The sequence below is a fragment of the Pituophis catenifer genome, unplaced genomic scaffold (assembly GCF_029215685.1).
Source record: "Pituophis catenifer annectens isolate HBS135680 unplaced genomic scaffold, rPitCat1.0.hap2 SCAF_1, whole genome shotgun sequence".
Classification (NCBI taxonomy): domain Eukaryota; kingdom Metazoa; phylum Chordata; class Lepidosauria; order Squamata; family Colubridae; genus Pituophis; species Pituophis catenifer.
The window spans coordinates 96,392,801-96,464,889 of record NW_027256881.1 but is presented as its reverse complement, the minus strand read 5'-3'; the positions used below and the strand labels follow the sequence as shown (position 1 = coordinate 96,464,889).

At 38.4% G+C, this 72,089-nt stretch overlaps 2 protein-coding genes across 2 annotated transcripts; one reads left to right on the top strand and one right to left on the bottom strand.

Moving 5' to 3' along the window:
• Positions 1-34,841: 34,841 nt before the first annotated feature.
• MCM9 (minichromosome maintenance 9 homologous recombination repair factor) lies at positions 34,842-69,505 on the bottom strand. Its single transcript, XM_070952920.1, has 12 exons — positions 69,196-69,505; positions 67,429-67,745; positions 66,701-66,782; positions 65,182-65,382; positions 63,939-64,064; positions 61,658-61,777; positions 47,130-47,304; positions 44,786-44,988; positions 42,408-42,611; positions 39,965-40,047; positions 37,921-38,066; positions 34,842-37,072 (listed from the first exon to the last, which is right to left on the bottom strand). The coding sequence occupies exons 1-12, from the start codon at positions 69,503-69,505 to the stop codon at positions 35,614-35,616; spliced, it is 3,426 nt and encodes a 1,141-aa protein (XP_070809021.1). The 3' UTR covers positions 34,842-35,613.
• On the top strand, positions 50,853-57,447 carry ASF1A (anti-silencing function 1A histone chaperone). Its single transcript, XM_070952906.1, has 4 exons — positions 50,853-51,307; positions 52,308-52,423; positions 54,755-54,931; positions 57,046-57,447. The coding sequence occupies exons 1-4, from the start codon at positions 51,199-51,201 to the stop codon at positions 57,256-57,258; spliced, it is 615 nt and encodes a 204-aa protein (XP_070809007.1). The 5' UTR covers positions 50,853-51,198; the 3' UTR covers positions 57,259-57,447.
• Positions 69,506-72,089: the final 2,584 nt, after the last annotated feature.

The window sequence follows — 72,089 nt, the reverse complement described above, 5'->3', positions numbered from 1 at the left end:
AATGAAGGGGCTTGTGTTCTGAAAAGATGTGGGGCAATTCCTATTGTGGCTAATGGCTTTCATCCTGTGTTGGATCTTGGGTGAGGGGCTGCTTGTTCTAATCCTATCACTCTGCTTTTGTTAGCTGTCAAATTTTGTTGCAAAGAGTTTCAAAATATCCTGTCTTGAATGGGCTTCTGCTGGCAGTATTTGCTTTGCTTATGAATGGAACCATCTAGATAATTGGCTTCCTCTTTCAATAAGCTCTTCATCTCCTTAAGTGCTGGCATCTGCTGTGGGCTATTAAGAAAGACGGGGGGCTGCTTCTGCCTCTAAAAACATGTTTCTCCATTTCTCCTTTAGGGAAATATAATATTCTGCCTTTTTTAGTATTTCCCAAAGTATTTCATTCTTCTAGGAGGGAGGGAGGCTTTCCACAGCTAACAATGTTCCCTTTAAATTGTTTTCCTTAACTAAATACAAAAGAAAAAGCACACAAAATTATAAAAGAAGCATGGGAGGGAGTGCTGAAAAGAAAAGAAAGAAAAACTTGTAAGAAATATTTTTTACAGACATATGTATATCAATAAATTGAGCCAATGATTTGTTTCAGTCATCCAAGGATGATGTATATCAGTGATGGCTAAGTCGTGTGCCAAAAGTGGGGGGAGAGCTGAGGGGTTGTGCGTGTGTGTGCCCACACCCATAATTCAATGCGCCCCACCCCCTGCACATGCACGCATGACCCCTCTGCACTCCCCCCCGCTTTTGGCATGCGATGGCATGGTGGGCCCGGTAGGCCTGTTTTTCGCCCTCCCAGGCTCCAGAGGCTTCCCGGAGCCTGGGAAGAGTGAAAACGGCTTTCCCCACCCACCACCCAGAGGCTCTCCGAAGGCTGGAAACAGCCCCTTTCCTGACTTCCAGTGGGCCCGGAAGGCCCGACAATCACCTGGCGAGCGCGTACATGCGCACTGGAGTTGAGCCATCACGGATTTATATTAATCAATACTGCAAAACACTAAATGTTTTAATTTATATGTTTATATTTTTGAGGTTGAACAATAAACCTTGATTGTAAGTTGGATTTTTTTTGTCTGAAGTCAACTCCCATTTACTAGAGAATATGAATATCTGAAAATATAAGAACTCAGATTTGGGTTAATATACAGAATTGCTTCTTACTAAAATAGAACAATATACAATATTTCAGTAAAATGTTAATTTTAACACCAATTGCACCTCCAACAATATATACAATATTCATTGAATAATATCTAAAGCATAATTTCTTGTTGAAAAGGAAGTAATCTAAAATGTACTGAAGTTTTGGGAACTTTTTTTAAGTTTTAAGAAGTTTTTTTTAACTTCTTTTTTATTGATGAAGTAAAACATGCAAGTTAATACATATATAAAAGTAGCTCCCTGACTTATGACCACAATTGAGCCCAAGATTTCTGTTGCTAAGTGAGACAGTTAAGTGAATTCTGCCCCGTTTTACGACCTTTCTTGCCACATTTAGTAAGTGAATCACTGCAGTTCATAAGTTAGTAGCACGGTTGTTAAATGACTTTGTCAGAAGGTAACAAAGCTGATCACATGAGCCTGGAACACTGCAACTGCCACAAAGAAATTTAATAAATAAAATGTTAACCAGTTGCCAAATATCCCACGTGAGTATGGGGATGCTGCAACAGTCAAAAGTGTGAAAAAGAATTATGTCACTTTTTATGTCACGTTGTACCTTCAAATGGTCAGTAAATGAATGGTTTAATACCTATAATTCCAGCAATGTATTATGTCACATTAGGTGTAACCCAGGTATTATTAGTATTATTATTATTTTCCCATTTTCTTTCCAAACCATATTCTAGGTGTCTTAGCTTGTCTTGTGAGCACAACACTGTGCAGTGCGAAAGTAGTATTTTCCCCCTTAAAACTCACAGCATCCGATGACAGCCTCAAGGTGTGTAAAATTTGATACCGTTTATAACCCATTACACAAGAGGTGAAATCAGAGTGGGTAGAATCAGAGGACTGTGGGGTTTGGGATCTATTTCAGGCATGCTCCTGTCCCTACAGCTTCATCTCAGATTCTGTAGCTGTTTCCCTAAAGAGCTGGATACCACCGTGTGTAATGAAAACTACTTGCCAGTGCTTGAAATAGGCTAAGTAGCGAAAGAGTATAACAGTCTAAAATAGCATGGTAGTAAAGTAAGAAGATCATTCTCCCTACGGCCTCCTGAACAGAGCAGACTGAAATCTGGAAGTTGACATTTATTTTTTGCATAAAGAGATGTATTACAAGGGCTGGCTATGATTCAGCTCCCTTCAAAACTCTGATCTTTTTCTCTCGTCCTCCTTCCCTCTCCTTCTCCCTCTCTCTTTCCCCCCCTCCTCCCCAAACTTAGCTTGGGTTATGCAGAAATGTGTGTAGGAGGAAGTCCATAGGAAAGAATCTAAAAACGATGGACATAATCCTGAGCCAAACTCATCCCATGCCTTCTTCAGTTGTCATGCTTGGTGGGTGTTTTTCACAACAGCTAAGTAGTAGGCTGAGGCGAGATGGCAGTGAAGCCAAGGAGTTGATTAATCATTTTACCCCTCACCTGCTACACATGCACAATAAGAACAGCCCCATCTGGTCCTCTCTGCCGTAGCCAATTATCAAAGCATAATATTTCAATAAAGCAAATTTTGTTGGCTGAGACAAGTGGAAGCTATTTTGCCTTTGTACTGACAGGGCAGCAGATGTAGGCTGCAAAAATCCAGATGCTTACTAGATGGCAGCAGTGTTTTACGACTATCTTTCTTGCCATCTAGTGATTATCCCTGTTTATGCAATCCACATCTGATCGCCTTAAGTTAACCTAGAAAGATAGTATCAACTCTAGCATCAGTCAAGAAAAAGTCAACAGTGTGCAGACACCCACGTTAGAGAATGTGGAGCAGTCAGCTCTTCTTAGGACCTTGCGTGGTTCCTGAAGCCGATACAAACAGCTTTAATACCTCACTCTTGTTTGGCTCATTCTCCATGTTGCCCTGGAAACAACTACAAAATAATCCTTGTTTTTTTTTTTTCCACACTATTTCCTCAGACTGGAAAAATGTTGTACATTTTTGCTTCCTTTCTTTTTGGTTCTGAAAAATAATTGCAATGTGAGTGCGTTTGTGAAACTGAACCGCAGAGGCGGTGAGACCTGCCTCTAAGTGGATTTGTATCGATAGTGTCTCCCCTGAAGAGCACCATCATTCAATGTACAAGAATGCGTTATCTGAACAGATCAGGCAGGCGGTCTGCTGTTTTTCCTCTCCACCCCATTTCCTGTTACAAAGCCAGGAAGCCACTGCCATTAAACAAAAGGTACAAATAATATTCTTCATACTAAATGGACTGGCTTAATACAAACATTAGAAGAGGCCTACACTCGGCAGTGCAGAAAGTTATCAATCATTCTGGGGCACTATTTCTAACACATAGTTCTTCAACTTTTGAAGAAATTGTTGATGCCTGAGCTACATCCACCGCAAATGAAGTTGTAAAATCTTGAAAGGACAGAGTGACGTACATTCTTAAGATAAAGATGCAAAAAATGCTATCCTCTTGGCCACAGTGTCTCTTTTAGGAGCTGAGTTCTCCCTTGAGGGTGGGGAATGAGGATGAACATTTTTCATTGTTCTTTACAGGCTGAATTTAAGGGCAGATAGAATCCTTCAGCACTGCTTTTTCTTAAAGCACTTTTTTAATCACAGGATCCAGTCTGGATTGACCACTAAGACCAGAGGTTTAGTCTTCTGAGCTTCTGGACTTGTGCTTGCAGCCTGTCCTCAGGGAACTTCTCTCTACCAGAATGTGTGCTTTGGGCTATTCTATGTGTAAAATTTCCCCTAGGAGAGTGCAAAAGTTGGCTTGAAACTCAACATGAAGAAAACTAAGATCATGGCATCCGACCCTCTCAATTCCTGGCACATAGATGGGGAAGAAATGGAGGTAGTGACAGATTTTATTTTCCTGGCTCCAAGATCACCGCAGATGGAGACTGCAGACAAGAAATTAAAAGATGCTTGCCCCTGGGGAGGAAAGCTATGGCAAATCTAGATAGCTTACTAAAAAGCAGAGACATCACCCTGCCAACAAAAGTGTGTATAGTCAAAGCTATGGTTTTCCCAGTAGCAATGTATGGCTGTGAAAGTTGGATCATAAGAAAGGCTGAGTGCCAAGGAATTGAGGCCTTTGAACTATGGTGCTAGAGAAGATTCCTACGAGTCACTTGGACTACAAGGCGATCAAACTGGTCAGTCCTAGAGATCAACCCTGACTGCTCTTTAGAAGGCCAGATCCTGAAGATGAAACTGAAATACTTTGGCCACCTAATGAGAAGGAAGGACTCACTGGAGAAGAGCCTAATGCTGGGAAAGATTGAGGGCAAAAGAAGAAAGGGATGACAGAAAATGAGGTGGCTGGATGGAGTCACTGAAGCAGTAGGCATGAGCTTAAATGAATTCCAGAGGATGGTAGAGGACAGGAAGACCTGGAGGAACATTGTCCACGGGGTCGCAATGGGTTGGACACGACTTTGCAACTAACAACAAAAACAACATGCATAATATTTAGGTAGTGCCTGGTTGTATGTAACTTTTTATTTGTTTTTTGGGGTGATGATGGCTAGTTATTAAGTCTTTGGAGTTTGTTTCCTTGTGCTGTCAATTTCTCAGCTCCTAAATACCCGAAAAGCTGGTGGTAAATCAGCGCTCCTGTTGACTGACAAGGTGTCCGTTTCCCAGTCATTATAATCATTTCCCTGGCTATTTTTGTACTGCTTCGCCTACAGTCTTATTAGCTGCGAAACTGAATGTGTGTCTTTGTTCATTGCAATGTGAGGCTACCAATGAGTTCAGGTCTCCTCGTCTGACCGCTTGCTTGTGTTCTTGCAATCTCTTGGTTAGCTTCCTCCCCTTCTATCCTATATAGTCATAGGGCAATCCATATAGGGAATTCAGTAGATTACATTAGAAGTATCTTTTTTTATCCCTTCAGTTCTCCCCTGAAAATGTTTCAAATGGGATCCTGGCAGGGGTAGGTTCTACTTACCTTTACTACTGGTTCTCAGCAGGGCTGCACGTGCGAGCAAAGCGAGTGCACGTGCGTGCTCTTCTGCGCAAGTGACATTGATGACGTTGGGGTTGGTGGGCGGAGCCTCCCACCGGTTTTACTACCGGTTCTATAGAACCGGTGCGAACCGGGGGCAACCCACCAATGGATCCTGGCCCACCTCTTTTTGACTATAGCCCATTGTTATGTTCACAAATCATGATGCAGTTGACTAGTTGATGGGGGCTGCATGCTTTTGCCTTAAAGAAACATAGGAGTGTCTGTGCCATCTTGTAATGCTCCCCCATACCAGTTAGCACACTGGGCTGTGTCCCTGCTGGTAGGGTTTCCTGATTTTATATTAAGAAACATGATTCTAACCAAGCTGAAACAGTATGATCTAATCTATGGACCACTTCATTCTCAAATATGTGCACAGTAGTTGCCCTTTGTCTTGTGGGACAAAGGAATCAGTTTGCTCATCTTGTTTCCACGGCATCTTAACATTATAAAGCCAGTATTTGAAAAGCTATTTCATTACTTTCAGAGCTACTGTACTAAATCAAGTGATTTCCTGAATCAAATGCAACTGTAGAATCTGAATCATATGCCTGGCCCAGAAAGGGATTACTTTACAAACATAAATTACATATATAACACGTTCCCGGTATTTATTTACCTATTCATTCATAGGATACAGAGATTGGTTTTTCTAAAGAATGCTAAAGAACCTTTTGAGAAGAATATAGCAAACAGAATCAAGTGAGAAGAAAAACTTCAATTTTCAAATAAAGGCAACATGGTATTTAATAACTTCCTCTGGAACATCTTTAGATGACAGGAAATCGTGGTTTTTCTAATGCAAAGTAGAAGCGAGAATGCTCATTTCAATTGTAATTTTCAGAAGCAAATAAGCACAAACCTGCTGAATTGCCCCATATCATTTCTTTTTTTTCCTTTTGCATATTACATAGAAAATTTAAATTAACACATTAAGCAGAGGCTGAGTATGTAAAGGTATGCCTCATAGTCCAGTGAAAATGAGCACTGTTAATGAAATATATTCAGAATGATGTAAGTTACATGTGAAAAGTATAGATTCATCAAATGATAAGGATAACAGTTTATTTTCCTTCTTATCTGAAAGTTAACACAGGAATCTTCCTAATCTCTCTCTCTCTCTCTCTCTCTCTCTCTCTCTCTCTCTCTCTCTCTCTCTCTCTCTCTCTGTGTGTGTGTGTGTGTGTGTGTGTGTGCGCGCGCACGCGCGCGCATGTGTGTTTTCAAGCCAGGTGGAAGTTAATACCGGATGCGAGAGAGAACAGAAACTAAAGCATTGGTATAGTTATATTTGTCACAACATAATATTATATTGTGACAAAAATATCCAGATCTTAAGTTCATCTCTCTTATATGAAACATTCTTCACTAGGAGGCAATAGTACTTGAACACGAGACTTTTGTGTTGACAAACCCTGCACACTACCAAAGTGAAATTATGGGCCAGACTATTACTATGAAGATGGTTCATCAACTCATATTTTCAAATCTTCATTTGGATCTTGTCCAAATGTCCTGAGAGCCAAACCCCAAGAATTCTTTACATTTATTATGATATATCTCATGAGAAAGAATAAATGAGAAGTTGTAACTGAAGCATAATTTGAACAGCAGAAATAAAAATGTGTCATCTTCCCTATTTGGAGATTTACTCAGAAGCTTAAAGCAACGTTTGGTGGAAGGTAAATTGACCTCAGTGGACTGATCTCAGAGCAATTTGATTTTTTTGTATCATCCCAGCATAACATACATGTGTGCAATGACTGGGATATGGCTACTAAGGCCATAACTAACTCTGGGGGCTGCCAGAATTTCCAGCTGGTTGCAGCTGGCAACATGCAGGATTCTACTAAACAAATAACAATGATTTTGCAAGCCAGAAAATTGCTCTATTCTGGATTAAAGATATATGGCAATAGGCTTAGCAATTCACCAGTATTAAAGGATGAGATGTTTCCAAACAGCATTCCTCTTAGCCGATAATATTCATTCATTAACAGGTGTAGAAACAGACAATAGTTAGCTAAATGTCAGACGTGGCCTTTTCAGAATATTCTAGTCAAAGAAGGAAAGTGAATGGCAATATAGAAATAGCTCTCAGAAATAACTATATAGCAGTCACTTTGGATTCAATATGGATTTATATTGTTTCATACTTCTTTGTTATTCTAAAAACCCATTACATGGTCTTTTCTCCAAAACAGAAAGAAACAGTCATGTAAAAATTTCAAGTGAAGTATGGATGCTTGAGCTGTTGACATTCTGAATAATATCCCATTCAAGATTACACAGAATAAATTTATTGAGGCTGTGTACTCAATAATCCTCAATTATTGAGGATTCAATATCCTTCAAAGGATCAATCTCCCCCTTGGAACTCACTCAAGTATACCTTGGAGCAGAGGTGAAATCCAGCAGGTTCTGACAGGTTCTGGAGAACCAGTAGCAGAAATTTTGAGCAGTTTGGAGAACCAGTAGCGGAAACTTTGAGCAGTTCAGCACGTACCACCTCTGGCTGGCCTAGAATGGAGTGGAATGGAGATTTTGCAATATCCTTCCCCCAAGAGTGGGGAGGGAATGGGGATTTTACAGTATCTTTCCCCGGGAGTTGGGTGGGAATAGAAATTTTGCAGTATCCTTCCCCTGCCACGCCCACCAAGCCACACCATGCCGACCAAGCCACGCCCAAAGAACCGGTAGTAAAAAAATTTGGATTTCACCACTGCCTTGGAGTACATGTATGCATTCTAAAGCATAAAACCTTTTTTTTGCTTTAGAATCAAAGCACTTGATTAAAAACCATATTAATTGCCTTTTCAGGAAAGCCACAAATGTAACTATAAAGTGATTGAATTAAATAATAAGCAACAGAGAGCAAGAGATTTACAACTTCCAGTTCAAGAAAATGAAAGTTTTAATAGGATTCTGTACTATATTTATTTTATTAGATTTTTATCCTATGCACCTCCTATATGAAATACACCACAAATTAATTCTAGATTAGGGAACACTTACTAATTTAACAGTTTGCATACCCAAGGTAAAGAATTAATGATACTTTTATTATATCAGGTACTATACAAATAACATATACTGTTGTTACTTTCCAAAAACAACCCAGCAAAATAGAAGTTCTTCGCGATGCATTTCTTGGGAATTAAAAAAAGTGTTCATTTGGACAAACAGATGGTCATCATATCTTTTTTTTTTAATGGATGTTTATTGAGCCAAGTATTATTCCCAGATCTTTCTTGTTCATTTAGGTGAAGAACTCTATCTTATGAATAATTAAGCAGGCCTAAACCCATTGGAATTGCTGGATTTACCTAACTCAGCCAAGGGTTCTAGCGTTGGGACATGAAGCATGACGACTTCACTATGAAGACAGGAAAAAACAGGAATATGTACAAATGCTGGAAATATCAACATCCCATTCCTTTCAAATTGTTGTTTTTTATGATGATCTATGGGGAACTGCGTTGGACCTGGCTCAGAGTTAGCACAGATGGAGCTCTGTACTACACTGTCTCCTGCACATGGTGAAAATTCTTCTGAATTCCTGCCAATTGTACTTAAAACAGCCATCAACTAGAGATAGTACCAGATAAACTACCACATAAAAGCTTGGCTGATTCTTCAAATTCATCAGTAGTAAATTATAATAACATAACTTCTCCGTAGAGTCTTCATTGGGTGGCAGTCAAGTTTTGTAAAAGACAAACAATGCTTAAAATTAAGTACCATAGTCACTGAACTTCTGGCAGACTAGCAATTGAAAGACTTTTGTTCCTTGTCTTTATTGGTAGATTTTTTTTTTTTTAAAAAAGGGACATTTGAACAGAAAATTGTGAAAAACTTTCTTGCAAGATGGACTGTGGAAAGAATCTGTAAGGAGCTACATTTCATCAGATGAAGACATTTGTTAAGAGAATATTATTTGGAAAAAGGTTGTTGCTGTCATTACCTTAACTTTAATCACTTTCTGAATATAAACTCAGCTAGGTGGCAGCACCTAGTTGACCTTGGCTGATCTTAAAAAGCTAAGCTAGGTCAGGTTTATCAGGTTTATACAGGAACAAAAGGGACAGATAAAGAAAAGGGGACACAATTTAGGAGGAGACCAAGAACAGAAATATGGTCATTTAGGGAGGAATAAATCTGTCTATCAACCATTAAATTGATTTAATTTGTCAAGAAAAACTAAAGAAATGAACCAGTAGTGTCAGTCTTACTATAAATGAAAGCTACTAAAAAGGAAAGAATCTCAAGATTCTCAAATACTGAGATTAGAGGAATTCTAGCCATCTTATCTTGAGATAAAATACCTATGATTAGAATTCCTCTAATCTCAGTATTTTTCTAGAAGATTGCCTTATATGTAGTGGATTACTTTTTAAGACTAACAAAGGCCATTACTATATGTTACTCATTGGTGACTATGTAACACATTCCATAGAGGCAACAAGAACTTTCATTGGCAAGAAAATCGTTGAAGAACTAATGAAGTCTGTGATATTTAGTTGCCTTAGATGATATGTGCATACCATGAATTTCCTCAGTTAGGTCTATCTGGATGGCATAGCCATTTATCATCAGAGTTAGGACAAATATATAAAACAATTATAAATTATAAAGACATTTTAAAAAGAAACCATGAAATCAAATAGGCAGATTAAAACTCAAAGTAGAATACATTTCTAGCTGTCAACAAGCTGTTGAATACTTAATGGCTTGATGAATTGAACTAGCCTTACAATGATTATATTACAGTCAACCTTTTAACGTTGTGTATGTAGATATTTCTGCAGTTGGACTAGAAGCAGTCCTCGTATAAACTTACTATGATGGACATCATTCAGTCTTGTATCTGTCTAAAAACTGGCCCCCAAAGTATGAATACTATTGAAAAAGAGGCATGTGCCACCATACAAAAAGTGGGATATCAAAACGCTAAAAGTCTGGGAAATTAAAGTGATTACTGATCCCCAACCATTCACATAGATTTGGCAAATGAAAGAACGCTTTTACAAATTCCTGATAATATAGACTGCTTTTGCACCTATCCTCAAGCTGGAAAAATAGATTTGCAGAGTTTCCATCATGGTATCCAAAAGATTCTAAACCTCAGCAGGGATGAAATGTAAAATCTGTTACTACCAGTTCTGTGGGCATGGCTTGGGGGGGGGGGGGTTAATGTGACTTGGTGGGCGTGGCCAACTTTTTTTTTTTTTAACTTTTCAAAGCATTTTTTCTAATGCTTTGAAAAGCCTCTCTGCTGATCAGGGAACTCAGCTGGGATCCTCAGAGACTTTTCAAAGTATTTTTTTTACCACCTCTTCGGCCAAGAGGTTGCAGAAAAAAAAATGCTTTGAAAAGCCTCTGATGATCCCAGCTGAGCCGCACGATCATCAGAGGCTTTTTTTTTTTTTACTTTTAAAAGCATTTTTTCATCGGAAGAGGTTGTAGAAAAAATGCTTTTAAAAATATATTAAAAAAATCCTCTAATGATCGTGCGGCTCAGCTGGGCATGGTGGGGGATGTGTGTGCAGGGATTTTTGCTACCGGTTCTCTGAACCACCCGCCGCCATCGCTACCGGATCGGGCGATCCGGTCCAAACCAGGAGCATTTCACCCCTGAACTTCAGGAACTTTGTCCCACACCAAAAATTAAGATTTCACCAAGAAAAGGGGCTAAAGTGACTCAAAAATCAACCCAAAGAGAATTCTTTCAAGGCTTTTTTTGCTGTGGGTTATAATCCCTCTGTTCTTCTTTATTGCCTTTATCTGTTTCTCCTTTCTTCTTGTACAACTCCATGACTTTTTTTAAAATAAACAACCTTAACGAAAGAATCACAGGACAAAAACACTGCATCTGGATTCAGATAAAGCACGCTAATCCAAAATCAGCAGATTGATCAGGTCTATGACATTGCACAATTCATTGGGAGCATGTCGTGAATGTAAGCACAAAAGTAATGTCCTCTTACACTGAGGATGACTGCCACTCATGAGTCCACTTCTTAGGAAGTGCCCTGCATTACAGCCAAAGCTGCCATGATCCTGAGTGAAAGCACCTCCCTTGACAGTCATAAAATGACTCCTGTTAAGTGGGAGAAGCCATTAATTGTTCTTAATGAGGTTCCTCGCTACTTAATTCCATTCCGATTGTAGTTTATTGAACCAAAAGGAAGGAAGGTTAAATTGTTTAATGGATTGTGTCCAGTTTTGTCTTTTATGATATGTACAGTATTTTATGTTATACCACAAAATGAAAGCCATTAGCTGAGAAATGAGGCATGTAAAGCAGAGAGATGCTAAAGGAAATTGAGAATTGGTATGCGGCTGCATGATGCTTGAGTTGTATGATAGATGCCACTGAATCAGGTCTTCCATTCAGTTGCAAGGAGGACGAAGGCAGGCAGGCACATCTGGTATATTTTCAGCACATTGAATATTTAAGATAAAGTTTATAATCTAAGGTTGGGTTTCTCAACCTTGGCAGCTCGAAGGTGTGTGGATTTCAATTCCCAGAATTCCTGGCTGGGAGAATTCTGGGAATTGAAGTCCACACAGCTCTAAGAGTTTCTCTCACTGTCTGCTTGTCACCTCACACCAGAATTGGCAAGCAGCTGTTCTTAGAGCAGTGTTTCTCAACCTTAGCAACTTTAAGATGTGTGGACTTCAACTCCCAGAATTTCCCAGTTGAACTGAACTGGGTGTCAATTCACAGAATTCTCAGTAAAGTCTAGAGGGACGTGAAGGATTGGAGACAATTGCCTAAATGACATAAGCAATGTTGTGCTGTCAGATTACAAACATGGCCCCTTCCAAGCATATGTACAGTGTCACAGGACATGCATATACAAAGAGCCGAGATTTTTCATTGAGATGGCACAATCCTGCTTTCATCATTTGCAATCTTGCAGATGCCTCCTGGAATATCCATACTCCCTGCATATTCCAGGAGGTGAGCTCCTCATACCTGAAGGACGCTGAGATAGGGAGAAGCTGGAAAGCTTTCCTTGGACCATGTTCTCTGCCAGTCTGGGTTGAAAGCTTTGGCAGCTTCTAATCTTTCTCAGCTCCCGTTTTACCTTCTTTACTGCTAAAAAACAAAAAACAAAACAGGATATAGATAGATTACATGGATACATTAAAAAAAACCACACACACAGTACCCAACCTACTGTCGAAGCTGTGTTAGTTATAAAAGTCACTTTTTCATATAGTCCTCTTTTAAAAGTTATTTGAACTGTCAGAATACGTCAGTTTATATAGTCTAGATAGGATTTCCAATATCAGCTTCTAGGCTCTTTTGTTTCATTTTGCTATTGTTTTGTCCTCATCTTAGAAGGCTATCAGGAAAAAAAAGAGAAATATTTATAAGATTTGATTTTTCAGATCCAGAGGGTCCCTCAAGGAAAATAGAAATACACTGCCCTCGAGCATGCTCAGAGCTTCTGTTACGTAAATGAGCCTGAAGGATAGAATTTCCACATATGTTTACTCATCACTTTTATCTTTCAAGGAAAGCAATTGTTATGTAGAGTTCAGAAGAAAAATAAAAAAGTAACCCAAAGTAATGAAAAGCATGAGATAAGCAATAGAGATAGCTAAAGCAAGTTTACATTCCTTCAAATCTTTTAGCTTTGCAATCCATTCATATTTCCATCACAGCTACCGCATTGCTTTGTATGGCGACTTTTCTTCTATCATTTCACTTCTCTCTTTTTCAGGATTTCATGAACCCCAACCAATGCCAACTCCTTAGTCTTCCACTTCCTCTCTACCCTTTCACAGTTGTTTTAAACATTTCTTTTACAATCTCATCCTCAATTATTGTCTCAATAAAATCCAGTCACATCAAGGTACTTTGTTTATACTTCTCAGTTTTGTATTCAGTCCATATTTGTACATCACCCATAAACGCTCAACACTTCTGTTATCGCTTTAGTACTTTAAGTGCCCTACTCCTTATGGGTTTTTAACTTTCAAATTTAACTTTTGTGTCTCTTGTCCCTGACATGTGTAACTCTCCATTTCAGATAACAAAAAGCACACTCTTACAGTAGTTTTTGCTTGCTTCAATATTTATTCCTAGCAACAGTCTATATGTTACATACTACCTTTCAGCTTTTCCGTATCTTAACATTTCTCCATTCATCCTTCCATCTTTAGTAAACATTCTAGAAAGGTACACAGATTATTTGTTTTCCTTGATTGCTTTTTATAGATAACTTGCAATCCAGTCCATTTGCTCTGTCCAAAACAAGTACCTTGGGTTTTTTTAGGATTGATATTCTTCATTGCAACACACGGTCTGTCTGACATTTACTGCAAATAATCTGGGATCCCGGCCATGAACTTTGTATCATCTAATAAAAATATACCACATTCATTCCCCAGACAACCCAGTTATAGCAATATTAGAAGCATTTGTGATACTCTAGTCCATAAATATAGAAAACAACTATTGGGACATCAGATTCTTTTTATGTATTTGCTAGTGATTCATTTGCTACTTATGCCATTTATTTTCATGCCTGGTTTACTTCTACCTTACATTGCTCTTATATTCAGCAGCCAACCACTTAATGCCGTACTAATGCAAAATATTCCATAATTTCAGTTACTTACTTTATCAATGCCTTTTCTTTAAATCAACTAATAAATAAACTTTCTTGTGCTTTTTGAATGATTGGCTAAAGAGGAAAAATCTGGTCCACATATCTTCTGTTCAAAATAAACCCACATCGGATTTCTCATTATTATCTCTTGTACCATTTTGATTAGAATTCTCCTAAATGGCCTCTCAGTCATTCTTTTTAAGCTAATTTATAATGATTTTCATCTTTCATTCCACTCACTCTATTGGAGGCTCCTAGTTTAACCTCTTCAGCCGCTCCCAAACCAATTATTTGTTTGCATTACAATTGCTCTACCTTTCCTCTGCTTCCTTTAATTGCAACTATTTGTTGTTCCCTATGATTACATTATAAAGAGAAAGAGAAAACTGCATTTTCTCTTTCTCTACAGCATGTAGTATTTTATCCTCAATTTGCAGCAATCATTCTCTTGTATGCATTTAGCTCATTTACAGCTCCTCCAAGCATCCTTTTTCATATTTCCCTTCAGTATAAATCCAGATACTCTTAACAAAACTTTGTCACATTTTTTTTCATTCTACATTTTCCATGCAGCTTCCATAGTTTATTTTCTTTATGTTTCATTCATTCTGCTGGGTGATTAATCCAACTTTTTTAAATATAGGAATCACACCCTTTCTCTCTACAATTGATCTATTTACAATGTAGTTTATCTCATTGTCTTTTCTTAAAAGTCATTTTTTTTCTGAAGAACCACTCCAAATAACAGTTTTATCCCTATCAAATAAAGGACGTGTCCTTTCATTCTGTTGTATTCTTCACTAATTCTCTCAATCAAATCAAATTCATTATGTTTTTAGATTCATTCCTTTGTTTTTAAATTCATTCCTTTAGATTCATTCCATCATTCCCATTTATGAATATGAATAGACATTTGAAACTACATGTTCAAAACACACACCTTTCTCTAAGCAGATGCCTACTATTCTCAACTATTCTTGGGAATCTAAATGGCCAAATCAGTTTTTGTGTATGTTCTCTTCTCATTCCTCCATGTCTTTTTTACCTTGACAGTAAAAATGATTAATCAATGGAACAATTTGCCTCTTGGAATTGCATCACTGGAGGTTTTCAAGAAAAGATTTGACAACCATTTATCCAGGATGGAATAAGGACTCTTTCCATGGACAGGGGCTTGGACTAGTCACCAGATCTCCCATGTCTCTTTCAGTCCTATGATTCTATGATTTTGTGACCTCTAGAATCTTCACTGGCCTCAAAATATACTAGTTCAGATCTATGATTCTATGATTCATCTAACAGAATAACGTTTTTCCTAATCACATTCATTTGGAATATTGTACAATGTTCTTCAAAATTCATATTTGATTTTTTTTTTTTATTATCATTTGGTGGAGCATAACATAGGAGAAACTGATTAAACAACTTAACCACTGGTTAAACAAGAGAAACAAAGGAAAAATTGTGTGTGAGTCTCCAGTTTTAAACAACCTCTGAGGGAAATTTGTGGGAAGAATTTTTTTTACTATAGCATTCAAATATCACCAACCTAATGATTCCTATTTTAATGTGCATTGACCACAATCTGTGTGACACTATTTCATACTCTCTGGCTTACACATTAACTCTTACCCTCATAATTAAACCAGTTGTCTGTATCATCAACTCCACCATACAAGATTAGGCCAACTATTTTTTTTAAATTCCAGACCTTTTTTTTTTAAAGAAATAACTCAAAGTTATAAGCATGCCTAATATTCCTCCCTCCTCCCTTTCCCCCCACAAACAATAACCTTGCGAGGTGAATTGGGCTGAAGGAGAGTGACTAGCCCAAAGTCACCCAGCTGACAGGAAACTCACAATCTCCTGGTTTCTAGTCCACAACCTTAATCACTACACCAAACAGGCTGTGGATCCATGACTGATTATACTGCTTTTATATGGTCTACACATGTATATAATCCCATGGCTAATGATGAATTAATTAAAATACTATGTACCATTCTATTAGTTAAATGGTTTTGGATCTATATGAATAGAATCTCTAGAACAGTGGTGGGTTGCTCCTGGTTCTGTCCGGTTCTTGCGAACCAGTAGTAAAAGTGGCAGGAGGCTCCGCCCACCTGCCTGGATGTCATAATGAACAATCTGCACATGTGAAGAAGCGCGTGCATGCAAACAAGCATGTGTGTGCGCTCCCATTGCGAACCGATAGTAAAGGTAAGTAGAATCCACCCCTGCTCTAGAAGTCTTATTTTGCCAACAAATGTTGATAATTTTTGGCTGAATATTAAAGCAATATTAGATAGGAAAGCATAATTACTTTGGAATGTTAACTCTGAATTGCCCGCCTTAGTGGCAAATATTAATACAAAGTTAAGACTGTTTTAAATAAAGATTAAATTAATTAAAGATTAGCAACAGTAATTTGAATTACCCACAAATTATTTGCCCAAAATGTCTTGCTATAAGACTACTATAACCACAGAGATATTTCAAATGTTTCTTGGTTAGGCTAAGTACCATATGTACTATATAAGCATTTACTATCAAATCCTAAATTCATTAAAGTAATAAAATATGCCTACAGGCCACTCTATTAGTTCTGAAACAGCAATCTTCCTGTTTTCATGCTGAATATATTGTAGTTCTCACAAAGAGCACATCTATACAATCCTGTTCCACATTAACTATGTTTACATGTGCCCAATTTCACATGTTTGTTTGGTGTCCATCTGTTTTCATGGACATACTCCTTCATACATATGTTTAGCATTAAAAGGTACAGTTTCTTTCTCAAATCATCCTCAGCTTTGGGCGACTTTATGGACATCCCCATATAGTTTTCTTGGCAGCAACATGGAAGTGATTTGGCATAACAAATTTCTGTTTTGTTCTTGTTTGCTTGTTTGAACTCCCAGTCTAATCTACAGTGTGGTGTTTCTTAGTGGCCTTCCATTCAAGCGTGTCATATCTGATTTCACTTATGTTTGCAAAATCAGCCATGGTTAGAATTCCAGCCTACCCTTACAGATTTTTTCTTGCTGCAAAATGAACATACAGCGTAAGGCAGCTTGCTTCCTTTACAGGGTTCAGAGCGATCCAAAGAAAGACGCAGTTTCTTTCTAGAGAGCAGCAAGAATTTCTAGCTAATCCAATCTGACAAATCCTGTGAAATGCTACATCCCAGATAAAGAGACGGAGAATGAAATAATACAAAGAAAGTGGAGCTGTTATCTGTAGAGTCATAATGGGGGGGTGCAGAGGAAAAACAATAACACAAACAGCCACCGGCACCATAAACCAGAAAACTCCCCTTTGCCTTCCAACCAAAAGGTATATATTCTTCTTCCATTTCAAAGGCTCGCCTTGAGCTCTGTGCCCTGGGGAAGATTTCTTTTGAAGAATAGTAACAATGAATGAGGAATAAATTTCATTTGAATATTTGAAAGATTATTTTGAAGTCAGTGAACTCCCTGACAGAACCATAACTCTGTTTCTCTTTCAGGCAGCAACTCTCTTGGGTTGAGAAATCTGTTCAGTCAAAATAGGGAGAGCTTTCCAGATGGAGCTGGTTGGATTGAGACTTGCTCAGAAGAGAAGAAATTAGGGTCTCTCTCTCTCTCCCCCTCCCTCCCTCCCTCCGTGTGTGTGTGTGTGTGTGTGTGTGTGTGTGTGTGTGTTGAGAGAGAGGGGGGGGGGGAGAGAGAGAGACTGAGAGAGAGAGACAGACAGACAGTGCCAAGAGTTTCTGGGTGATTTTACATGGATTTTGTATGAAGTAATGACAGGTTTCTCAGCCACCTGATCCCCATTATCCTCTGGAGAGAGATTAGTCCATGATGCACAAGCATCTACAAAAGAAGGCTGGCGAGCTAATTTGATATTCCATCAATTTTAATCTTTTCACTCAAGTGACAGCACGTGTGACCTGTCAGATCTTGCTTTACTCTCTGTTTGGAAAAGCAGCACTGAAATGGCACTTCTGTAGATGTTGCTCAGAAATGGCCACCATCATTCTTGGAAGGGGTCTCGCTAAATCTTAACAAATGAAATGGGAAACCCAGGAAGGGTTTGGCCACTTTCTCTTCTGTGGACATTTGGCTTCCTTGAGAGTTGCTTCTTGTTAGCCAGTTCTGCCAAGAACATTATGCTTTAAAGACAATGAAATACAGTACAAGGTTTGGAAAGTTGATGAAATACCCTACATATTTGCTTTCCTAAGTGGCATCCAGGATGCACCATTGAAGCCATCTCAATAGTGATTTATAACCAAATTGTGCATTTTGCTGGAACACTGAAGAGCTTCACCTCAAGGACCATGTAAGTGGATTCAAAATATGAATTGCCTTTGCACAGAACACTTTGATTAGGGACACATTGCTATTTATTTTTCAGGATGTATGGCCACAACCAGACTAGAAGAAAACTTGACACATTCCTAATAAAGGCACCCGAAAGCATGTTGAGTGCCTTTAATAGGAAGCCCTATTATCAGTTGAACCTACCATAGCACAATCTTTGGGATCGACTTGAGAAATTTATTATCTGGTAGACAACCTTCAGTCTCAGTAAGCTCTGTTGAGTTGATATGAGTGGTCTGACAATATTCCAAACAATATTGGAGAATCTTTATAGTAACACCTCTGACTTTTCTCAATGACCTGCAACCAAGAGTGATGCCAACATTAACAAGGTGGCTTGAGTCATCTGCCTGTGTCATATCTTCCCTGGAAGTCAAATATCTTTGAGCTAGTTAGACCTTAAGGGACCAAAAAGGCTGTAAGCTTGACCAAGAAGGCTTTAGAAAGTAGCCTGGAGTGTGAAGATCACTTACCTGGTGCAGAAGCTTGCCTCTTGAATCTAGGTGTGCTATTAGGGAGTGAAGAGTCATCTATCTATAGGAGAAATAAAAAGTTTCTGGATGTATATCTGACATCTTTTATTTTTAACTTAAACTTTTTTTTAAAAAAATCACTTGGTTCACTTTACATCAGGAGTGTCAAACTCACGTTGTCACAGCGTTGTCACATGATGTATCGTGATTCCCCCCCCCTTCGCTAAACCGGGTGTGGGTGTGGCCAGTGTGTGATGCATCTGGCCTGTGGGCCACGAGTTTGACAGCCCTGCTTCACATTAATAAAAAAATCCATACGAACAAACTCTCACCCTGGAATTCCAATAACAGGATAAGAGATGATTTGGGACCTGAATGCTAAGGCCTGTGAAAGAACAAAGTAAAATGAAGTGTCTCAACATAAGCACCAAAAAGAATAGAAAAGATGCTGGGGAAGATCAATGATTTTGGCCACTCAAGGATGCCTTCCTATGTCACTGTGTTTAAAGCTGCCCTGTTGTCAGGATAACACAAGGTGCCTGCATCTCTCTGCAGGCAAATTTTATGCCTGAGTCATAAGCAAGCCTCCTTGATTTATTTTTATCCCAGTGAGTAGAAAATGGAACCAGAGATTATCTTTGTGTTTGATATGTTTATGATTAGCTAGCAAGGGTTAGTTCATTTGGGAGTCTCTTAACTGAATTATTTACAGCAAGGAGGAAAATGAATTTAGCCCTGTGTTAAATGCTTTTCTAAAGGAAGAGAGGCCTTTTTCTTCCTTTATGGGAAATAAAATAATTGAAAAAAGGTTAAATTTAATGGAGAAAGTTCTGCAATCATCTGGTGATAGAATGTTTAATAAATGAATCAAAAATTTTATTCAGCTTGGGTTATTGCTGCTCCATCTGTCAGATTAAAATAGGCAATAACTCTCTCTCTCTCTCTCTCTCTCTCTCTCTCTGTGTATCCTGTAAAAGCCATCAAAGATTTAAAATTCAGTATTACCTGTATACATTCACTAACGGACAATTCTCTACCTACATTGCTGACATGCAGTTCTCACCACCCCATGGATCTTTACAACATCCAGTCCTACAACTTATAGCAACAGTACCTTATAATATACCGCTTCACAGTGCTTTACTGCCCTCTCTAAGCAATTTACCGAGTCAGCATATTGCTCCCAACAATCTGGGACCTCATTTTACTGACCTCGGAAAGATAGAAGGCTGAGTCAATCTTGAGCCAGTCAGAATTGAACTCCTGGCTGTGGGCAGAGGTAGCCTGGAATACTGTATTCTAATCACTGCGCCCCCACAGCTCTTGTCCTCAGGATGGGTGATTGTCATGACCTTAGTGGTGTTTTCACTCAAACGTGTAACTGCTCCCAGGTCATACACATCCATTTCAGAGGTGGGTTTCAGCAGGCTCTGACCAATTCTGGAGAACTAGTAGCGAAAATTTTGAGTAGTTCGGGGAACTGGTAGTAAAAATTCTGACTGGCCCCACCCCCATCTATTTTCTGCCTCCCAAGTCCCAGCTGATCGGGAGGAAATGGAGATTTTGCAGTAACCTTCCCCTGGATTGGGGAGGGAATGGAGATTTTACAGCATCCTTCCCCTGGAGTGGGGTGGGAGTTGAGATTTTACAGTATCCTTCCCCTGCCACGCCCACCAAGCCACACCCACCAAGCCACCCCACACCCAAGCCACGCCCAGAAAACCGCTAGTAAAAAAATTTGAAACCCACCACTGATCTATTCACTCTTGTCAAGCGCCCCCCCCCCCGCTTCTTCCTTCTGGACTGAAAGAAATCTCAGATGATGATTTTCCAGGTCCTGAAAGTTAGACGTAAGCTCATCAGCTGGAGCGGCTGGGACCTTACAGGCAAATCTATGTAGACTTCATCGGTAAGAAAAAGGCTTTTTGTTGAAGCAAAGCTATGCTGTATTACAGTGAAACTTAATTTACTGGATGGTTGTTTTGAGAAGCACATTTGTTTCACATAATATTTGGAGGTTTTGAGGGGGAAGAATGTGTTCAATTACAACAAACTCCATTGCTCCAGGGCAGTATCCCAATCATGAACATACTGTTATAGCAAGGCAGAGAAATGTGATAAATAAAGAGTCTTACTGTTTGAAAGGCCTTGACCTAAAATATGACTATTTTATTAAGTAGATAAATGACTAAATAGTAGTATAAAACATTGCCACAGACGGTTTTTGGTTTTTTTTGCACAAGAGAGAACTTGCAGTCCCTGGAATGTGCTCTAAAGCAGGGGTCTCCAACCTTGTCAACTTTTAAGACTTGTGGACTTCAACTCCCAGAATTCCTCAACCAGCAAAGCTTAAACAAGTCTTAAAGTTGACAAGGTTAGAAACCCCTGCTCTAAAGGCCTCCAGTTTTGAACGTCTTTTAGACTAATGTGTAATTTTTATTTTCTCAGAGAATGTCAATTGTAAATCTCAGTAGCATCTATCTTTTGTTGATCAATGTGTTCAGCTATTTCAGACCTCAAAGGACGTGTACATATTTTAAAATAATCTAATTACATTAAGTTTTAGCTGCCTAGATTAACTAGAAACTGCTTTGAAGGCTCAGCTTTCTCCTATCAAGTCTATGTATTGCATACCTAAGTATTTCGCTGAACTTTCTCCTTTCTTTGAGTCGATTCTGCGGGCCTGCTGGAAGGGGAAAGCCAAGGAACTGCCAAATGCAGAAAGAGGAAGTTGGCGCAACGACAGCTTTTTTCTGAAGTCCACCTGCAAGATGCTGCCATGAAGCTGAGATTTTTCCAGTTGACTGATAACTTAAATTTAAATGGAAATATACTTTTTGTCCTGGAATGTTTAAGAGAACTGTTCTTAGAATAATCATAAAGTGTATTAATTTTCAAATGCTATTTAGTACTTCCCATGTTATCTGTTGATGTTACAATATCAACAAGTCTATAGTGCCAAGTAGGGAATTTGAGCTTTACATTGTGAGAAAATTGAATTAAATTGCAGATTAATGCAATATTTGTAATAGCAATGATATGTGGAATATTGGGGTTTTTTTACAATGGAACTAGAGAGGTTAAAATTGAATCCTAGCAAGATGGGGTCTATTCATCACAATGTCTCATTCCAAAACAAACAAACAAACAAAACAAACAAACAAACAAACAAACACTCTTTTGATAAGATATTTAATTATGAACTTCCATGATCTAATTTAAGCTAAATTGCATTCATTAATATATTAAGTTACTGTATATTAATTTCAGACAACAATTCTACTCTAAATGGAATATTAATTCTACAGTAATCTATTAACCCTCATACTACTTCTCAATAGTTATAGTAAGTATATCTAAAATGTATCCTATTCCCTCCTCCTAAACACCCAGGAACTTCCCAAAATTGTCTTAAATTTGCTCTCCTAGGTAGTGGATTTCTGTTTCATGGATTTGTATTTTGCTTTTATTCTTTCAGTGTGAAAGTATTGTTATTTTATTAAGAATAAGAACTATAGGCATTTGAGGAAGACCATTCCAGATTAAAAAGTGTATATACAATGTGTGGGTCTGTTCAATAATAGTGATATGAGTTAAAACAGTTGATTTCTTTGGAGTTTCTTTCCGATCTTTCAAAATTGATAAGACAAATATATGGTCAGGTTTTACTCTCAAACTCAATTTTTATCTCAGGGCTCATTTTTACATCAAGGTTGATTGATTTCTTATCTCAAGGTGACACACAGATGAATGTGTCTATAAAGAACAGAATGTTTGTTGGATGATGACTCCTTCACCCATGCAAATCACTATCTGATGTCATTGGCCTTAAATGTGAGTGAACCAGTTTTCAGTGTAAAAGAAAATCTGTTTTTCTTCCAGATAGCACAAAACAGATTTCCAAAGTAAGACATTTTTTTATACTTAAATGTAATTGTACTGGTCAATTGTTCTGTCCTGTGATATTCAGGGAATTTTGAACTGATAGTTCAGGCTTGCAGTGTTGGTTTGGGAAGCCAAAGTATGGAAAATTTATGGCGAATGTCCTATAATTTCCACAGCATATGATTCCCTGTTAAAAGGGTACCATAATGGTAGAAGGATTGCAAAGCACTAAACTCTTCTTTTATCAAGAATAGGAAAAATTGTAAGATTATATATACCTTGGCAGCTGTGAATTGAATTTTTGAAAATCTGATTTTTTCTGGAATCAGTAAATGATCATGTAACCAAAGATATATATCCACAACTGTTATGATTTGCTGTTCATACAAATATTATGTATAGATGTACTGAACTCTGGATTACTGTTTTTACAGCAGCTGAATTGTACATATTAGAAGTCAAAAAGTGTGAAACCTGCAATAAAATGTTCTACAAAACATTGTGTTACAGAGTGCACATATTCAGGAAGTCAAATAGTTGGAAGTCTGTTCCAAAATAACTTTTCCCAACCTCTTAATTTTCCATCTTCTCATTTCCTAACTAAACAGCATCCGTGTTCACTCAGCATATATGCAAGGTCCTTTTTCTCTCTGGATGTGGGTGCTTATCATGTGTTCTTTTGTGTGTGTACATGTGTGTGTCCTTGCATTTCTGAGAAATCTCTGTGTCCTGAGATTTCGAATACATCTACTTTGTGTCGAATGGTATTGGTTTGACTGTATTTAGTGTAGTATAAAGCAGTGTTATTCAAATTTGGCAAACTTAAAATGAATGGACATCAACTTCTACAATTCCTCAGCCAGCATGGATCATTTTGGATTGCTTTAGCAACTATCCTGCCAGTATCTTCAGATTTGCAATTAGAAGATTCTCCTCCCGTGAAGATGTTCTTTCTCATGAACCAGCTATTATCAAACATTTCAAACATTACAGCTTTTGGTTCTTCAGCTGCCAATAAATAAAAGGTGCTTCTGCCCAAATGGATAAAGCACTTCCAAAAGCCAATGTCAACAATAAACAAGAAGTCTTGCATCCTTGGATCAGGGCCAAATTGGCTAAAATGCCAATGTAAGAATAAACTAAAGTGGAGCAAGATGCCAGTGGAAACTTTAGACTTCCTTTTATTGTGCATAATAGATTACACAGCCTCCTGATTTCTCTGCACTTAGTATGTCATATGAAGATGCACTGGTAAAATCAGATGAAGCAAGAATTAGATTGTCCCAGAACTCTGAAGCCTTCCCACAGCATTCTGGGACGAAGGGCTTTGTGAAAAGAACTCTGGATTTCTGCTCCAGTAAACAGAAGCACCATGGCCTGCTGGCTGCTAATAGCACTTGAATGCAAAAGAAAAAAAATCCTAAATAAAAAATGCTTCATTTACTTTAAAAGTGCTGGCCACAAAAAGAAAGAATTAGCTTAACCCACAAGGTTCTGTGATGTAGAGACTAACAAAGTCTTATTGGAATGGAGCTGGCGTCACTAGTGTAATTATTATTGAATGTGTTACACATACACGTACATATACTGTACATATATCTTCATATAGAGTAAAGGTAAAGGTTCCCCCGCACATGTGTGCTAATAGTATCCAGCTCTAAGGACGGTGCTCATCTCCGTTTCTAAGCCGAGGAGCCAGTGCTGTCCAAAGACATCTCCATGGTCATATGGTCGTCATGACTAAACGCCGAAGGTGCATGGAGCGCTGTTATCTTCCCATCAAAGTGGTCCCTATTTTTCTACTTGCATTTTTTACATGCTTTCGAACTGCTAGGTTGGTAGAAGCTGGGACAAGTAGTGGGAGCTCACTCTGTTACGCGGCACTAGGGATTTGAACCGCTGAACTGCCGACCTTCTGATCGACAAGTTCAGCGTCTTAGCCACTGAGCCACCGCGTCCCTCATATATACATTTATTTGTTAAATTTATAAATTGTGTTACTCCAGAAGTTTCAGGCAGTATACAAAATCCAGCTATCAACCATATTTCCTTGGAGAGGTACTAGCCCCCAACCTTTCTGGTGCCAGGGACTAGTTTCGGAAGAAAAATTGTCTTCCATGGACATGTGGAGGGAAGGGAGGTAGTTTCACATGCAACCAGTGGTGGGTTTCAAAATTTTTTACTACCAGCTCTGTGGGTGTGGCTTGGTGGGTGTGGCATGGCTTGGTGGGCGTGGCTTGGTGGGTGTGGCATGGCTTGGTGGGTGTGGCAGGGGAAGGATACTGTAAAATCTCCATTCCCTCCCCAATCCGGGTAAGGTTACTGCAAAATCCCCATTTCCTCCCAATCATCTGGGACTCTTGAGGCAGAGAATAGATGGGGGCAGGGCCAGTCAGAATTTTTACTACCGGTTCTCTGAACTATTCAAAATTTCCGCTACCGGTTCTCCAGAACTGGTCAGAACCTGCTGAAACCCACCTCTGCATGCAACCTAGATCCCATGCATGCTAAGGTGAAGCTTCGCTTGCTCATCTGCCACTTGCAAGGCCCAGTTCCTAACAGGCTGAGTGGTACCAGTCCGTGGGCCAGGGGTTTGAGGATCCCTACAGCAAGCTGTTCCAAAGAAGGGTAGAAGCCAAGGAAAATATTGTCTCTGTGTCTTGCTTTTTAAAGTCAGTAAATTCACCACTGCCACTCTGAAAGTCATGCTCTTGAGCACCTCCAACATCACACACACACACACATCCACACACACACACACACACACACACTCACACACACACGCTATCACCAGCTCTAGTGCTGCTCCTGCTGCTTTAACTGCTAAACTGATTGGTGCACCAGGATTTCTATGAAGCCAATAATTATTTGTAATTTTTCAATTACAAATTCCTTTGTATTTTTAAAATTACAAAACCCTTTCCCAAGTACAAGTTACGCAGGCCCAGAGGCTAAACAATCTAACAATACTGCCCTCCAGGTTGCTGGAAAATTCTCCAAGTATTCTGGACCCATTAGGTTCCTGGGATGGGCCACCTTAATCAGCCAAGCCTCCCTCAATTTGCAAGGAATCAATGTATTTAAGACAAATGATTGATGGAAACTTCCACAGAATCAGATCTGGTTCCATTTGTCCAGAGTTAAAAATCAGAACTAATGTGTTGCTGATAATGTGGGTCAGGCTAATAATGATCTAGGATCAACCTAGGGTTGCCATGGTGGCCATCAGATTGTAGGTCATCTCAGTCCCCAGAGAGAGGAGTTTGACATCTCAGAGCAACTAGCCGGGGTAAATTCACCACCAGAATCACTGTTATTATTAAGCCTGATCTCAGTTCCCTCGGTGTGAATAGTGAATAGTTACAATAGAGAGAAGGAACATGGACATATGCAAAGAAATACCACAATAAAAATAATAAAATAAAATAATAAAATATAAAATAAAATATAAAGCAAAACAAAACAAAAGCTATGGGAGAGATAAACCTTCAGGAGAAAAATCCAAAACAGGAAAATACGTTTTGCATGTATTTGGTAGCCATAAAATGCTGACCCAAAGCTGATGGGGCGTTAAACAGAAAAGGAGAGGGTGGTAATAGAAAATGTTCAGCGCTGCAAAATTTGCTACAGATTTCGCTTATATATATATATTAATTGTAAATCCTTCCTTACAGTTTGCAGTGGTGGGTTGCCCCGGTTCAGACCGGTTCGCAAGAACTGGTAGTAAAACCGGTGTGAGGCCCTGCCCACCGCCCCGGATGTCGTCATCAGCGATCTGCGAATGCGCAGAAGCTTCTCCGCATGCGCAGAAGCAAGACGTGCATGATCCCATTGCGAACCGGTAGTAAAGGTAAGTAGAACCCACCCCTGATGGTTTGGCTGTGTAACTATTAGCAAAGGAGGAGGCACAGCAAAACACAGAGGGGAAGGACCACAATGAGCAGGAAAAAAAATATTTAGAAGGTAACAGATGCAAAGAAACAAAGGACCAAACTGTCCAGTGGAAGACGGACACTTATTCTCCACACAGACAAGGAAGACAAGGTTTGTTTATATTCCTCCAAGGTCCCTTCCAACTCTGTTACTGTTACCACTACTTGACCAGACATTGATGCAAAACTGGAGGGGGGGAGTGTAATTGGGAGAAAGAAAGCTAGCTCTCTCTCTCTCTCTTCCTCCCCCCCCTTCTCTCAAAGTGTTGCAATATGGAGATGTTAAAAGTGTGCTTCTCAGCCAAGCGCTAAGGTCAATTCAGAGCCATTGTTTAAATAGCCCACAGCTGAAAACTGTATTACTTTGCCTGTCTGGTGAATGCTTCTCCTTGTCTTCTCTCTGATCCTGCAGTTTCCTCCTCCTCTTCCCCGCCTCCTCTCTTGCTTGGAAAACTGTGCCAATTGCTCAGAGAGGTGAAAGCAAGGAGGAGATGCGGGTGAAAGCTCCTTACTTCAGCAGTTCTTTCTCTTTGGCACACAGGATCGTTTTACATGAGCACAAGCCAAGTCAGTATTGATCAATGTCACCCCTCCTTTGAGAAAATCTCCAGAGATTGGAAAGAAGATCTTTTGTCCTTCAAAGTGTTCTGTGAAAGAATTGCTGTAGAGTTGAATTCTTGTTAAAAGATGTGCTCCTTAGCCCATTGTAGAGGGCTCCAAGAACACCAACTAAGGAAATTGCATCAGGTCCCATTTCAAGAGTAATGTGTGCGCAGTGTAATAGAGCTGTTGGGAAGGTCAAGTATGAGCTGAGAGCAGCTATTAGTGAATGCTAGCCGACATTCATTGCTTCTGAAGGACAAGGCAGATTTATTAAGAAGCACACAGAACTGGAAAACCACATTGCTTGAAGAAGGGAAGGGGAGGGGTGGGAAGGGAAAGAGAGGGGAGGGGAGGGAAGGGAAGAGGAGGGGAGGGAAGGCAAGAGAAGAGAAGGGGAGGGAAGGGAAGGGAAGAGGAGGGGAGGGAAAGGAAGGGAAAGGGAGGGGAGGGAAGGAGTGGGAAGGGAAAGGGAGGGAGGGAGGGGCAAGAAGAGAAAGGGAGGGGAGGGAAGGGAAGAGAAGAGGAGGGAAGGGAGGGGAGGGAAAGGGAGGGGAAGGGAAGTGGGACTCCTTTTTTGTCTCTTAAAAAGTGAGACTTTTCAAAAGCCACACATGGGGACACTCTATGAAGGCTCTTTCCTTCAAATCTCTCTTTCTGACTCCCCACCCCCTGGCCACAACTGTGATCGAGCCCCATCCTTTTTGTGTGTGCTGCCAAATAGACTTTTGTGGGCAGCATCTAGGTTTTTTTTTTTGACCTCACCCCTTCTGACAGTTCTGCTTTCTCCATTTAAGGAGGCGCAATCTCTCCAAAGAAGCCCACGTTAGCTAATTATGATGCTTACTCATTAATCAGGAAGGTAGGACCACTCCTGTAAGATTCATTCTGGATTTGCTACAGACCTGACAAATGCTAGGCAGGCTGATTCATCTGAGAAGAGTAATAAGTTGGTTTTCATAAGCTATGTTTCTTAGGTGGCATATAAAATGATTAAAGGCCTGGAGACTAAAACATATGAAGAATGGTTGGAGGATTTGGGTTTGGCTAGTCTAGAGAAAAGAAGGACTGGGGGGGTGGGGGAACTGGACGGGACATGATAGCAATGTTCCAATATTTGAGAGGCTGCCACAAAGACGAGGGGGTCAACTTATTTACCAAAGCACCTGGAGGCAGGACAAGAAACAATGGATGGAAACTAATCAAGGAGAGATTTAACATAGAAATAAGGAGAAATTTCCTAACAGTGAGGGCAATTAACCAATGAAGCTTGCCTTCAGACATTGTGGGTACTTCATCAGTAGAGGCTTTTAAAAAGAGACTAGACAGTCACTTGTCTGAAATGGTATAGGGCCGTGATGGCGAACCTATGGCGCGCGTGCCACCTGTGGCACGCGGAGCCATATTGGTGGGCACGCAAGCTCAGCTCCAGCGCGCATGCACGCGCTGGCCAGCTGATTTTCAGGTCTTTTGGGCCTACTGGAAGTTGGGAAACAGGCTGTTTCTGGCCTCTGGAGGGCCCCAGGGGGGTGGGGAAGGCCGTTTTCACCTTCCGCAGGCTCCTAGAAAGCCTCTGGAGCCTGGGGAGGGCAAAAAACGGGCCTACCGGGCCCACCGGGCCATCATGTGCTAAAAGCGGGGGGAGCACGGGGGGGGTCACGCACAGGGGCGGGGCACATAGAATTATGGGTGTGGGCATGCACACACACAACCTCTCTGCACTCCCCCCGCTTTTGGCACGTGATGGCAAAAAGGTTAGCCATCACTGGTATAGGGTTTCCTACTTGAGCAGAAAGCTGAACTTGAAGACCTCCAAGGTCCCTTCCAGTTCTATTCTATGTCTATTTATATGATAAAATTGAAAAAGATCAATACCAACATTAGAATAAGAATGTCATAATGTACATGAAAGCAGTACATTTGGTGATTGCTCGTTAGCCAGATGTTTTTCCATAACTTTAAAAAAAGGTGGCATTAAGAGCAGCTTAATCCATTTTATTTATTGAAAGTGAAATAGAAGCCCATCTGAAGCACTATATGAGCTAAGTCACCAACAAAACAGGGTCCTTCCGTTAAATTTAATTCCTTCAGTTTGGACAAAGGGCAACTTGGTCTGTAATCAACCTTAAAGCTTAAACAAGAATGTCTTTTCCTCTTCTTTCTCAGTATGATTTGACTGTCAGCAGCTCCCATAGTCCTAGATCTGTCATATGTTCTGAATTAAAAAAAAATGTATTGAGAAGATTGGATGCGATTCAAGTCTCTGTTTTGGATATTCCCATCTTGGTCCACAAGTGTCTCCATTTTTCTCACTGACAAATGAAGTTATAACACACATAATGCAGTAAATGCAGAAGACAAAATTGCCCCCAAGTAATGTGAGTAGAAGAATTGTACCTATCCATTTTTACTACTGGTATAATCAAATTTAGTGTAAAGAATGCCCATTCTTTTCAGGAGTACAAAAGATCAGATACAATGCACCTTGTCCATTACAAACAATTGTCCACATTTAGAATTGGTCTGCAGCTGCCAGATCAATTAAAACCCCTGTATAAAAACACTGAAGCCATTTGTCATCAACCATACGAAGTACTGGAACAGGGGGATTGCTAACTTTTCATTTGGTCTTATTAGCTATATCTTTAAGAATGTTCTAATATACAGCTATTAGCAGATTTTATTTGACACGTTATCTCACCTTTCATTTAGGAGCACAAAATGACATCTTACAACTGGGTGTTCTCGTCTTGATCCATTCAATTTTATTTATTTTTTTAAAAAACCAAAATAATTTTTAAATGAGGGGTTATATTGCTATACAGTTCAGTATCAGCTTCCAGTGTCATCTTTATTACCAACAATATTTTATGTTGTTGCACAAAGAAAAATTGAGCAAGAAAATATTTGAGAATGTTTTAATGATATTTTGAGTAATGCTCAGAATAGGGCTTCGCTTGAAACAATATTATAAAACTCACAAATTAACTATCTTATAAGAGAAACAGAATTCTCTTGCAACAAAGAGTTAATTATTTAAAAAATTAGCAATTGTTGCTGAAGGTCTGTCTAATATCATTCTTGGGGATAGGCGTAAAGAGGCACAGAACAATTAATACTCCATGAACATATACTATTATACCTACAATAGTGGCCAAACTTGTGGAAACCTTTTGGGAAAAGTGTATTTTTGAAGTTTGATGGCTAATAACACCACTTTTTTTCGGAGTTTCAAGATAATTCGCTGCTGGAATGGCCTGGGAATAGCCCAGACGTTAACCCAATTGAAAATCTATGGAGCTGACAAGGGATGGATTCTACTTAACTTTACTACCGGTTTGCATCGCGCCCGTGCGCTCTGCTGCATATGCACAGATAACCTATGATAACATCCGGGTCAGTGGGCAGAGCCTCCCACTGGTTTTACTACCGGTTCTTGCGAACTGGTCCGAACCGGGGGCAACCCACCACTGGAGCCGACTAAAGAAACTTGTCAGTCAGAAGCGACCCAGCAATAAAACCCAGTTAATAGAAGCAATCATGCAATCTTGGCTTCACATTATAACAGCTGCAGAACTAAAAGACTTGGCTCATTCCATGGGAAGACGTTGTAAGGCCGTAATTCATGCTAAAGGTTACCCAACGAAGCATGATAATTCTTGTTTTTTCTATGTTTTTCACTTTTCTTATTTATACTGTAACTGCTATTCTAATAACAAATCCATCATAAAAGTTATTGCATTACATTCTTGATTAAATTATTTTTCCATTGATATATAATTTTATGGTACTACTGCAAAAAAAAGTGGTGTTATTAGCTAGTTTTAGAAAATACACCTTTCCCAAAAGGTTTCCAGAATTTTGGCCACTACAGTATAACTATGCCCACAAAAACTGAATAATTAAAGATGGAGGAACTCAACTGCAAAATGCAGCAGAAGACTTTAAATGATAGGAAAAACAATAAAAAAGAGTATTTTAATAATAAATGTCATAGATAAATCTTTTCATCACTTTTACATATCTAGTTAAAGAACATGTCTGAATATTTTGATAGCTACTCCAACATGTTACCACCAGATATGTTGGACTAGTTTCCATCAATCCAAACCAAAAGAGCCAATAGCAGGATTTGATTGCTGTTATGTGGGTACATTGCTGTGCCTTGAAGATGTTGACTAGGATTGGGGAGATCCAGTTTCTAATCCGCCTTCACCCACAGAAGCTCACTTTGACCAGTCACTCTACCTAACCTAATCCAGAACTGTTGTGGTGAAAAGCTGGAGAAGAAATTGTCATATATGTTGTCTTGAAATATTGGAAGAAATCAGTAGTGGGATTCAAGTAATTTAACAACCGGTTCTCTGCCCGAATGATTTCTTCCAACAACCAGTTTGCCAAACTACTCAGAAAGTTAACAACCGGTTCTCCCGAAGTGGTGCGAACTAGCTGAATCCCACCACTGGAAGAAATGCTGGATCTCTCCCTCAGCCTCCCCCCCCCCCCTCTCTCTCTCTCTCACACACACACACACACACACACTTTCCAAGACTGCGATACTGCTGGTATGTTGCCACAAAAGCAATACAATACTCTTGCAATGCCTTAACAACAAAATACATTTATTATTACAATAGAATAGTTCATTTTATGCATGGAATAGAGCCCTAAGAAAAGAGTATTAAAGTCGGTAGTTTGAGAGAAAGGCAGCAGGGATACATAAAGAGAAGTCAGACTTAGCTGTTAAATGTCTACTGAAATAGTTAGAGCACCTCCTGGTGGTTAGAAAATGTCTCTGAAAAACACAATACAGAGGCTGTTGTATGCTTCATTGTTCCATTCTAATGAGTGACTAGGCTTTAGTACAAAAAGTTCAGGGAAACCAGTGTATATTTGCAGTGCTTTGAAAGATGAATCTTATATTAAGTCTTAGCAAAATATGCCGAGTGAGAGATTTCAAACCTAATGGAAGCTATTTTTGATTTTGCAAATCAAATGGTTTGAAAGCCAAAGTTCACCTACCTCACCTCTTTTTCTTAAAAAACTGCAACATGCTTCAGAATCCATTGCATTGGCTTTAGAAATTATATGAAACTGAACTCATCTAAAACCTCACTTTGCTTTCAGTTTTGGACCGAGTACCTGGATATTGCCAATAAAGGCAAATATTTGTTGCTCAGGGTTAAAATGGAGGGTTCTTGGTGCTCTCTGAGTTGGTTGTTTTCTTGCAGACTTTCATTACCTAGGTAACGCAATCAGTGCTAGTAAGGAATGGGGTTTGTGCTACATTAAAGTGGATATTATTGAGTTGGCCTAGAGATGGATAAAAAAATAGTCTTGGCAAAGATTGGATGACTATGATGAACTAACATAATGTGGTTCTGATTCATAAACTGCATCCTTGCTTGTGATCAATTAATCAGCTATTTTACGATAGAAGAACCCCAGAACCCCAATCTGTGAAAGTACAGCCAAATGCAGCACCCTTCCGAGTGTATACAACAGTATACACTCTTTTTTTTACTAGTTGGTAAATCTCCCATCCGCTGTTTTCTACTTTCACAATTTGGTGAATCTCCCATCCACTGTTTCCATTAATCCAAAAATAATTGCGCTGGATGTTTCTAGGTAACACTAGTCTGATCACAGCACACACCCAGAAGCATCACAATGATGCTGAAAGTCAAACCAAGGTAAGTCACAGCATGAATCCTGTCCTCTCTTACTTGCATTGCAAAATTGCACACAAGGACATAGGCAGCGGGTGGGCAGAGTTTGCATCATGTTATTGCAACACACTTGGCCATTTCCTTCCCTTCTCCACAGATACCTAGACTGGAATGTTTGTTTGTTTGTAACATTTGCATAGCTGCCCATCTTAAAGGCAAACACCAGGTGGCTTACAGTTCTTCTATGCAAATGGAGAAGCCACACTTCCAAGACTTGTTCTGGCTATTTCTAATTGCAGGTGACTAGTGGGACTGCTCTACACACTGAGGAAAGATCTGCCGGATGAGAACTTTCTCTCCAATGCAAAGAAAGGATGAGAAGCGTGAGCATGTTTAACCAGTGGTTGAAGAAGTCTATCATAATCTCAAAACATACAGGACTTGCCGTTAGACGCTGAATAACGAGGAGAAATCAATATTAAGTATTTACTATAGCTTAAATCTCCACTAACATACACAAATATACGTAAACAAAATTGTAGGACAGAAGAAATCAATAAAGAAAAAAAATGTAAGGACTTCCTTGCATAAATTCCCATAAAGAAAAAGTAGTATCATTTGAAGCAGAATTTCCTTTATTCCCCAAAATAACAGGAAGTTTTCATAATTTATAATGCAGCTACTATTAGTTTCCATTAATGTTGGCTGTAATATTAGTGGATCATGTGTTAGATTTATTATTAATGGCATCAGTGAATTAAATGACGAACATTTAACACCCCAACTTTCATCAATACGTTTTCTCTCGGATACCCAATACCCTTCAACATCACTTGGGAGTTTTGCTTGATGTTTTATTAATTCCCTTAGTACTATAACTTTTCGGGTGACCCTGAAATGTTTTTTTTTGTGGATGATGTAGTCAAAGACCTTGTGTAGACAAGGAGCTTTAAGAATGAGACCATCACACTGACACCTCAACTTGTGTCTAAATCAGCAAGAGATGGATGAGTCTTCTACATTAAATTTCACAAAACTATATGAAATTTCAGGTTAGATCCTAGACAATACAAGGAAAGCAAAAGCAGATACTGTCATGTACAGTAGCCAAAATTGTGGAAATCTTTTGGGAAAAGTGTATTTTTGAGGTTTGATGGCTAATAACACCACTTTTTTTTTTTTTTTTTTTTTTTTTTGAGTTTCAAGATAATCATATTCCGCTGCTGGAATGGCCTGGGAATAGCCCAAACCTTAACCAAATGAAAATCTATGGAGCCAACTAAAGAAACTTGTTAGTCAGAAGCGACCCAGCAATAAAACCCAGTTAATAGAAGCAATCATTCAATCTTGGTTTTACATTATAACAGCTGCAGAACCAAAAGACTTGGCTCACTCCATGGGAAGACTTTGTAAGGCCGTAATTCATGCTAAAGGTTACCCAACGAAGTATTAATTGCCTTAATAATTTTTGTATATCTCATTTTTTCTATGGTGATAATTTTTGTATATCTCATTTTTTCTATGTATTTCACTTTTCTTCTTTATACTGTAACTTAAAAGATATTGCATTACATTCTTGATTAAATTATCTTTCCATTGATGTATAATTTTATGGTACTACTGCAAAAAAAAAAGTGTTGTTATTAGCTAGTTTTAGAAAATACACTTTCCCCAAAAGGTTTCCACAATTTTGGCCACTACTGTATGATGTTCAATGTACAATCAAAACATTTATTACAATTAGGGAGAGGATGTCTCAGAGCATTTTATACATCCTCTGTAAAGCAAAGCATGGCACTAAAAATGGACTGAGGACAGGTATTGGTTGACATTTTATTGGGGGAAAGCAGTGATAATCATACATATTAGTTGAAGTAAATTGCCACATTAATCATTTTAATAGCTTACAAATTTAGCAGCTAAACTATCCTATTGAACAAAGAATCCAAGCTCCTTCCTGAGCCAAATATAATAAATGTTATTGGTTACCTAATTAAAGTCATAGATTAGTACTCATTATGAAATGGAACTAGACAAAAATATGGTAAAGCCAAACAGAAGTTAAAGAAGGGAGGGGGGCTCCTCCCACTTTTCAAGCATTTTGGAGTTCATTTTACTTGAATACAAAATAGTTGAAATCACACATTTCTATAGGGTGTTAAGAAGAAAACTAAAATAATTTTAAAAACTTTAATGTACGTCTTCAATAGGGATTCTTCATCTCATAATTCACCAAAATATGCTAATTGAATAATATATGGATTTATATTTTAGGGAACCATCCAAATAAAATAGTGTCTCATTCATTGCTTTTCAATCTGTTCAATCTGCAGACTCAACTACCTTAAGGCTGTAGTTTTATACATCTCCTGTCCTGATCATGGGAAAACACTCTAGTCCACATAAACCTTAGCCCCTGAACAATGTCCTCTGAAAATCTGAAGCTCATTGTTGGAAAGGTCTTAATATCACAGGATATCTGCAGGAAGGAAGACAAGTGACATTGTGCATACTATGACACAAAATGATGCCAAAATGTGACATCGTAACACAATTTGACATGATGTACGTCCTCTATCAAATGCATATGCTTAAACAGACATAAAAAGAGAAACATTTCCAATCTACTACCGGATTTCCCAATACTGCAGAGATTTAGACTAACTCTCAATGAAGAGAAAACCCAGAATGAAGATGGTTTGTTTTTCAGGGCTGTTGCCTGCACCTGGTGAGTTGGAGAGTACTAAGTTTATTTCACTTTGAGCACTCCAATCACATCATTTTTTTTGCAGAAGCATGCTCTTTTTAGAACCCAATTCAATTTTTAAAAAGTCTGTTAGGTTGCTTATTATTTGCAGCATTATTCCCACAACAAATATAAACCAATTATAAAAGTACCACAATGTATTTTTGAGAAGGTAGCAGGCACTGAAGTTTAAGTTTTAGCAAATTTCTGAACCTCTTCATCCCAGTCAAAGTCTAACAGTGCATCGTCCAGATCAGTTACCGAGAACAATGATTTCCCTGAAATTCTGTGAGCGTTTCCTAATTCAAAGCACTTCCGGGTGGGTTCTGCACAATCTTTCTGAGTCTTCAATGGCTGCCTTTCTCTCACTTTTTCATTAGTGGTGATATTCAAGGAAACTGGAGATTCGTCTGATGGTGTAAAGGCAAATTTTGCTAGCTTTGCTAAAGTGCTGGAGCACACTTTTCTTGAATCTTGGCCATCCAAATTTTCTATTCTTGCCCCTGATGTATTTGTGAAAGAAATGGCTGTGGCTTTAGCTGGCTTTGGCTTGTCTTCCTCTTTCTTGTTTTTACAGGCTTGCTTCTCCTTGGCCGTATTTCCTGTGTTAAGACTGTAGCTTCCCTGATGTTTATCAGGATCTTCTTCCCTCAGATGTTCTCCTTTCGATGTACTTTGGGTAAAAAGGTCAGGGTTGTAAATAGTCTCCTGTAACGTGCGATGTTCCTCATTTTCAGGAGGCAGAGCAAGCTTAGGCTTTCGCTGAAAGGAAAATTTAGCAAACTTAGAAGGGGCAGCTTCTGAGTTCTCAGGGATGTCAGGTTCATTGCAATTTCTTACTTTGTTGGTCTGGTCTCTATTTCGCTTCCGATTTAAAGTTGTTGATGTCAAATGTCTTGAAGGCACATTGTGACACAGAGAAGCCCCAGTATTTTTTTCAGGACAATCTGGGATAATTGCAGGATGAGAAGATACTGAAGGTTGATGATGCTCAGTTTTGGAATCTGCTGTATTTGTACAAAATCTCCGTATGCTTTCAATATTTCTCTTCTGCCACTTCTTAGAGGCCCTTTGAGTAATGACTGAATTAGGTGTGTTAGGTATAGCATCTGAACTTTTATGGATGGCCCCTGAAGTGGAATTTATAGGTTTTTGTATCCTCTCAAGGGCAAAAATAGTCTGTATACAAGAGTCCCCTTGGTCTTTTTTTGTCAATGATTCCCTCTTCTTGGTTTGCTCAGCTTCTCTTAAACAGTTCTTTTTAGAAGATCTACTATTCATTGCTTCCAAATCCAGATTGTCCTGAGATATTACTGCAACTGGAAAATTACAAGTGGCCTTCTCACTTTCCATGTTATCTTCTGCTATACTATCAAACCAGTTCAAGGTGTTATCACTGTTGCTCTCGTTAAGACTCTTCAATTTCTCTCTTACTTGGGCATCATTAGATACTTGTCTGGTTGGGAATCCCAGATCCGTATCAGCATCAGAACTTATTTTGGCTGACAAAGGCTGTAACTGAATATTATTTTCTTCTTTTTCTGAATGTTGGGAATGAATCCTCTGCTCTAATTCCCCGAATGTGTCATGACTTAAAGATACTCCTTTGCACTGCAGAGATGGGCTTAAATTTCCATTTTGTAAAAACCTAAGAAAATTAAAAGGAAAATATTTTTTGCCAAAATAAGTTGCATTTTTAGAAGCTTTGAAATATAGAAGTGATGTTTTTTATGGTTGCAAACATTAGTAAATACATGACTTTAGGAATTTGACTTAAAACAGACTAGAAGATTTGCTTTTTGTGAATACAGGTAGTTCTCAATTTACGACTGTAATTGAGCTCAGATCTATGGTCATAAGTCATTGCATAAGTCACATGACCTGACCCAATTTTTTTTTTGACATTTTTTGTAGTGGTTGTTAAGTGACTGCTGTAATCATTAAGCAAATGCTGCAGTTGTTAAATGAATCAATTTCCTTCAATGGGTATTCACATGACTGCAGAATACTGAAAACAGCCATAAAAATAACCTGGTTGCCAAGTGCCCAAAATGCAATCATATGACTTTGTGGGTTGGAGTGTGGCCATTGTAACTTTAAATATGGGTCATAAGTAGCTGCGGGGAAATCCATCGTAACTTCAAACAGCTGTTAAGGAACCGGTCATAAGTTGATGACTACCTGTGAATAATATTCAAGCAAACCATTCTTCTGCAGTAGAATTCTGTGTTTATTTACTCAGGAATAAATGGAGTTTTTTCTGTCATATGTTTAGGACTGCAATCCTAGGTAGGTATTGATATTAGTTTTGCATATAAATAAACAAATAACAGAACGATTCTCTCTTATACTGTTAATTATTTTCATCCATATGCCTTCAAGACCCTGGCTTACAAGAAAATATTAATATTCATCACGTCACACATTGTCATAGCAGCAGACGTGTAATCTGATTTAAAGCTGATGTTTTTCCACCCGAATATAAATATTTTGCACCTGCCCAGCCTTCTTAATTCCTCCTGCAGAAGGTGTTGCAACTCCAGCTTCTTCAAGATTAGTTCACACTGCATTCTATATTGTTCCACCGGATTTTCAGGAAATGAAGTGTGGAGTGCATTGGCACCACCAAGAAGTGCACCTCCCTAAAATAAGACAAGAATTGTGATGCAGAAACTGTTTTCTGTAAATTAATTTTTTTTCTGAAATGGTATAGCGTTTCCTGCCTGAGCAGGGGGTTGGACTAAAATTCTTCCAAGGTGTCTACCAATTCTGTTATTCTGTTAAATTAAACATAGTAAACACTTGGTAAAGTTTGCAAGCATAGAGCAAAATGATGTTTTTCCAAAAAGCCTTAAGAGTTTGCATCCTTGGAACATTACGTAAGGCCCAGAAAATATTCACAACCTTTGGTTTCGATCTTAAATAAAGTAATCAATAAAAAGGAAGTTTTCAAGGAAAAACAATCCAAGAAAGTCCAATTGTCTTTTGAAAAGCATCTTTGGAATAACCATGACCTCCATGATTGAGAATCTCATAGACTTTTAATCAATAAAAAGCTTCCCATCCCATTCTGTTCCCGAGAAGCCTTAGGAAGACATGGGCCACTCCCGAACAAAATGGGATAGTACATAATTGATTATCTTGAGGAAAGAGGGACATTTCCATAAACTGAGGTTCTTAATTCATTAAAAGTTGAGACCTAGAAATCATGTTTAATGGCAGGAGCTGCTAAGAGGAAAGAACAGCTGGTATGCACTAGTTTTTTCTGTACTTGCCCATCCAGATTTGTCCCCATTTCAGAACAATCTAATCATTCTAGGTTTCAGTTTTACAAAACCATAGTTCATCCAAACACTTTTGCCACAAGATGCCTTATCCCATGTTTGAAACAACCCACTTTCCTCATTTTGAACACATATCTACAGATATCTACACATATCCTCGACTTATAATTCATTTAGAGACCGTTCAAAGTTACAACGCCACTGAAAAGTGACTTAAAACTGTTTTTCACACTGACGATCTTTGTAGCATACCCATGACTATGTGATCAAAATTCAGATGCTTGGCAACTGGTTCATACTTATGACTGTTGCTGTATCCCAAGGTCATGTGATCCCCTTTTGCAACCTTCTGACAAGCAAAATCAATGGGGAAGTCAGATTCATTTAACAACCATATTACTAACTTATCAACTGTAGTGATTCACTTAACAAGAGTGGCAAGAAATGTTGTAAACTGGGGCAAAACTCACTTAACAAATGTCTCGCTTAACAATAGAAATTTTGAGCTTAATTATAAGTCGAGGACTATCTGTAGTTCTTTATAAAAGATGTACACAGGGCAGATTAAGGCCCCATGATCTCTTTTATATAGAAAAACCTGTTGAGCTTTGGATTTATCAACAGTGTCAATTTTATAATATTAAAATGAATCATAATAATTTCTTTTCCAGAGCCACATTAACTGAACTTGCTCTTCCATAAGGCTTTTTTTCATACCATTTCTAGAACGTACATGCACACGTCATGCCATACTGTGAGCTCTTTGAGGTAGAGCACGTCAAGAAGCAGACTCCCCAATTCTAGCTGAAACTATGTTGATGTAGGCTATAGAAACAAAATCTTGAAGGTCAGACTCTAATGAATTTGGGAGGAATGAGACTTACCAGCTCACGCTGTATCCTGCCCTTAAATATGCTTTCAACTTTACCTTGCTTCTCCAAGGTCATTGCTTTGGCTCGCCACAAATAGTACTCATATTATAAAAATATCACACAGTAATGTCTTGAAAAGTCATTTAAAACAGAACAGTATTGTGTATGCAGAAAAATGTATTGTCAAGGTACATGGATGTGACCCATTCCAATTTCCATAACTGACTATGAACAGGAATGGACTTTTATGCAAAGTGACAAGACCCTGAAAGTGGAGAACATGGTTTTTTTTAAAAATATATATATATATATGTGCCTACAGTTTGTGGTTCCTTATATTATAGACAATTGTCTCTCTTACCTGTAGTATATATGCAAACTTACCTGCATAGAGGATTCCATCACTGAAACCACAGTTACTGCATCTTCCACAGTTACAATTTCCCTGAACATCAATCGAGCATGTGCTGAAAAACAGGTTTTAAAGAAAATCTATAAAAGTTGATGAGTAAATTGTTACAGGGAATAAACTAAATGCACATACACCTAAGTTTTATTAGGAACACCCTATACCTATTTCCTATTTTATCTAATCTAATCTATCTGGAATGTATTTACTAGCTTAATTTAGTCACAGGTATTCAATACTGCACAGCTGTTTCAGCTGTTTTTTAGATTTAAGTAATCAATGAAAGGACAATTTACTGATGTATTTAAAATCTTGTTCTCCTCTGGAATTGTTCTGTTATCCTGTTTTACTTTGTTTACTTTGTTATTTTGCCTTTTGCTATGCATGTAAGGTTTCAAAATGGGATATATCATAAATAAGCGTACATATCTAATACAGTTATATATCTGTCACTTTATTTCTCTACCTATTAGAATCATCTTCCTACTTATTATAAGTATCTCTATTTCACATACACATACATCTTTTAATACTTATACCCCAAAACATCCGAGTCCACGCTAAATGAAAAAAAGAGCTATGGTGGGGCAGTGGTTAGAATGCAGTACTGCAGGCTAATTTAGTTCACTGTCAGCAGTTCAATTCTCACCGGCTCAAGATTGACTTAGACTTCCAAGGTCGGTAAAATGAGGACCCAGATTGTTGGGGGCGATATGCTGTAAATTGCTTAGAGAGGGCTGTAAAGTACTGTGAAGTGGTATATACATCTAAGTGCTATTGCTATATGCTGTATTTTGATCAGGAGCTCCAGGTGGTCTACATAACATTCTCTCCTTCCATTTTCCCAATGAGAACCACCCACCAACCAAGACATGGAGTAACATTTGGAAACTTAACAAAGAGAGATGCAACCTAGAATTAAGGAGAAATTTCCTGTCAGTAAGAACAATTAATCAGTGGAAGAGCTTGCCTCAGCAGTTGTGGTGCTCCATCGCTGGAGGTTTTTAAAAGATTGGATAGTCATTTGTCCAGTATGGCATAGGGTCTCCATCTTGAGCAAGGGGTCGGACTAGAAGTCCTCCCAGGTCCCTTCCAACTCTGTTATTTTGTATTTTATAAACTTAAGCAAGTCAAAATTATTAATATCCCTAATTGTTTATAACTTCCAGGAAAAAAAATCAGCCACAATTTCTAAGCTAGTATTATTTCAGAGTGTATGTATACATGAGTATATATGCACATACCCAGTGCAAAACAAAACAGCTATTTTGTCACTGATGACAATTGAGGATTGACAGTGAGAATTCCTTGGTTATATTCTGGGGTAATGCCATGTAACTTTATTCTGTTCCAAATTGCTGTATGGTAACATGGTAACCCATTCCAGAAGCAGCAGAAGATTTTATGTAAGGTCATTGAACATATGTGACCAGATGTCTTTCAATGTAGAACACTGAAAGCTGCTCACAGTAATTTCCTTTTTCCTTCTCTTTTCTTGTCCTTCACTTTTTATTTTATTCTACTAATATAACTTTTTCTACTTTTCCTTTTATGCTTCTGTAGTTTTTAATCTTATGTGCTGCCACAGAGAGGGCCTCCTCAGGGTGCCGTCGGCCAGACAGTGTCGGCTGGCGACCCCCAGGGGGAGAGCCTTCTCTGTGGCAGCACCCACCCTCTGGAATGACCTACCCCCCGAGATACGCACGATATCAGACCTCCGGACTTTTCGTCGGGCCCTGAAAACACACCTATTCCATCTAGCCAGGCTGGCTTGATCCCATCCTCTCAGTTTTAATTGAATTCGGTTTTAATTGGGTTGTTTTTAATATCATGGGCCAAAGTTATTTAATTGTTTTTTAAATTGTTTTTAAATTTTATATGCAATGTTTTATCTTGGCTGTACACCGCCCTGAGTCCCGCAGGAGAAGGGCGGTATAGAAATAAAATAAAATAAATAAAATAAATAAATAAATGTAAAATCTTCTTTTAATAAAAAAATCTTACACACACACACAGTCACACACATATACTGCTCATAGTGTGCTTCTGAGATAAACGAAGTACAAAGCATAATAAAGAAAGTACAAAGTGTAATATCTCCTTATTCTATGTTTCAGCTCACACAATAAGTTGGAGATTTCTGCCTGGATCGAATTTTGCATGCATGAAGAAACTTTACATTTTTAAGCTATTTATATAGGGCAAGAATCCTTTGACATCTTGGCCCATGAAACACAGTGTCAAAACAAAGAAAGCTTTTTTGGTGCCCTCTGGAGGTAGACAATAGCATTTGACTTTAGAAGTCAAATCTATCGAACTGGTTAAAATACTGACTGCAACATTTCTTTAATGTGTGTTTGTTAATCAATTCTGTGGAATGCAGCCATTGGAAAAGCAAGTGGGGAAGAAAGGTTTCACCTTCAGCAAGACGGATCAAGCTCTCTAATAAGCGGATGGTGGTTCGGGCTGCGTTCCGGCAATCGCTCTGCCGCTGCATCTGATAGTAGCGGACAAGGATCAGATGGCTTTCATCAGTCAGTATCGGCTGGAGATTCTTGATAAGGCAGAAGTAAGTTTTCATTTTTTCCATAGACCAGAGCTTTTCGGATATGCTTGGGCAGCCTGAAAAAAAGAATTAAATAATAAAGCAACAATAACAATACTATATGCATAAGAGAGTTGAAAAAAAAAAAGTGTTCTAGGCTTAGAAGTGGTTTTCTGAACAATCCAAAACCTAATCAACGTTCAGTAATCATATTTCACAAACTTGAATTCCTCTCTTCAATGTAATATGCTTGGGTGGTTAAGTTTATCTCATTGGCTGAATTCTGACCCTTTGCTGGGCCTCCGACTACTTGTGGTTCACTGTGTGAGCCCCATTGGCTGGGTTCATACCTATCACTAAGTCCTATATATAGCTTATGAAATGACAATTCACATACCACAGTGTCAAAACCCTATTATTTTGGGGGTGGGGTGGGGTGGGGTGGAACTGCTTAGCATAACAAGTCACTTTGGCTATTGTAATCCATTTTCCAATGGTCCCATGCTATTTGTATTATTATTGCTCACACAGTCAGCCAAATATTTAGACTGGATTTAGCATTTGTATCCACTTATCGAGTCCTTCCCAAGGACATACGATAGGGAGATATTGTATAATACTATTAAAGGTATCATCACAGGATGCAGTTCCAAGTAAAATTGTCTTTTGCAATGGACTGATTGTGATTTCTGTTAATGCTGATGGTGTTGTGGTGCTCCAGATGTTTTGGGATTGCACCCAAGTTGCCTATTACTATTTGTACTATCTTTGTCTTCGTTTCCACAGGCATTCTTCAATTTGCAGGTCTTTGTATTTTGTGATTCCCCCCCCCCCCGTTGTCTCTTTTCTGTTCTGTTGTCTCCAGGTATGTGATGTCCACCATCCAAACTTTTTGTCTTTCTTATCAACAATAGTTAAGGATGGGGTGCTACGTGGCAGATGCTTGTCTATTTGAATTCTAAAGTCCCAGAGTATTTTAGCTTCTTTATTTCCTATTACTTGTCCATTTTGTGATTCTACCAGTTCTTGCTTGCAGGCAAATGGTGTTTCTTCCAATACACCATTGTTGCTATTTTTCATTATCTATTTCATTATACTTTATAGTAAGAGTTCAAAAAAATAAACAGAATGTGACAGTACAAAACTAAAACGGTGAAAGAAATGATGAAATAGTAAAAACATTTTTTTCACTACAATCCCCCAAACAGAATTAAAAAAAGGAGGGAAAACAAGAAAACAAGTGAATGTTTAAAAATACTAAACACTAAATACTAAATATATATATATATATATATATATATATATATATATATATATATATATATATATATATATATATATATATATATATATATATTTCTTCTAGCCAGGTTTTCCCTACGTAGCCAAGGTTTTTTTGTAGCTCCAGCTCAGTAGAATCTCATCTACTCGGTTCTGGGCTTTTTTCTTTTCTAACACCTAGCAAGCTCTCACTGCTAGGTGTTAGAAAAGAAAAAAGCCCAGAACCGAGTAGATGAGATTCTACTGAGCTGGAGCTACAAAAAAACCTTGGCTACGTAGGGAAAACCTGGCTAGAAGAAAAACACACATAAACCCTACGAAGAAGTAAGAAAAATATATATATATTAAACATATAGATCTCACTAGTTTATGGAAAATATTTTACAGTATAATACCGTAGTATCAAAATAAAAGGAAAAATATTATTAGCGTTCTTTGCTCTGTTGCACACAGTAGCATCACCTTCATTAAAAGCTTGACCTATAACTGATAATCTTTCATCAGCTTGGTGTGACATAGTAAGTCCAAGGTTTAGTGTTGGAGAGGTCTTTCTTTTCATTTTGTGTAAGGGGATTGGGCAAAATGTTGATAGGCATTTTGAACACTGAGTAATAATACATGACCGATATGAAAATAAGTGGAAGCCACGATGCACAACTAGAACAACTGCATAACATGACAGTAAATGTGTGAGTGAAATAGAAAGAGGTTTTGGTAAGGAACTGTTCAAGCAATTTTAGTGAGAAGTCTTGCAAATTTCCAGATGTTGTTGGCACAAATAACATAACACTGATTTCTTTTTTCTTTTTGCATAACATGAATTTTTAAACAAATTCACAATACAGTAGTAACTTTATACCAAGTGAATTCACATAAGGCAAGGGAAACCCAAATTTGTGCATATAAGTGTATTATGATCAGTGACAAATTGATTCACATAATTCCATAAAAAGTAATATAAAAAGGTTACCTTTATTTTCCAGTATGAAGGATGAAATTATGTGATCCCATTCTTCATTTTTTGTATCCAACAATACCAAGACAAGATCAAACCTGCTAAGAAGAGGGCTTCCAAGGGCTATGTTGACAGAGATGGATTCATTAGTGTCATATTGGCCCTTTGGATTGGTCGCTGCCAAAATTGTGGTCCTTGTATTTAGTTTGCACACTAAACTGAAGGAAAAAGAGGGTGGCATTGGTATTAAATAGAACTGAACTCTTTTAGAAATGATTTTTTTAAAATATTACTGTTAGAACATCTTTCATTCTAAATCTTCATTATGGGATTCCAAAGATTTCAATTTATTTCATGTGAACTGAAGAATTTGGATGATAGTACAAGTCCCTGGAAAAGGCTTGCGGATTATAACAAAGCACAATTTGCATGGGTATGGCAAGCCAAACCAAACCAAACATGTAGGTGATAGATGACAACAATCCTATTTTGACTAGAAGCAACAACACTACACATTTCAAAATGGTGTTGGGTTATCAAACACTTTCTGATCTGATTAATAAAACAGTTTCTTCAATGAGAACAAGAATGAACTATTTGGAAAACTAATACTGAATTTGAAAACTCTAAATTTTGTGAGGTTCCAATCACAATTAATTGAATTCTTCTCTTGCTTTGCTTAAATCTATATAGATATTCCCTGACCAGGTAATCTTCCCCAGATCCTCTTTGTTTAATCCAAACCAGATTATCCTGATACTTGAAAAACTCTTACTCACATCCAAACTTTCATTTCTACCCTGATATATGCCACTTATACATAGAGCTACTGCATGCTTATTTGATGCACTGTAAATGCATACGCCTCTTAAATTATTGTGCATATTCCCAAAGAATCAACCTACAGTCTGACTTGTAGTAAGAGTTTCTATGACAGCTCTTGAATACAGTACGCTTTTGCCTTCTTTAATTTGTTTGACCTTGACCCCAGGTTTGATTTCAAAGAACCAGAAGGATATTTTAGTAGTCATAGCATAACCCTTGTTGCAGGCAGCCAGGCAGCTGTTCTAAATCTGAGTTAGGTTTGATCTATTTCTAGTTGGTGCCATCTTAGACCTTACCTCACATATTGAATGGGAACAAATACAGCACCAATCATCTTAGCTTTCATATTTGTAACAGTACGCAACATGGGAAAAGCATTTTGACTTGAAGCCAGTATCAACAGAGATTCAAAAAGGAAATGAGTGTTGACCCCTTTGCATAATGCCATAAGGATTGCTAAATATGGAAGGGAAAATTTGGAACTCCGGAATACATACTTGGAATGGAAAAAAGGTTCTAAAATTCCATCGGCAGCACCAAACAAGTTTCATTGCGCTCCTAACTAAAAATGGATTTTCACTTTTGCTGAAAATAGTATCCAGTAATGGTTATTTCAAGTCCGTGTTTATGATCAGACTTACATTGGTACAAGGGTGACGTAAACATAAAACCAAAGTGCATTATTTTCTCATGCATCCAGTTTTTATACATATCCAGAAAGCTTTGCTGCAAATTTTAACAATTCATTGTGATAATCTTAAACAGGAGATGGGAAAAAATGAGAGCTAATAGCTAATCAAAAGCTGCTGCTTCTTCACCTGGCAATTTCGAAAAATGTTGGAAGGATGTTAAAATACAGTAATATACTCAAGATATCAAGGGGCTGTGAAAGAGCTTTGGAGCTGCGGAGTGCCCATTGTAATCTCTGTGTTATTTTTGAGTGGGTTGGGTTGCAATCTATAACGTCCATATACAACCCATTTAGAATGGTCGTGATTTATAACATACTTATAGAACACACTGTGTTTTTAAAATTGAAATTAAATTGTGTTGTCTCTGATCTCAGTAATAAAATTGAAATGTTTAATTACTTCACAGGGCGTGTCAAATTTTTCAACTTTCAATTTCCAAACACTAGGGGTGTGCAAAAGTTGTGACACGCCTTGGGGATTGTAAAGACATTTGGGTTACTTTAACATAATTTTGATGTACTTGGAAGTAACAACATAAATATATTTATTTTTTAACAGTTTGTTTGTTTGTTTCATTTAGTCTACCATTCCTCCAAGGCATGTTTCTTCTTCCATCCTGTCCCTATTTTATCCTTTGTGAGGCTGGGGAGATGGACAGATATAGACTGAAGCTGGTTTATCCAAAAAGCTTCATAATTAAATGGGGAGCTGAGTCTGGATCTTTCAGGCTTATTTTGTACTCTCAAACCACTGCATCACACAGGCAATCCTACAACATTAGCACAAGGATCAATAAGTTAAAAAAAGTACAGCTGTAATCTTAACATTTTAAACATACTTACCCAGCCTTGGCAACACTGATGGTTTGCTGCTCCATGGCCTCATGGATGCTTGTTCTGTCATGTTCCTTGATGCTGTTAAACTCATCTATGCAGCAGAGGCCTCCATCGGCCAGGACCAGTGCACCAGCCTCCAAATTCCATTCTCCAGAGTCTTTCACAGCAGTTACAGTCAAACCTTGAGAACAAAATCTTCCCTGTAAAAGCCTGGTCGTACTATAAGCAGCTGTTTTAAAAATGCACATGAAAGCAGAGTGTCTATGCAGATTCTGTCATCCAGGTCATGGTTGCCCCAAAGGACAACATTTTTCAAGAGGCAACTGGACTTTCTTGGATGTATTTTTTTTTAAGACATTTCGCTTCTCATCCAAAAAGCTTCCTCAGCTCTGGCTGGATGGTGGGGAATGGAAGGAATTATATTCATTACAGACAGCTAGTTATTTGAATTTTTAGGGAGTCATTGAGGCCACCTGGAGGTTTATCTGTGTCGTCAGGATCACCTGAGTATCCCTTCCCTTCTGTTGAGAAAGGGCTGTTCAAAAGAGGCCGTCTATGTCAAAATTGAACCGCCCTCTCTCAACGGGGGTGGGGTGGGTGGGGGGTAGGTGGGGGTGGAATATGACATCATCTATCTCTGGTCTCCAGCAGTCCTTTCAACAGTTCCAAGAAGGCTCCACACGCATTTGCACTACTCAGGTGACCCTGATGACACAGATAAACTTCCAGGTAGCCTCAATGACTCTCTAAAAGAATGTAAATGACCAGCTGTCTGCAAGGAATATAATAGGAAGGTATGACAAGGAATCATAGGGAGATGATGGAACTGATGCAGGAGACAGATGTGAGACTAGAAAACCCCCAGCAAATGACAACAAAAGATGAACAAAAAATTCAGAAAATAGAGGAGAAACCAGAAGGAGCTGAAGAAAAAATAGAGGAGATAAATAAAAAAAAAATGAGACAAGCAGATAAAGATATGGAAGAGATAGTAATAATTCTTAAAACGGAACAGATAGATTACTCTTTAAGAATTCAAAATATAGAAAAGAATAAAGAGAAAGCTTTCCCAAAAGTGATGAAAAAATTGGTGCTCTAGAGTTCCAACAGCAAGAGATAGGCATTGAGGCAGAATAAATACTTAGATTAAATAAGTGTGATGTAAGGAGATACAAGATCCAAAGGGAGAAACATGAAAGATTTACCAAAAAGTCAATAAGAGTTGAAATTTTAAAAAGAATGACTTTCCAAAGCCCATGCTTAAACCATAGGAACATAAAAGCTTTACTAATTCTAGGTGAACACAAATTTGACACTATTGGCATCTGCACTGTTAACCAAGGAACTATCTCACCGGTCCTCATGAAAATTCTGTATTTTTAAGCAGAATTTTAAAAATTCTGCAAAATTTTTAGCAGAACAACTAAAAAGACTATAATAAAGCTAATTACATATGCAATTTTTTTAAAAAAATGTACGGAATTTGCTTGAAATATACACAAGAGACAAATTAAAGCAAAATTACAGTATTTATTTTGTACATTTACCATTTCAAGTATGAAGCCACTCTACTAGTGTTAGAAGGCCCTACTCCTTTTTTAATATATCACTGTTAATTCATCACATGTAAACTATCACCACTTTTACAGTTCATCACATGGAAAATAAGACACTTTCATTTCTTAAAGGGGATTAACATTTGATTTTAACTAGACCAGAAAAACATATTTTCATATTCACACTGCTCTGGCAATTTGTTTTTCAGTCTGCTGATTTAAAAACAGTTTTAGTGCTGTTGTATTTGTTTTGCTGCAGAGGTAAAATTGTATTTTATTTCCAATACAGTACTGTACTGAAGAATACTATTCCCCACTTCAGCATTCCTCCAGATCTGCAGACTTCATCTTCTAGAATTTGAAAACCAGTATGGCTATTTGCTGAGAATTTTGGGAGTTGAAGTCCATATGTCATAGCTAGTGTGTTCGCAAGCTGGAAAAGGCTAAAAAACTGAAAATATTAATCTGCTGTAACTTCACTTATGCTTAAATATATACTTATAGATTAACTTTGGGGCAAAAGGAAACTCATACTCAGCCACTCTAGTAAGACCAAGATTCATTCCTAACAATGGAACAAGAAAATTTAAAGCCACAAGCCACAGCATAAAGATTTTCTCCAGAAATGTATGAACCAGAGTGGCTTTTGATCTACACAGTACTAGTGCAATTCAATGGCTAGGACCAATCAATGACAGAACACTAGAATTCTGAAATACTTACAATTTCTGGGAGTTTCTGAAAGGCAGCATCACAATAAAGTTTACTGCAACAGTTTGAAATGTGACCAAGCCATCAATCACATGCATAGGGTTATGAAAGAAAGGCTACAACTAGGAAAACATTCTAAGCTGCAAAAATGCATTCTTGGTTATGATATCACACACATGGACCTCCAGAAGCAGCATTAAAGATGAATTCAAGCCTTAAAAAAAATGCAATGCATCTATCAAAGGCTGAAGTCTAATCCCAAACATGTTTCCAATTATGGTACATCTTGCCTGGATTTCAGTTTGCTTTTTTTATCCCCTGGAAGACCTGCCCATGATCAATCAGTGTTTCAGAATTTTGTCTCCCTGTCTAAAAGCTGGTGAGAAAAGGAAATGGAGCCCAGGGTCACTAACATATTGCCAACACTGTATGAGACAGGATGGAATATTGAATATTTTCTCCACTGGCAACTGACAATCCCAGTATATACACAGTATATACACATACACACCCCACACACACACTCTCTCTTCAATTTACGACTGCAATTAAGCCAAAAATTTATGCTACTGAGAGATTTGTTAAGTGAGTTTTTGCCCCATTTTACAACTTTTCTTGTCACATTTGTTAAATGAATCACAGCAATTGTTAAATTAGTAAAATGGATGTTAAAAGTGAATCCGGTTTCCCCATTAACTGCTTGTCAGAAGGTTGCAAAAAGTGATCACATGACCCCAAGACACTGCAACAGTGATGAGTCAGTTGTCACTCATTCAAATGTAAATCACGTGACCATGGGGAATGCTGCAAAGGTCGTTAACTGTGAAAAATGACCATAGGTCACTTTAAAAAACTTCGAACGGTCACTAAGTGAATTGTTGTAAATCGAGGGCTACCTTGTATTCTCTTTATTGCAATCCATCACTATCAGGTCCCTCTGCTCTAGGATGGAAAACGCTGCTTTACGAACTACCAAGCGAGTCTCTCAATTAAAACCGAGCCACTTTTTACGCAAAATAAAAGAGGCGGCGGAAAGGAGGCAGGGCCGGATTTAGATGAAAAGAGGCCCTAGGCTATTCCACTTATGAGGCCCTTTCACCTATAGTGAAAGTGTAATTTTAATTTTGCTAACAATTTGAATGTAGGCCCCTCTTGATCTTGAGACCCTAGGCTGAAGCCTAGTTAGCCTATAGGAAAATCCGGCCCTGAAAGGAGGGCAAGAGTTCTCGTCTTGAGGCGGCAGGAGTCCCCGGCCGGGCCTGCAGCTCACGCCCCCTTCCCTCCCTCGAAGTCCCGCGGGCTCTTCCGCCGCGAAAGCCGGCGCCGAGCCCGGCAGGTGGAGCGCCAGCGAAGCTCCGGCATTCCGCTCCAGCCACGGAGCCCTTCTTGCTCTCTCAGGGAAACCTCGGCAGCGGGAGGAGGGTCACGGCTCCGCCCGTAGCCAATCCGGGCCCGCGCTGCCAGTTAACCGAGAAGAATGGGCTGGAGTTTGGTGGAGTAGCAAAAGCTGCAAAACAGCGCGGAGCGCTCTCGGGGTGGGAAGAAAAAGAAAGAAGAAGAAGAGGAGGAGAGACAAGCGAGCGCCCGCCCGATGCCTCCGCCAAAGGCAGCGGGAGCAGAAGGGAGGGCCGGCGGCGAAGTTTCCTAACTCGCCTCTCCATCCCTGGCCGGCGTCCGTCTCCCGCGCAAGGCGAGCCCCCTCTGCACTTTCTCGGGCGGCAGGAGGGACGCGCTCCGACTATTGTTTGCGGGTCCTCTTTCCCCGCGCTTCCTTCTCCTCTCCCCCACCCACCCCTTCCCCGCCCAATATGGCAAAGGTTCAGGTGAACAACGTCGTGGTGCTGGACAACCCTTCGCCTTTCTACAACCCCTTCCAGTTCGAAATCACCTTCGAGTGCATAGAGGACCTCTCCGAAGGTGAGTCCCCGCCGAGCCCCTTTTTCAGGGCTTCCAGGCTTAAACTTTGCAAAAAGGCCTCGGCGACGGGAGCGCCTTTCCACGGGAGCGGGGAAGGGTTCCGCCGGGCGGGCCGGTGGGCTGCTTGCCTGCCTGGAAGAGGCGAGCCGGAGGCGCTTGGCGTTTTCCCCACCCCAGGCGCGCGCGGCTCGGGGCCAGGCTCGAGCGCCCGCGAGGAAAGGGAAGCCGCAAGTTGCAGGGAAGTTGCTCGGGTGCTGGGAGCAGCCATGTTGCCGCCGCCGTGGTATTGAGCGGCTCGTCGGGCGCGTACGCGAGAGGAGGGCTTTGCCCATCTCGCGTGCCCGCCCGAGCAGGACCGCCGAGCCGGGGAAAAGGGGTACCAAGGCTCTGCTAGTAGTGGCCTAGGTTTAGGGGGGCTTGGATGCCCCCGACCGCGGTTTGCTATCCTCTCCAGAGGACTCGCGATTGCAAAGCGTGGAAAGTACTGGCGGGAGTAACCGTGGCGCTACTTTGCTTCCGTCAAGCTCCTCTTTCGGAAGAGCGCTTCGGTTATCGGACCTGGAGTTAAAAAAATGCGAGCAATTCCAGTTTTTGCTCCCTTCGGGTAGCGAAATAAAACCACCGAGTCAATTCAAGCCTTGCAAACTGGGACTTAAGCGGCGGCCAAAGAGTCCCTCCCTTCCTTGTCTTCTCTCTTCCCCGGTTGGGCGGAGGAGATGGCGTTGGGAGAATCGGTGCTGTAATTTGAAATTGAAAATTGAAACTTCAGTTACCTACCCCACCCAACTAATTTTCCAGTAAGCGCCACTGACTTCAGCATTTGGTTGTTGTAAGGGCTTGATTTGATCGAAGCTAAGTTTAAGGATAGGATTTCTTATTTTTGTTTTCAAGGGTAGAGTTCAGAGAGATGGTGGTTTGGAAGGGGTTTTGTTACTGTGGGAGGGAGGGGGGGACTTTTAATTTTGAATGTTTTATTTAAAAGTCTTTTTCTCAAATGTAGATTTGGAATGGAAAATCATTTATGTGGGCTCAGCAGAAAGTGAGGAATACGATCAAGTTTTAGATTCAGTTTTAGTAGGCCCTGTTCCTGCAGGAAGACACATGTTTGTATTTCAGGTAAGCCAGTTCTTAAATGCCGCATTATAGTTACTCCTCTAAATTGTTTGGGGGTAAATAGGAGGCAGGAATATTTCTTAGGTTTACTGAGTTTACACATATATCATGGTAAAAGTATAATAGAAATATTTTTTTCATGATCAAATGTCACCAATTCATTGGTTAAATGTAACTGAAATTCAGAGCTGTCATTTATTTAAAAAAGTTTAAGCTAAGGCTAGATAACCATCTTTACCTGACATCTAATTTAAATCATATATATGCCTGTGAACAATAAGTGACCCAGAGGAAAAGTAATTGCTAAGGAACAGAAGAGTCCATAAGTGGAGTAGAATGGATGTTTTCATAAGTCACATTTAAAGAACAAATTCAAACCTGATCCTTGGATGCAGTGGCCTAACCTGTACTGAGTCTTATCAATTACTTTAAGTAACATTCTCAATTATGTTCAAACCTAGAGGAAAGCATTTATTTGAAGACAAGTAACAATAGATGGAAATTAATCAAGGAGAGAATCAATCTGGGGGTGGGGGATTTCCTGACAGTTAAAACCTAACAGTGGAATGACTTGTCCCCAGAAATTATGGGGGCACCAAAACTGAAGGTTTTTAAGAAGAGATTGGACAATCATTCGTCTGAAATGGTATAGGATTTCCTGCTTGAGTAGGAGGTAGACTAGAAGACTTCCAAGGTTCCTGCCAACTCTTATTCTGTTAAATATTGTTATTCTGTTAAGATAACCCAGAGGTTGAAGAGTGATAAATCTCTCAAGATGGCTTATTTTGTTAAAAAATTGTTTTTTCACAACTATGGTGGGCAAAGCTAAGCCTCCCACTTGTTTTACCTTGCTCCAACTCTTAAGGGAGCCACTTTGTTTATTGCACATGAGAGGCAGGAGAAGAGATAGTTGCAAAAGTAGCTAAGATATCAGTGGATCACAAATGAACCAGGGCCACCTAGGTTTTCTACAATTGTCCAGCACCATGGCTAGTGCCAGACAGGAGAAATTTTTACTCATTAAGAGGTGCTGCTCTTAATAGGAACTACTTTGCTGCTGGAAGAGAGAAGCAAGGCTTCTTGGTAGATTTCTAAATTCTGCAGCTTTGCACCACTGGAAATCAACTTTCAGAAAGAGTAAATACAATAATTATTTAAGGCATGAAGTCCCTGAGTTAGTTGATTCCACTTTGGATTAAATTTTTGATTGGCTCTTATTTTTTATCGGTAATTTCTCAGTATTATTGGAAGTTCTCTAGAACCAGAGATGGGGAGCACAATTAGCAAAGGAAGTATGAGCATCTAATTTTATCTTGTAGTGGTTACGTTTGTTGAACAAACCTATTGTTGAACGAATCACATTACTTGTTATCTCCCTAACATATAACTAAAAAAAAAAAAAAACATTGCAAAATCAGTTAAGTACACATACTGGTATATTTTTAAAAATGAATCCCGAGATGCTTCTACCACCATCCTTCATGTTGCTTTTACTCCGCATTGCCAATAAAAATAATTTTTTTCATGTATGATTTTGGCCAAAACTCTGTGAATGTATATTTCTATCAATTAGCAGAAATTGGAGGCAATTTGAAATGCAGTGTATTTGCTCATGAAGAAATTATTTACATTTTGGAAGCAAAAGGAAACTTCTTTTAAATGTACTTTTATAAAAGAGGTGAATGAGAACGAGTTTCCATTTAAAAATGCATGTCATATAGCATCGAAACCTGACATCTTTTTTTGAGTGGGAGAGAACTGGAAGAGTCAGGAATATTTTTAAACTTCAACATAAAGTGATCAGGTTCAATCAAGATAAATACTTAGTGTGAAGTGAAGAGTGCATGATCTTTTAAAATTTACATGGCATTCGTCAGTTTATATTAGCTAGACTTTAAACTTTATAATTTTAAAACTAACACTATAAACCATATTATGATATAGGTTGTTATGGAACCTATTTATAATACTTTAGTTGTATGTCCGAAGCCTGAAAAACTTTTTTGAGATGTATCACTTAAAGTGTGTGGTGTGTGTGTGTGTATGAATATGAAGTTTAATTGGAGGTGTTAATCTAATCTTTAGAAGTTGCCTTTTTAGATAAGGGATTAAGGTAGGTAACTTCTAAAATTTAATGGTCTGGTTAGTGACATATGTATACTTACTTGGTGGTGGTATTCAAAAAATTCTAAGGTAAAAGAAGGCTAGTAATACACGTAAGTCTTCTAAAAATTAACTTGGAATATGATCTGACCTCAGGAAATGAAATGATAGTGTTTGAAATCTAAATTATGTAATTTGATTAATCCTGTTCCCTTTTATTTTTTACTATAGGCAGATGCTCCTAATCCAGGCCTTATTCCTGATGCAGATGCTGTAGGTGTAACGGTTGTCTTAATCACCTGCACTTACAGAGGTCAAGAATTTATCAGAGTTGGGTATTATGTAAACAATGAATATACTGAAACAGAATTGAGGGAAAACCCTCCAGTAAAGCCGGACTTTTCTAAGGTAGGATATTATATACTGTGTAAATCCATCCAAATCGCCGTTTTTAAAACTATACTATAGAATTGGTTGATCAAAATTGTTTAAAAGTAAGCAACAGTTAATAGGTAAAAATTAAGCAGCTTTTAGTCATCTATTAGTGATAATGTTGCATTTTGTACCTCTGGGGTCATTCCTTCCTCCAGGATGGGCTGAGGGTTAGGGTTAGGGTTGAAGCAGATCGAATATCACCAGGCTCAAAGTTGACTCAGCTTTCCACCCTTCCAAGGTCGGTAAAATGTAGACCCAGATTATTGGGGGCAATATGCTGACTCTGTAAACCGCTTAGAGGGGGCTGTAAAAGCACTGAAGTGGTATATAAGTCTAAGTGCTATTGCTATTTGCCACAAATCCATCCTTGTTGGTTTAAAGTTCAAGCGCCCATAACAGATAAAGTGCATTGGTGCAGAGTAATTGAAAGGGAACGAAGCTGTTGCACAGCTAGGAGATGGAGAGAGGAACAAAGGGCACCAGCCTTGTCTTACCTGCTCTTTAAAACTCTTCCAGATTTATTTTAGAGGAAACCCAAATCAACTTTCGGGTTTCCTGCAAGCAGACCTATGTGGCCCACTGTGTTTGTTCTGTGTGTGGAAGAAAGCATTTTTATTATTTTTTTTGCTGTATGCACTTGTACTCTAAACCAACAAGGATGGATTTGTGGCAAATGGAGTTTGAATCTTAATTCTATTCATAAATTACAAACTTGAGCATATATGCTCAGCGAAATCTCATTACTTCATCTTTAGTGTATAGGGAGACCTCAACTCAATGACCTTAATGAGTTTAACAATGTCTCAAAGTTATGATGGTTAAATGTGAACTAGACATCAAGCCCTAGAACACTGATGGCGAAACTTTTCGGCATCGAGTGCTCAAACGGAATGGTCAAAGCCACCTGGTCTTTGGGTTTCTGGCGCGTGCATGTGTGCCAGCCAGCTGGTCTTCGCACATGCCGGAGCGCTGGAAACCAGAAGAGCAGCTGGATTGATGCTCTTGCCCACAGAGAGGGCTCTGTGTGCCACCTCTGGCATGCCTGCCATAGGTTTGCCATCATGGCCCTAGAACATAAATAAACTTGTAAGCCTAAGAATGCATGTAAATATGCATATGTTCCTTTGTAGAGTAAATATGCCCTTAGTCTAGTGACAGGTGATGCTTATTAACAGTTTATAGCAGAACGCATGATAATGGAGTAAGTTCCAAGCCTGGCCATATCATTTCTGGGTAGGCTTAAAGGGGCTTCAATTTGGGAGGATTTTTTTGTTTCTTCACAGCAAGTAGTTCACAAAAAATTCCTCCTTTTGCCTAGACTTTGCTGTTAATTTAGTATTTCACTTTGCAAAACAAAAATGTCCCAACTCTATTTATGTTATCTTTATTGAAAGGAAGAATGTATTGGATGCACATTTGGTATTATACAATATAATATCTACAGGTAATCCTCCCTTAACGACCGCTAGTTCAGCAGTTGTTTGAATTTACAGTCGCATCGAACAGATGGTACTTATGACCAGTCCTTGAAGTTCTGGTCATTGCAATGACTTCAAGGTTTTGTGATTCCAAGGTCTCATGATTGCCGTTAGTGGCCTCCTTTGCCAGCTTCCTACAAGCAATGTCAGTGGGGAAACTTGCAAGAGGTCCCGCAAATGGGGATTATGTGACATCTTCACTTAACTATCCATTGTGTCGATAAAGTTCTTCCATCATTAATTGAACTGATAAAGGGAATGAGAATTCCTATTGTGAAAAAAAAAATGTTAACCTGTCTTTTTTGGAGATCTGAATCCCAAATTTAACCTTCAGTGAAAACATAAGGGACGCAAGGGGGCGGGGCGCAGTTGACATTATCTTTAAAGGGGGTTGTTTCTCTGCTGCCCACATTCGCACCTATTGATTGTTATTTTATCGAAGAGCAGAACATATAGGAATAAGCCTGTTTTGAATAGTTTGCCTTTTGATGTTTAAACAGCTATATTATTTTTTATCAACCTTTCCCTTTTCTGGTTTATGTTGTACACATCATCTAATACAAAAGGAAAGTCTACATCTTCTAAAACATTCATCTCTCTGTTTTCTAGCTCCAGAGGAATATTTTGGCATCTAATCCCAGAGTCACAAGATTCCATATTAATTGGGAGGACAACACTGAAAAACTGACAGATGCCGAGAGCAGTAACCCAAACCTCCAGTCACTCCTTTCTACAGATGCCCTGCCTTCAGCCTCAAAAGGGTGGCCAACATCTGAAAACTCTCTAAATGTCATGTTGGAATCTCATATGGACTGCATGTGACCTTCTGCGCTATGTTATATGTTGAGCTCTAAACACACACAGTACACAGAACACAACCATCACGGAAACATTTTCTTTGGAATTACATATTAAACAAATGTGAAAATTGCTTAAAGAACACACACCCTGTAGAAAGTTTATAAGGAAAAGTATTTGAGTGGATGTATAAATAAAACTATTTTTGAGTAACTTTCTGAGGTTTTTTTTAAATCTAATGTTAGAGCTTATTACACATATGTATAAAGATATGCAAACTAGGCATAGGCAGGGATGATAGACGTTTACATGTTTTTAGTTGTAAATTATAGATGGGCTTTAGTGAAGCCTATGCAAGCTTAGCTTGAATGCAATGGTCTTTTATGCTTTATTTATTTTTGTGATTTATATGCCGCCATTCTCCGAAAGGACTCAGGGTGGCTTATAACAATCAATCAATAATACAAATCACAAAATAAGTTAAAAACCCCTTAAAAACCATATTTAAAATTATTACAGCTTGTGCAACCCCTTTAGAAGCTTTGAGTGTGAATTGTGTGCATAGTGGGCAGAGCTGGCCCAAACAAAGGGTGGCAGCTACCTACAAACTGCAGATGTTACTTTTAAGATTCATGAGATCAGTCTAATGCAACTTAGTATCACTCTTATCAGTGACAACAGTGTTATATGCAGGCTGCCAAAGGGGCATTGGCTGGGCAGGTGCCATTGCATAATGCCATAGTGCCATTATGATGGCTACTGCAAATGAAAGAAAAGAATGACCAACTAGTAAAACTTCAAGCCTGTCAAGCTTTAAGCTCCCAAGCAATGTTGGAAAAGGCACAACTGCTACCGGGATTGCATAGTACATCAAACCAGAAATAGAGGATTTTAATACCATTAGCTGGCCAAGGTACTCCAGACTTTTTTCCCTACTGAGGTGGCAAATACTGTTGCAGGAATTTATGGTTTAACACAAGCCCCAAATCTTTATACATACAGTACAATCATCCACAAGGATGATTGTGGATTGTGGATTCTTTAACTTGTAACTTTTGGCCTCTTTTCATTCTAAGCAGCTAAACGTAGTGCATTAGAAATTTACTATGACTCCAAATGTCAGGCAGCTTTGTTGGCTCTTGGATGAAAGATTTACTTACAGTTGGTAGAATGTAGGGCTTGCAAAGAGCAAATGTGTGAACATGATCAGTGTGACTCCTCTAGATGATGCCATTCACATTTAAGAGTATATGTGTGTAAATCTATATCAGTATATTATTACATTAGTTGGTTGAAACTATTGGTTAGTAATATGGGGTACACCAAAATTGTCCATGTCTGGCTGTGAGCATGTGTGTGTGTGTGCACGCCTGCCTTTTAAATCCTGGCAACTGCCTGGACACGCCACTACAGATTTTTCAGTAAGGCTTCAAAAATGGCTTACCATTGCCTTAAATCCTCAGGGTTGAAAGTGGCTGGCCCAAGGTCATGTTGGATTAGAACACCTGGACTTCCAGTTTCCAGCCTGGTGCCTTAACTACTACACCAAGCTGCCCCTCTTGGCTAATCTTAGAACACTCCTATTCCTTGAAAAGTTTCCTTCCCCTCAGATAAAAGAAAGTGCTATAAATACTATACTATGGCCTGAAATTCTGTCTTGCGTGGAATCTCTATACAAGGACTGACAGGAGTCTGGAAATGGCCAGATTTCTGGTCTGGGGCTCACTTTCTGTCCTTTGTAGCTTTTTATTGTTATCTAATATTCCAAAAAAGGTTGCAATGCATGTGATAAATTTTCTAGGTGAATACTCTTAGAGGTGACAAGGCCAAAGGAAAGATTCAAAATAGCTACATTTGATATGGATTGTTGTATCTAAAGCTCAGGATTTAGTATGTACCATTGGGTCTGCCATACAACTCATTATTTTCCGTGTAACTTGCTCTACTAATGATTTAAGTAGGAATTTCAAAGATGTGAAAATAGTATGAATGTGAATGAGCATTTTGAGTACATATATTAATTTCTTCTTATCCATATGCAGATCTGAGCATTTTCCCCAAGACTCAAATATGGCTCTTGATCTAATCACTTGTGCACTTCTGCAATAGAAAACTGACATAAAATAATCCCATTTACAATATATATATATATATCTTGAAATTCTCCCTTAATGTCAGTTCTGGTGGCCATTGTTCAAATGTTGCCATTGTTAATGGCTGCTAAATATTATTTCTGTAGAATCTACCAGAAAGATTAGCATCCCCTATAACACAATAAAAATGTTTAGGAAAAGGGAAGGAATATATCAACTGACCAATTTCTGAACTGATTGTCAAGAATTACTGATTTAGTAATCAGCTCAAGAACTGGTCGGTTGACCTAGTCAACTCTAATAATGAAGTCCAGGCTAACATCAGTTGTACATGCTATTATTCTGCAGGGGCCTTTGGTGCTTGTTGAATTAGCTTGTATTCCTAGATAGCCTCATAGGTTTAGTCAGTTCTCTATCCTTTTAAATAACTACTGTATCTACTAAGAGGTCTGTTAGTGAGCTTTAGAGGACACATAGGATTTTGCATAATCTACTCTCAACACATTAGCGATTCAGACAATTTCAACAGTTTATCTTTTGGGACATATCCTAAATTATACTGTCCCTTCCTGAGCCTGCTTCACCTCTTCTTCAAGTATCAGGATTTTCCCTTACCAAGGGAGAATCACTTTTAACATAAGTGGGCCTTAGCAACTACACACCTGACTTTTGATGCATCTGTCCATATCTCTTATGGTTATGGTTTGGGTACAAAGACCCTTGTCTGCTAGGCAACCAACAATTTTTGCATTGGACTTCACTACACCTTCATTCTTTGTTTGACTATATGAAGACCAAGTCCATTCCTCTAGAGGAAAATGGAGAAAACCGTGGAGCTTGGCAGTTCCTTCTGTTCACATGTCAGCTATTCCCAAGTAAGACTAACTTTCACAAGAAAAATTCTACCATTTATTCCCATTATCCCTACGATTGTCCTTCCCCATTCCAAATATCCTCAACTTGAGTGAACTTCAACTCTCAGTTTTTTAGTGGAAATTCGTAGGAGCAGTCAGTGGAAAAGAAGCTCTGCTATACACATGTAGTTTCCAAAACTCTGACAGATTATTTAATGATGCTTATAAAAATCCATTGGGAAGACTAACACCTCCTAAGTAAAACTATTGGTTTATAATGAATCTGGTCAGCACATAGTCTAATTCTTTCTGAGCAGCAGTGCATTTCCAGTGTCTCTTAATTTCTGCTGCCTGAATTTTTCTCCCTTTTACTTTGGAGAACTTGCCTTGGATATATCTACCCATTATTCTGCCCCTGAGGGCGGCAGAGGCAGGGTGATGATACCTTGATATGTTTCTCCCATCATTTTTGTATTTGGGGTTTTTTAAATATGTTAAGACATGTGAATACATTTATCAGAGAAAAACTGTGCCATTGTTAACTCAGGGTTGCTGAACTGGAAAATTGAAGGAAGGCACTGCAAAAGAGAGGCTAGAATACATGGGTTGCTCTCTCTTGCTTAGAAATGAAAGTTCTCTTCCTGAGCTACCAAACAGTGCTATACTGATTAGCATAAAATCACTCCTTAATTACAAGCTAACTTGAAGATACATTATTGGACTGGGTATATCTGCCATGCATTACAATTCAAATATAATTGAAGTAGCATCCTTTGTCTGTCATCTGCCTCCCTGAACATAAATCACTGAAATAGGAACAGTTTTCTTCTGCATGGGGGAAAAAACTGCCTAGAGCTGCACTTTTGCCTGCCATCAGTACCAGCCTCTTTCTCTATCATAGCATTTGCAGCCAACCGTGGAACAAGAGATGACATATTAGATCACAGGAATATCTGGGCTTGCTGAATGTGGAGGAAGTTAGGCAAGGGTTTTGGAAATTTAGCAACAACATCTGGGTGATGGTAAAAAAGAGGAGAGTTGTGAACCACCGTTGGGGGCACGAACCACAGCAGGAATGTGATCAGGGACAACTGTGGTTGTCAATGGTGAGACAAGCAGATTGCCTGTATTAGTCTGTGTAAAATTTTCAGCAGTCTCTACATATTAGCGGAGAACTTGGGAAATTTGGCTCTTAGCAATAGCGCTTAGACTTATATACTATTTCACAGTATATTTAAAGCCCTTTCTAAGTTTTTTACAGAGTCAGCATATTGTCCCCAACAATCTGGGTCTTCATTTTACCAACCTCTGAAGGATGGACGACTGAGTCAACCTTGAGCCTGGTGAGATTCAAACTGGCAAATTGCAGGCAGCCGGCAGTCAGCAGAAGTAACCTGCAGTACTTCATTCTAACCACTGCACCACCGAGGCTCTTACCCATTTTCTAAAAGTTTATATCCATGCAGTGTTATTTACCTGCACTTGTAGATCCAATTCCTGCTGTAAGTACAGATCGTGGAGTAATCTTTGCTGCATATTTCAGAAATTGAGATTTACCAGTACCGGGGTCTCCAACCAATAAAAGATGTGATTCACCTGGAGGTAGAGTAAAGATGCCCAAGTTTTCTACAGACCAAATTTTAGATGAAAATTGTATTGAAGAAATATAAAAAGCAGAAATATAATTCCATATGTAGTCTATAATTCATAGGGAAAGCATGGAAGTTTATTTAAATCAATCACATTTTCTTCTTCATACTCAGATTACTGCCCTTACATGACCTTACTGATCAGTAATACATGCATTTTTAATTTAATTGTAAAATGGGAAAAGGTAAATGTAAAACTGTGATTAAAATGACAGAATTGTCCATCCTTTTGATATTTTGCCAAAACATTTGCTGACAATCAGTTCTAAATGGCAAGGTACAAAAACAAACAAGAGTTGACAAAAACATCTCTTATTCAGAACAGAATAGATTACTTTAATTTCCAAAAAGCCTTTCTGGATATTCTACACCGATATAGAAATGATGCCATTATTTCAAAGATAAGTTTTTAAATTTAAATTTATATGTTTATAGACATATAAACAAAACCCTTTGAGGATCATGCCCACAATCAAGAGGCAGATAACGCACCTTCTTGGAAGCATTAATTCAGGCATTCAATATCAAAGGAAAAAAATAAAATAAAAACTGGTTGAAAGTTTATCATAAACAATTTAAACAAACGCTTTAGTTAGCGATAAAAAAAGCTGCTCCTTTGAATACAGATGAAACTGATTATTTTCTCTGTTTGAATATTATTTGAATATATCATTAACTTTAAAGTAGTGATAAAAATGTATAGTCTTACCTTTAACAGCTAAATACTGTAAAAGTTTTCAAACAAATGGGACCTTGTCCTATGGAATAGTATATTTAAAGTTCAAACTACTTTTTTCAGAGTATAAGACACACTTTCCCCCCCCTAAAAAAGGGTGAAAATTTGGGTGCGTCTTATACACCGAATGTAGCCCTGCCCACCGCCAGCCCCCACCCTTTGGCGTCTGCCTCCCAGCAATTTACCTCCTTGCAGCAAACAGCCCGTTTCATCTTCAGCACAGCCTGATTAGCACAAGCAGTTGACTGTCGGTTGAATTGGCGTTCCGACCCTCGGCTGTTTCAGGCTGCAGGGATTGCCATTGCCTATTGCCACACGGGCCTCCGCTGCTTGCTGCAAGGAGGCAAACTGCTGGGAGGCAGATTTTTTTTTCTTGTGCTAATCAGACTGTGCTGAAAATGAAAATGAAACTAAAGCAGGCTGTTTGCTGTTTGCTGCAAGGAGAAAAATTGCTGGGAGGCAGATTTTTTTTTTCTTGTTTTCCTCCCAAAAAAAGGTAGGTGCATCTTATAGTCCGGAGTGTCTTATACTCCGAAAAATATGGTATCTTATGTATTTTAAGTATTATGTCCAGAATAATTCCTTTTGAGCACTTTCTATGTTTCAGACCTTTCTAACCGCTTGCATTTTTTAAAGATGTATATCACAAAGGACATCATTCTTTTGTCAATTTAAGGGGAGAAACTTATGTATTAAGACATCACAAAGAGAAGTTTTATTTTTTTAAGAGCTAAAGATATTTTGGATTTCATTATAAATCCAAATAAATACATTAACTATGCCTAAAATATTGTTCACATTAAACATAGACATAGGCATAACAATAACAATTTTTCAACAATATGATATTTATGGCTATTAATTTCAAATGCAAAAATTTGCTTTGGGTAAAGTAAGGTGCCATATTAAATAAGAGATGTAAATTCTGTTAGGGCAAAAAAAAGAAAGGCAACATATGTATTTTGTATATATATTCATTTTATAATAAAGCATATTTTAGTTCTATAAATTATAAACGATATATATATTCCATCTTTTTAATCTAGATTCTGCCTGTAAACATTATTTTTTATTTATTTATTTATTTTCAATTTATATACCGCCCTTCTCCCTGAGGACTCAGGGCGGTGCACAGCCAGAATTAAAAACATGAAATACAAATATTAAAACATTATGTTGACTTGTCCTTTCTATGCCTTGTAAAAGCATGAAATAGATTCCTTAACACAGGTTCCCCAAGAATGTACACAACGAAGAAAACTAGTCTAATTTAAATTTAAAAATATTTTTCAGGCCAATGTCTAACAAGTAGAGAAAGAAAGAAGAGTTCTATTACAGTGTGGGAATAAGAAGGAAGAGATTGTATACCAACCTCTAACCCGAGTGCCGGTATTATCTGTTCTCTGTACCCCTCCCGCGAGCACCATTGCTACAGCCAATTTCACAAGATATAATCCAAAAATCTGAGGACACAAGCTTGCTAAAATTTCATTCCTCCCTGCAAAGTATGAAAAAGGTAATAGATTAATATACTTTGATCTCTCTCTTTCTCTGCCATACATACAATTCCACATATTGCTTTATTTATTATGCTGTCCTTGGTTTAAACTGAAAAATGATCAGTAAAGTCTCTTTTGACTTGATTTCCAGAGATCTTGCTGATTTTTTGAACATCTATATAATTTTCAAGGCAACATTGCCACGGTTTCCTTCTACAACACTTTTTCAATTTTTCAATCTAGATAATACTGTAATCTGGGGTGTCCTATCCAAGTACTAACCACGCCCAATTCATCTTAGCATTTATATAGATGGTTTAGAAATCACTGATGTTTTCTTAAATTTCATTTTGACTCAGTTATAGTAAAAATAAACCACTAGATCCAATGCTTTTTATTGGATAATTTGACAGAGATAACAGGGTGAAAGTGTTTTTTCTTTAAATTTATTCATTGATTTATTGAATCATTTCCAGATGTTTAGAATGACAACTCCCATCATTCCTAATCATTTTACCTTAACTTGGTCTAATGAACTGGATTCCAGTGAGGTGGGCAGCATAGAAATTTAATAATAATGAATAGTAGTTGAAAACATCTGGCAGATAACACATTGGGTAAAACTTTAATATTCTAAAAGGGTAGAATTAAAAATTCTAAGAAAGATTCCAGAGATTATTATTGGTCCTTAAGAGTTCTACTCCAGTTGCAGAATTCTTACATCAACAAAAGCTTCCTTTCTTCATTTAATTGGAAAAAGGCACAATAATGGAATAGGTGTCTCCACTGAAATGAACTGGAACTTCTACAACAACTCTACACGTAATTTAGGAAGATACATAGAATTCTGCTGTTTGATGTCTCTTTATACATCAACTCAACCATATATAGCATGGTTAAAATTTAAGACGCCATGCTTTAAGCTAGTTACCCACCATTCTTTTTGTTAAAAAAATTACTATTCTTATCCCCTTTTTCTCATTTAATTTAATTATTATCTATGAAGCTCCCCATCAGATTTTAGAGAGCATGGAATACAATTTGATTATAAAGGATAAAATTGGTGCATTTTAAGAGCAAACTGTCCATACCAATTTTTTAAATTTTTTTCCAAACCTGCTAAAGGGTCATTCCTGTGTCTTTCCCAAAAATCTTTAAATTCTTTGCGAACGTCCTCATCAATTGTGATGCCTGTAATTTGCTCATTGTTGACTTGAATATAATTGGCCTTCAAAACAATCTCTACATCACAGCGGGAATCCTGGTGAAAAGGCTTCCATCTTTGCATCACTACTCCATAAACTGTAATGTCATCACCTAAAGGAGATAAAAACAAACAAACATCAAGAACTATCATAAAAATTTGGCACACATTAGTATAGAAGCTTTGCCTGTTTGTAATGTACATGTCATGTTGTTTCATTGCTATTATTATAATTATACTGATGTTACAATGTGAAATGCCGTTGTCTTAAGTAACATCAACTCACGTAATTATTGGCATTTGGGAACATAATGATCTCATATGTCATGCTAAGCCCTGTGTTAATTTATCACATTATTGTTTACTCTTAACTGGCTATACTTTTCTAGACAATGTCCATTCCAGGATTTTAAAGGAATTCAAAAACTTTTTGAGTAAAAGTGCTAAGCTGCTCACCATATATGCTATTTCTCACAAAAGACAGGAATCCTTCCACAAGGATTAGAAAAAAGACCAATATAACTCAAATCTTTAAAAGGAGATAGAGAAGGAATCGAGGAAATTACAAAGCAGTTACTTTGAAACCTGTTTTGGATGAACTGAAGGAGTGCCTTCTCTTGCATGTACCTACCCAGACCTTACTATCTTCCAAGGCGTCTCTCCACACCACAGGAGGTGAAGTGGATGTTAACAAGGTGGACAGCCTTTTCTGTGGTAGCACTATTTATGCAACACTTCCCAGGGAGTCTCAATTGATCCCTATGTTAGCATGGTACCATCAGGCTTTTAATTATATTTGGTGATGACCAGCTTCCTTAAGTTGTGTAATGTCTTTTGTATTTTATTTTATTGGATATGTTTTAACACAAATTGTAATTTCTCTCTTTGTGTGTGTGTGTGTGTGTGTGTGTGTGTGTGTGTGTGTGTGCTTATTATAAATCCAGAAAGCTCTGGCTATTGGACTGTTTAAAAAATTAATTGCAGGAAAATGTTAACAAGAAAGTAAGCACATAGAAGAATCTACAATCCATTCCCCCCCCAACCCACATTTGCAGGCAATTAAAATTTTCTTTTAAATCTATATGAAAACATACAGTAGAAAATAAAGACTGTTAACTGGAACAATATTTTGAACACATCAACTCAAATTCTGTGGAAAGGTGTTAGCATAGAAGAGCATGTATTGCAATGCCTCCGTTATTGAAGAATAGTTTTTTTGAGACTTGGAAACTTTAAACACCAATCATCATATGATTTGAAGTTTTGACCTAAGACAATGGCATTTCATGTTATACAATCAATAAAATTGTAACAAGACATGTACATTACTAGTAGACAAGAGCGCTTTTAAAATGTTAATTTGAATTCTTCTTTAAGTATGAATGCTTAAAAATGAAGTTATTTTCCCAAAGAATCTGTCACAGAACTCACCAGATTTGCAACCGTCAACTAAATCATCTTCAAGGACCACCATCATAGAACGGGGAATATTACCAACAGAAAGCCTTTGAACCTGGACAACATAAAATGTATTTATTTTATTGTAAGGTTAGCAAATACAATTAAATTTATGTAAGTTACCAGATGAAAACCAGTGGCCAACTGTATTGGCCACGGGTCCAATACAAAAAGTATGATCAACTAGAAATAAATAGTGATCAGCGTGTGGGTATTCAGACAAGCAAATGTTTAGAAATCTGCTTTCATTTGATTTAAATTTCTATTAGAGTCTATCTTATAGAAGTTTCTTCAGAAGCAGATTCCAATGTTGGTCTGTGACTGTAATAAAAATTGAATGATTGATTCAGAAGCAGATTCCCTTGCATTTACACTCCAGTTAGAAGCATGCTTGTCCTCTGAGAGAATAACCAGAATGGAATCCTTTCACCCTATAGTCCCACATATCTGTTTTAAAAGCTTTGGGTCTTCCAAAGTATATTTATGGGATATAAGGATATAGCAGAAGGGGAACAAAAAGAGCCCTTAGATGTGACTCTATACTTCCATCAGCTAGGTTCCCTATGAAACATTTTTCATATAATGGAAAAGGCAATAGTAACATGGAGAAAGGATCTTACATGGCTTCTACCTTTTACCCAGTAAATCCCTCAAGAAATGTATAGCCAACCAAATCTGTGTGAATATATTTTTTTTACAACCTGCTCTTGAATCTTTAACTCTTGATAGTCTTTGCATCTACTGGGAGCACAGGATGTTCCAGAGAGACAAGTGAACTTTGAGGAGGTGCAACCTTCTTTCCCAGGGCAGGTTGATGGACGGCAGAAGGCATAATATTGTTCAAAGTCAGCCTTGACCACAAAGATGTGCTTGCATTTGTTGCAAATGTAATCCCGCTCAAATTCCAGGACTTTCACTAGACTGGTCCGAATAACAGTGCCAGTGACTGACAAGAAATGCCCTACGTCTCTAGTCTTCGGGATGTGTTCTCTCGTTAGTTCTGGGCACACAGGTAAACCTGGTGAAACAACAAACAAACAACAAACAGAGATTATTTCATTGGCAGTTTCCACTAGCTCTTAATTTTGATTTAGCAACTTGGTTCACACTTTTCATTTAAGTGTGGAGGGTCAAATACAGGGGACCAAGTACTTTCTTTGGCTAACATGCTAAAACTTAAACAATCATTTAAAACTAAAGAAGCTGGCTACACATAGCATGCTGAGCTAAAACCAAATGAACAAAATAATGGATTTGTATAATCTGTAAATTCAATGTCTAATCTGATGTTGAAGAAGTTTGCTGATCATTTTTTATGCATCTCTTATTTAAGGATATATTTATCAAAAATTATAGAAACACCACCTAACAATATTTTAGTTTTCCTACCCAAAACTTCAACAGCAAACATTAAAGAGACTCAGAATCAGAAAGGAACTTGCTATCATATAAAAACAATAGACACAATATATAATTTTTAGTGGGTTAATTCATCTGAAATTACTTCATAAAACAGAATTTTTAAAACAAACAAAAAAAAATTTCATCAGAACTGCTGCTCCTTTTTGAGGCTACCTTTTATTTCTATAGATTCAGATGATACTATACTCTTATATTAATTTTATAGATTATAAAATTAACAAGGAAGTTTTGTTTTCCCTTATTTTCCTTGTAACGTCCTTTCCCCTCTATTAATTGGCTTAAGCTATGTGACCTATTTTAAAACACAGGTTAATCATGTCAAGACAAAAAGAGATACAATGTTTCAAAGAACTACCAGCCTCTCTTGTAAAAAAAAAAAAAGCATCAAACAAGCATTTGGAATCTAGAAATAAAATATAATCAGAGTGGATATATTTTTATATCTATTTGTCTGTCTGTCTGTCTGTCCGTCCGTCCATCCATCCAATTTGTTTAACAAATTATAAGAGATATGAAGGCTGACTAGGAGCGTTGACTGTTGTGAAGGAAATAAATTAAATCACTGAACTGAAACTGGAAAAAGAGCATGCCATCAATGGTACTGTAGATATAAATAAAGATATAGATATATAAATAAAAAGCCTTGGAACTGGGGAGGTATATTGAAAATTACCAGTGAAAGAAGAAAAGGAAGACAGAGAGTGCGTGCATCAGCATAGAATTTCCATAAACCATCCCAAACCTCTTGAGAAAGGACCAAGAAAAAGCGTCTTGATCCCTATTCTCAATAGTCTGGTCAGCAGTTTTGCTCCTGGATTTGAATTCTGTAAATCAGCCTTTTCCAGCTAAAAATCGTTCCAATTATCCTCAGCTACCAATACTAATTGGAAATTATGAAAGTTATTGTTCAAGTTTGGCAGGTGCAGTAAGGCTATCTTAATGAAAAGCACAGTCTTGCTATAAAAGTACATTTACACTTGCTACATAATACAGACTTTTTACAAAGCTAACCAAGATTTGTATGAATCACAAGAAATGCAATTTACCTGATACTCTGGCATGGAGGTTCTGTTTAATGATGAATTCCTGAGCTTGGGAAGCTGACTGACATACTGTCGCAGCTGCTCTACGCAATGCATTATCAAAAATAGGAAGCACTTCATTAGGGAATGCATTAAAATATTCACCAATTTCCATGTTGGTTTCAAAAAGTGTCAATGCATCAACAATAACTGGGTAATGGGCGTCATCATCTTTTTCCCTTAAAATCTGCAAGATGTCATTTTGGTGATATGCCAGAATATATGATTCAAATACTTGTCCAATCAGGTTTATTTGCTCTGTAGTTAAAACCATCGCAAATCCTATAATTAGGAGAGATACAAGACAATATTAAACTTAATTAAATTATGCTTCTAGCGCATTGCATAAAATTAATTTGCTTCATCATTATGTTTCAGCTCTTCCCCTGAATCCTTGCTCTCTATTTTGCTTCCTTTCTTGGATAAAACCTTTTTATTGTCTCCTGGCCAGCACATTTCAATGATAATATTTATGTCCATACCCTGTTTGTATATATGTATTTAATCAAATTATATGGCTCACAAATTTGACTCAGAAATGCAAAAGCTGTACAAATCAAATAATAATCAAAGGTAAACATACTATAGCAGCTGAGGAATCAACTCATCTTGGGTTCAGTTGGCATATTAGTACTTTCAAACAATGTTTATTCATGTACGGAAGGGCAGAACTTCAACGATCTTCTCAGGGTCACAGTAAAAAAAAAGTGTTCTTCTCTTTGAAAAAGGGTTCTTCCAGATGAATAGCTCCTGATGGTAACCAAGAAAAGGTCTTATAACTTATCCTTCTTGCTGAATTTATTTAGATAAGAGAAATAACAGAATTGGGGGGAACTACGAATGAATTATTATTGATAGCTGGATCTCCTGTAAAATTCTGCAATTCTATAAGAGAAATCTAGTTTGGAAGAGCTTCAATTTTTAAAAGTTCTTTTTTATATTTCTGGTTTTTAAAGCGCTGAAGTTTCATAAGAAACAGTATAACAGAGCAGTAACTCCAGAGTAGGAAGAAAACATTTCTTGTTAACAGAAAAAAATATCAAAAAATTGGAAACATTCCTAATTTGCAGACAAATAAATATATGTGAAACAGTGAACAGAAAAAAATCCTCTTACTCCTCAGGAATTAGGCAGAATTAGGCACTAAAAACTGTTGCTTTTAGTGTGATTTCAATCAGATCTTCATGAAAGGATCCCTGAGCATTCTTGTGAGCATTTAGTAGCTGTAGAGCCATATTAAAGATTGTATCAAGCCTTCCACAATAATCTGGCCAACAGAGGCAAAAAAATAGTTTGTTAGATTAACTGCAATTTCAGACTCAGTTTTTGTTTATCTCTGCTGCTCGCTCTGTTTTCATTTTCATTTCAATTATTGGATTATCAACTTGCAACATTTAGTTTTAATTTTATTAAATGTACTCATTTTAGTGCTTTATAATTACTGGTCTAACCAGCTACTTATATTATGCCAGGCATATTTAAAATCAAATAATGAGGGGAAAAAAGGTATTTTCCAGGAAATCAGAAAAGGAGATCTACCAAACTGGTAAAAAAATAATTCTGAGAGTAGTCCTGAATGCAGTACAGTATGCAGTATAGTATGGAAAAACTAAATATATAAGAATGTGAACTAAACATTTCGAAAAGGTAGGGCAGCATCATATTTCAAAAAGATTTTTGCTCCTCCCCCAGTTTTTAGAGTTCAATCTTCAGGTGAGTGTGGTTTGTTTCTATATGTGTACGTGTGTAGGGGTGTGTGTGTGTCCCAAGGCTGCATTTGGCGCAAGTTCCGCTCCAATTTAGCTTTCTGAGCTCAAATACACTTCTCCCCCCAACCCCAACCCCCAGCCTTCCATCCGTCCGAGGTCAGTAAAATAAGGACCCAGATTGTTGGGGGCAATATGCTGACTCTGTAAACCGCTGAGAAAGGTTGTCAAGCACCGTGAAGCGGTCTATATATCTAAGTGCTATTGCTATTGTACAAAACCCGATTAGAGAATCAGAAGTGATGTGGGCGGGGCTGAAGGAGGGGCAGGAAAGCTCCGAGCGGCTAAATTAAGAGGAAAGGCGAAGTTTGGCCCTCAAGTTTCACGCCGGCGGGTTAATGCGGGTCGGCGAAGGAGAAATAGGGGGCCGCGTTACAAAAGTGGAGCAGCGCTAACTCCCCGGGGCGCGACGCTTCCCTCTCACGCCACGCGACTTACCATCCGCATGGCGAAGCTTAGACCTGGCGGGAAAACCTTTTACCAATCTGGCGGCAAAAGGGAGCGGCAGGAACCAGCCGGGAGGAGGAGGAGGAGGTGGGACCAGCGAAGATTGGCTCCTCTCCTCCGGCTCCGCCGCTGGATGACAGGCGGGGAAAGGGCGGGCGACTTTCTTTTTCGGACTGCTGGGGCGTCGACGCCGTCGATCTGTCTGTGCTGCCCCTGGCCGCGAGGGTGGGAGCGGGGGGGGGGCTACGATTGGCCAAGCTGAGTATAAATGAAGCCCTTCGAAGAAAAAGCGCCAGGCTTGCCGGTTCCGTCCTCAGTAGTTCACTTCTTTGACTGCGTTGTAATAAACTGCTACTCCGTGAATAGGCGTGAGGTGGAGCAGGTGGGCTGCAGTATTGAACTTTAAAATTGGAGACTGGGAATTGAAGCCGTCGTTAGGCAACGGGAAGCCACCGGGATTTTGCCGGGATTTTGCCGGGATTTTACCGGGATTTTGTGGTGTGGTGGGGGGAGCAGAGCGCTGTTTCTCTTGCAGACCGGAAAGGAAAAAAAGCAGAAATTAATTATCGCTGTTTCCCCCCCTCCCCGCCATCTGTTCTTTATATTATTTTTGGTTCAGTAAAATTCGCTGTAGGGGTTAAGGTA

Excerpts from the sequence above, each read along its gene's own strand:
- ASF1A (XM_070952906.1), top strand. The coding sequence starts at position 51,199 with ATGGCAAAGGTTCAGGTGAACAACGTCGTGGTGCTGGACAACCCTTCG. Across the intron at positions 52,424-54,754 it reads GACACATGTTTGTATTTCAG|GCAGATGCTCCTAATCCAGG; the intron begins GTAAGCCAGTTC and ends TTTTTACTATAG. Across the intron at positions 54,932-57,045 it reads TAAAGCCGGACTTTTCTAAG|CTCCAGAGGAATATTTTGGC; the intron begins GTAGGATATTAT and ends TCTGTTTTCTAG.
- MCM9 (XM_070952920.1), bottom strand. The coding sequence starts at position 69,505 with ATGGTTTTAACTACAGAGCAAATAAACCTGATTGGACAAGTATTTGAA. Across the intron at positions 40,048-42,407 it reads CTTGATCCGTCTTGCTGAAG|CACATGCTCGATTGATGTTC; the intron begins GTGAAACCTTTC and ends CCTGTTTTTCAG. Across the intron at positions 37,073-37,920 it reads GAATTAAGAAGGCTGGGCAG|GTTTTTACAAAATGGAAATT; the intron begins GTGCAAAATATT and ends TAATTTTCTTAG.